A 71,846-nucleotide genomic window follows, 5' to 3' on the forward strand; every position below is an offset into this window, starting at 1 on the left:
AGCGCATATGGCAGGTTGTTTAAAATCATGAATGGCAGTTTACCAATTTCTCTCAAGAGAAAAGTGTAGAACAGCTATATATTACCGGTACTCACCTGTGGGGCAGAAACGTGGAGGCTAACGAAAAGAGTTCAGCTTAAGTTAAGGACAACGCAGCGAGCCATGGAAAGAAAAATGATAGGTGCAACGTTAAGAGACCGGAAGCGGGCAGAGCGGGTGAGGGAACAAACGCGGGTTAATGACATCCTAGTCGAAATGGGCTTGGGCAGGGCATGTAATGCGAAGGCAAGATAACCACTTGTCCTTAAGGGTAACGAAGTGTATTCCAAAAGAAAGTAAGCGTAGCAGGGGACGGCAGAAGGTTAGGTGGGCGGATGTGATTAAGAAGTTTGCAGGCAAAGGGTGGTAACGCTGGCAAAAGACATGGTTAATTGGAGATACATGGGAGAGGCCTTTTCCCTGCAGTGGGTGTAATAAGGCTGATGACTATGATGATGATGATGAACATCTCAGCCAGACATGGCAGTAATTGAGTTACTGTAATGAAATTGCTCGCTTTTGATTATTTTTCTGGTAATCTCTAATGCGGTGAATTCCTTTTGTGGTCTGGTAATTTAGTAATGTAATGAATTTCTTTTATGGTCTCGTAACTTAGTAATGTAATGAATTACTTCAAACAGACAACCGGATTCCTGATTTGGTAGTGAGGAATGACGACCAGTCATGGATCCTCGATGTCCAGAAAGTAGGGACGTGAGTGACCCTGAACCTGGCTCATACGCGAAGGTTCAAGAGTTCAGGGAAGCCTTGCCCTTCGCCCTGATTCAGGGGGGCAGTTCTAAGAGACCGATGTTGTGGAGTATCACTATGTTCTATCAGGGCGTCTCGTGCAAATAGGCCTCAAAGGAGGATAACGCCCCCCCATAATCTAAGTCAGGCCTGTTGACACGAAATCACACTGTCAGACTGCAAGTAGGGCACGCAGGTGTAGCTGCTCTGTGCGAGCATTCCAGCTAGGAAGAGAAGCTTATGCTAAAAGCAAAATTTGGGAGGCGCTCGTATATGCACCGACAGGCAGGATGGAAACGGACTACATATATCTCCTTTTGGTATGTCAGCAACTCGTTGCGAACAGGATGTCCGTCATAATATCAGCTGCGGGTCGACGAACGGGCTTACACACGTACAGGGCTCCGGCCAGGTCATTTGTGGCATGGCTTGCATCCGTTGCAACGCATACGCTCGCGTAAAAACACTTTTATTTGAGGCTGCGAAAAAATTAATGCAAACAATATACTTTCCTTATGCGCATTCCACGCATACGCTCGCGTAAAAACACTTTTATTTGAGGCTGCGAAAAATTAATGCAAACGATATACTTCCCTTATGGGCATGCCACCGTTGTACACAAAACGAAGTGGTTCGTAAACTAGGTACTAGTTCAAATTATTCGCACATTCCAATTTAAATACACTGCAGATCGAGGTCCGTTTGTTTTCTGTACCTCCGAAACAGTCCCAAAAAGTGCGTGTAAGCAACAGAGAATGAGCTAATCTATTAGAATCATCTTAGTGGGAATTGGATGCTTTTTGGTTGTTTAAGCATAGTTTGCGAGTACGACTGCTTACGCAAGCTTTAATACGCCATGTTATAGGAAAGAAATTAAGCGCCGAGGAACTTCAAGCGAGCATTTTTATGATTAAAACCAGGCCTCGTCGTTTTATGTGCGCTAGGTGGTTGCACAACACTGCGCACATCTCATGCTCGAGTATGCAGTTCAGTTAGCGATGTGCAATTGTGGGTGGCACACTAATCTTTTCGCCATGTTTTTGTCGTGCTTATTCAATCTACCCGCCTCTCTCAAGATAAGTGAGTGAGCTAGATATTTTACATGACGGTTACCACAAGCGCCTGAATGTATATTGTATTACGAATTTTGTGTACTGCCATCCTATATAGAAAGATCGAGGGGCCGTGGTATAACGCACTACTCCGTTCGCTATAAATTTGTTTTAGAAATCAGATAGTTTGGAGCTAATTAAGCTGTGCGCTTCCATATTTTTTGCCCGAAAGAAATATATGCTACGACATGATTGCTCGGGAGGCTGATTCATGGGGTAACCCTTAGAGGGGAAGGTGGAAACGGGAGCGGAATTTTTTGCAAAGTGCATTCCTAGAACTTTGGGAGCGCTGGCCGCTGACCTGCGAGCTCACTATCAGCCCTTAGAGCCGTTGTCCCGAATTAGTTCTTGAGGTGTCCTCTGGAATTGAAGATTATCTTTCTCACTCTCCCAGTGGAAGTGCCAGCTTAAATTAGCTGTTGAAGTTGCTGCGGAGCCCATCTTCTGTGGATGTCCACTATCCGATGAACTGCGCTCTATGAATGTCCTTAGGAAATCATGGCAAAAAATAACCGCATTTTAACCCCCTCAGCACGTAAAAATGTCCGGTATCGACCTACGGAAGGCATTCGCTGAGAAGCCTCCTTTTTTTGCACGGAGCGGTCCTGAAGACATCTTTAGTCCGCATTTGGTATTCATATGCGTCCGATTTACAGCTGAAGATTTTGTGGCGGACATCATTCGTATATCCTTCTCCTCGGCTCGCTTTCTAGCTTTCGTGAGTTTTGAATGGGCAGCTTTCTTTGCATCCCGCACACACAAGCACACAATTCTCTTGGAAGTCCTCAGCCAACCATCCGTTTCTTTATTTTAGTCCTCACGCAAACATGTGATAACCACAGTGACTTAAAAATCCCCGCAGTCACATCCGCACTAACGCCAAATTAGATTACTCTACAGACTACGTCGACAGTCTGTCCTTCTGAATTACAGCCCGAAAAACGCCATCGAGACAAAGACAAGAGAAACAGTTACAGACCGGTGACTATCTACTCCTATTTTATCAATGATGCTTCGCTTATATAGGCGCCATGTTGAAGAAGCGACGGGATGCTGTTTCACGATAGCTGGGTGGTGCGAAATGCTCATGCCAGTCGGAGTTTTCAGCACGACCTGGTTAGGCGTGTGGTATGTCTGTTGCTTTTTGCCGATTCACTCGCATTAGCTCTGACAACCTTTTGCTGAGAGTGCAGGAGCAGCCCAGTGCAGCAACCTGTCACGAGGAAAAGGGGTAGAGGTGGGGATGTCAGGGCAGAGGTGCACGTACCCACCTCTACCTCCCTTCTACATGACTGGTTGCTGCACCGGCTTCTGTAAGATGGCACGCGTGCCTCAGGCACTCACGCATGACTGCACAGGAGGGGTGGGGGGGGGGGGGGAGGCGCTGTCATTTAGGATGAGGAGCATGGGGCGCGGCGTTGATAGTGCTGAAGTAGCCGAGCGCAGTAAGCATTCGTGGGAATGGGAGGGGGGGGGGGGGGTGCTTGCGTGGATGCCGCCGCCGACAACGACATATGTCGCCAAACAACTGCTTTCCGTAAAACATAAGCAAAATATGCGTTAAGAGCCTCAAAATTGGTGACAGGCTCAGGTCATGGTACATGGTTTAACCGGTGTCGATGTACGCCTCTTTGTTCGATAGTGGTATCGAAGTTCGACTGACTCATTTGTGGCGGCTACTTGTGATTAGCTTACACAGCTTGTTCACGTGTTGTTCGAAACCGCGCTGCAGCGTCTTCCGCTCTGTTATAGCTTTAAACTATGCCAATGCCTACTTTCCCTACTAGCCTTAGTGTTCCTAAAAGATCGCGCAATGGCGGATTTATAGGTCACTCATGGTGGGGTTAGAGGGCGGCGGTCCCAAGGAGCTACAGTCACTAAAACCCTCCAAAAATGTGATTCAGCATGGCTTTCCTATCTACACTTCATCGTTTGCCCCCTCTCACTCTTAAATCTGCATTTGAGCTCATGTTGTTGTCATTGCCTCTGGAGCAATGACACATATATCTTAAATCTGCTTCTTCGTCTGCTACTTCTTCATCTTGTTCGAATGTCACCTGGACAACTAGCTCCTATATCTACGCGGCCAAGCATGCAGCGTACGCTCTGCGTACATTGCACGCATGCAATAAAAAACGGCTATATGGGTATTCGTTACGACGAGATACGTCCGACGTACCCAACCGATTCTCAAAGACGCACGTCGATGTAGGCCCATGGCTTAAGTCACGTTCAACGTATGCCCGTCGTTGCTTTGCTACGCGTAAATGAAGCTTTCGAGGACCTGCAAAGAGAAGTTAGCTCACTCTTACACCTCCGCACTTCCACAAATTACACGGATAGACGTTTCCACACCCGCAAGCGCGCAGCGCGCGCACTGCGGTCCCTCGATCGCATCGGGTTGCATGCAAGCGACGGCGGCAGGCGACGTAACCTACGTCAGAAGAGGTAGGCATTCGTTCCGTACTTTCACTTCGCACTATAACGAAAAGTATGTATCGTTATCTGTCACCTCGGTCTGCTCGTAATTTAGGCAGGCTATTACTATATAGAATTAGCGCTGTCTGCGCTTCTGCGCCGCCGACCTCTGAAGCGTAGGTATAGATTGATTGAATTCTTTTATATCAATGAGGATGGCTCTGTGACCTAGTGATTGGGTTGGCCCGGGAGTAGAGCAGGAAAGTTCGCATGCGTCGGTCGGCGCGGGTGGTGCGCACAAATGCCCACAAGGACAGAAGCGTGTCAGCGCGAGCCGAGTTCCGGAGCACGATCCAGTTGTGTATGCTGGCGAACATCCCGGGCGATGTGCTGAGCGGGAATTTGCTGCATCCCGGCACACTCCCACAGAAGGTTAAAAATAGTCGGACTGACGCCTGTGTCGCAAGAAGAAGAAGACACCGGTGTCGGAGGCCTCAGCGCCGTCGTTCGTCCATGTGGCGTTATGTCCTCTCTTGGGAGAGTAGTTTCGCCACTGCGCAAGAATTTCGGCAGTGTAGGCCGTTCCGGCGCGGGCGTTGTGCATGAGAACCTGCGGGGAAGCCCTGCAGGAAGGGGCGCAGGATTGACAAAAGTGCAGTCGGCGTCGGTCCGCCTGGCGGGCTGCAGCCTTCTGCTCCATGAGGAAGCGGTCCGACGCTATAAAGAGGACTGACATGTTCGGGTCGGAACGGATGCTTTCTTGCTCGCTTGCACACGCGTAGACATTTTCAGAAAAAAGGTGGAAGGGCGCCGCCATATTGGACACTGGGCTGTGCTCGTAGCATAGAAGTTGAGGATTAAGCTTCCCCACGCTCACCCTACCAGTCGAACATCCGGTTTCTCCGAGGGTCTTGATTACGGTTGAAGGGCGTGACACTGTCAGATTTGGCAGGACGATCCTGCGTGACTCTACACCCCCCCCCCCCTCCCTTCAAGCCGTCATATTGTTGCGAGGTTCGAAACTAAACGCTCCAACTGAGGGGCGTTCGCGGGCCGAAAAACGTAAAGGCCCTTGATAATATGAAAGTTCCGCCAACCATTGAACTTTGCCGCCGCCGCGCGACCTCCTCGCCTTCTCCTAGAAGGAAGGGGTGAGGAGATTTCTTGCGCGATGATTGGTCTCCCTGCCGTTGCCCTTGGAAACGCGGGGGTCCGGCGTTTTGCTTGTGTTTTTCTTTTTCTGTCGCGCCATTTTTCTCATAGGCTCGGCGAGCGAATATTACGCGCTGTGCTTTTATTGCACATGCAAGCGCTATACCGTGCGGTCGCGCGTACAACTGCAGCAAGATGATTATGCGGTAGTCATGATACCATATATATTTACGTTAGGGGATTAACCACGACGTCATAACGAATGGTTGACGCCGTTGGTTGGAAGGCATCCTTCGAGGGTTGTTTGCTGCTTTGTTTTTAGGTTATTTTGCATGCGAGGCCTGAACGGAACGAATCTCCTAAGCATCCGCGCATTGCATCTTCTCTGCAAATAGCGACTGGCGTCAAAATGTGCTAGTTCTTGCACCTGCAGCGTCGTCTTTTTAACAACAAATCTGCAATTTTTAACAGAGAAGATTTTAGCGTAAGATCTCATTGTTCGTCAACTTTCGGTTGCATGAAACTGCTGTATACATGTACAAAGTGACGTTGATTTGACCTATGACATAAAGCACTGTTGTATTTCCTTGAGCATGTTTTTTCTCAACTGTCATCGCTACTGCATATCACATTTCTGCACTAGGGTAGATGCTGAATATTATGTGATTATGTGATTCTCCCGTCTGCTACGGGTATCTTGTCAATCAACGTTCTTGTGCATGCGCGAAAATAAATCATCCTGCTGACCATGCTCTCATTTTCTTTAATGATACATTTTTTATGCCTAATCAAAATACCAGCTTTATATCGTTTGCTAATTAGTGAAACGAAATTTCGGTGTCAAGTATAATACTATATTGTTGAGAGGTGTTTATCTTTCCTAGAGATATAGAATGCATACTCTCATAGGTATACCGAGTATATTCTTAAGCTTCCTTGGCACCAGTGCCTAATATTGTTCTATGAATTGCGGCCGATGAATGGTTGTCCGCGCTCCTTGATCGCATTGAAAGTGCGCAACTCTTTTATTCAGTGAACAGGTAGAATGCAAAAGCCTCTTCCACACTGATGAGACATACCTATGGACGGAAGATGCACTCATGTCTAATTTATTGTAATCAGGTGCACGCTAAATAAGACCTACTGCACGCAAGTATGCACAAGCAAAGAAAAACATTTCGAAGCAGTTCGTGCTAAGCCTAGTTAGAGTGTTATCTCTGTTGCTGTGTTGTTGTTCTTTTAGTTTGGCTAGCTAGCATATTGCGTTTGCACTTGCCCTTAGTTTTCCATCTATAGTGCAATGTTTGTATTTAACTGCAGTTAAATAATTAGCACTAATTAATTCGGGTCTGTAACTAGCACAGCTCATTTGCACTGAAATTAGGCTTTCGAAAGTATATGACTCGATGCTATAATGCAAAGGGTGATTTTGATTACATATAGCTCATTAATATTAACTTATAGGGATCGCTAATTCAGAGCATTTGCATTCATCTTAAGCTTTTCAACAGTATATAACTTGATTGTCTAGCTCAAAGTTTGGTTTTATACAAAATTAACTAATTAGCGCAAATTAATGCGGATCGCTAACAATCACAGTGCCATTACACTTGGCCTATGCTTTCCAACGGTATATGGCTCGGTGCTGCAGCACAAATTTAGATTTTAATTGCAATTTACTAAATATAAATTAATTTGGCCCAGTAACTGGTGAAAATAAGTGTATAAGTAACCAATGATCCAAACTCACGGTTGATCACGTGATATATACTATACTTAGACAGCTTGACAGTACCGTAATTAAGTCCCGATTCGACCTTCTCTGATCTTGAAGTTCAAAGAAACTCCCTGGGTCGTTTTCCGAAGTTTTACTGCGGTGACAGAGTTAACGCCCTTAAGAAACAAACACAGAAAAAGTCAGAGGCAGTACTAGGTCAGGTGCACAAAGTAAGACACCTTATCATGTGACTTAAAAAGCGTCTGCAGTACCGAACTCGCCTGAAAGCTTTGTTTACCTCAGTATTCCCCATTCAAACAGTTCTAAGAAGAAACCAACCTCTTCATGAACGTTACTTTGGGCATTGTCAATGCTTTTCTCGCAATTTTTCAAATACTTTGCGTGCGCACTCCTGGAGCGCAGACCTGGCCCAAAAACACGCTCTTCACTCACTGCTGCGGCCGGCCGGCGGGCGCTGTTAGATGCGGGCCCCTGGTTCGCCTGTGCCGTCTCTCGCCAAGGTCGGTGTCCCCGGGTTCCGGATCGGGAGACTGCTGTTGTGGGGTGACGAAGAGATGGGAGGGTCTTCGAGGTGGAGGAGAGACTGAACGGGTTTATTTACTTTTTTACATAGTTCGAAAGAGTGAATCAGGAGCTGGCTGATCACACGCCAGATCGCTGCTTAAATAGGGTCCCCTGTCCCCAGGTCCTTAGTTGGGGAATCTAGTTCATTAAAAATGCGTCGAATCACTGTGATGTAGATCACGTGTCCAGTCTTTAGGTTCCGCCTTCCAGGACGCCCCCAACAACACAATCTTGCCACTTCTGGCAAGTTATGGTCCGCGCTGTCCAGGCAGCAGTGATGAATAGCCCCAAGCGGGTCCCAAGCAGCGTCGAAGGTCAGCCACCTGCACTTCACAGCGGTAGCGTGGGAACGAAAGGATGCCACTGCAGTTTGCAGAAGGTTCCACGTATAAGGAAAAGCACGGGTGGGTCCGGCGTTGAGAACAAACGACAGGTTCACCAAAGCCGTTCTCAGGCAGCGAAGGGCCGTTTCACCCCGTAAACAGCAGGGGGGGGGGAGGTTCCTTGTAGACGCCACCACCTGCCACTCGTGGCGCTGCAACCACGTCGACGGCCCTTTGAAGCCTCTGTCGATTTATGCTTCTAGTGGCTTGATTATTCTTGGCATGTTGGCGTCTCCAAACGTAAAAGCGCCCACGAGAAAAAGCGTGTCGTGCGCAGAGCTCGCAGCCGCCACGCGAGGAGAATCGAGGAGGAAAGCGCGGCGCGGAGGAGTGTCCCTACTTTCAAATTATCAAGGGGCTTTAGAAAAACGATGAACAAAGGGAGGTGGGGAGGGGCCAGCGCGCCCAGCTTCTCCAATAGGTGCGTCCAAGGGCGCTGACACCCCTCCGCCACGCCCTGGGATGGGCTAATTCAAAGTCACTAGATGAGCTTTGCTAAGCTCATTATTGGATGCCGGACAACAGGATTTGTCTCGCTCGTAAGCAGCGAGGCAGTGCGACCGCCATCTTGATACGCGCTGGCCGCGTAGGTGTGCCGCGCAGCTGACGTCTCGTGAAAACGTTCTGGGGATCGCGCGCCCTTACCCGGAACAACATGTGCATCTTACCCGGCAGAGCACCCGAAAGTAATGCGTTAGTAATATCATGATAGCTTTTTTTTTACCGGCAAATAAAATGTTCATTTTTAAAGTTTAAAAAACTCTACATGAAGCCACGTCGAGAGCAATAGTACATCGAATTTATTTGAGGCATATGGTTACTATGCTGGCACAATGGCGATGACCAGGCCGATGTGCATGCCAAGGCGAAGGCGTGATCCACCACAACACACTGGGGAGGAGCAACCGCAAAGCTGCCGGCATGTACGAGCCACTTTCGGGAAAACACCGTCGAAATTGAGCTTGTTCGCCTACATGAAGTTTATCGCCTAGGGCACAACAACAACCTGGAGCTTAGAGCCCCGGAGCTTAGCCCGAGCCGAAAGGCTCCGCTCAGCCATCGCCACGCATGTATTTTAAGCACCTGTGCGGTGTGTGCTCAACTTCGACAAGGGCAGTGGTTCGTCGCAAGAAAACAAGCTTCCATGTTCACGAAGCGGATTTCGGCACACAGCAGAAATATACTGTGGTCCATGTTGGCATGTAAGAGACAGGAGTAATTTTGTAGTTCACATGCTGCAACTAAACGACGTGCGGCTAAGAGCACAACCGGAGGACAAGGTAATTCTGTTATGAGCGTAGCAGAACAAGCATTTCATTGCTGGTGCTGTCGAAGTACGCGCATCATCATCATCATCAGCCTTACTACACCCACTGCAGGGCAAAGGCCTCTCCCATGTCTCTCCAATTAACCCTATCCTTTGCCAGCTGTATCCACCCTTTGCCTGCAAACTTCTTCATCTCATCCGCCCACCTAACCTTCTGCCGCCCCCTGCTACGCTTACTTTCTCTTGGAACCCACTCCGTTACCCTTAAGGACCAGCGGTTATCTTGTCTTCGCATTACATGCCCTGCCCAAGCCCATTTCTTTCTCTTGATTTCGACTAGGATGTCATTAACCCGTGTTTGTTCCCTCACCCACTCTGCCCGCTTCCGATCTCTTAACGTTACACCTATCATTTTTCTTTCCATGGCTCGCTGCGTTGTCCTTAACTTAAGCTGAACCCTTTTCGTTAGCCTCCACGTTTCTGCTCCGTAGGTGAGTACCGGTAAGATTATGCTGTTGTACACTTTCCTCTTGAGGGAAATTGGTAAACTGCCACTCATGATCTGCGAGAATTTGCCATATGCGCTCCACCCCATTCTTATCCTTTAAGTTATCTCCCTCTCATGATCCGGATCAGCTGTCACTACCTGCCCTAAGTAGACGTATTCCGTCACAATTTCTAGGCTCTCGCTGCCAATTGTGAACTGTTGTTCCCTTGCTAGGCTGTTGAACATTACCTTGGTTTTCTGCATGTTAATTTTTAGACCCATCGACCTGCTCTGCCTGTCTAACTCATTGATCATGATTTGCAGTTCACCTCCTGAGTGACTCAGCAAGGCAATGTCATCAGCAAATCGCAGATTATTTAGGTATTCTCCATTTATTCTTATTCCCAACTGTTCCCAGTTCAGGCCTCGAAATACCTCCTGTAAACATGCGGTGAACAGCATTGGCGAGATCGTGTCTCCTTGCCTGACGCCCTTCCTTATTGGAATTTTATTGCTGCCTTTATGGAGGACTATAGTAGCTGTGCAGTTGCTATATATATATATATCTTCCAGTATTTTCACATAAGGCTCTTCTACCCCCTGATTACGCAATGCCTGTATGAATGCTGAGGTTTCCACTGAGTCGAATGCTTTCTCGTAATCAATGAAAGCTATATATAGAGTTTGGCTATAATCTGCGCATTTCTCTATCACCTGATTGATAGTGTGAATATGATCTATTGTGGAATATCCTTTACGAAAGCCTGCCTGATCATTTGGTTGATTAAAGTCTAACGTTGCCCTGACTCTATTAGCGATTACCTTAGTAAATACCTTGTAGGCAACGGACATTAAGCTGATCGGTCTGTAATTTTTCAAGTCCTTGGCGTCTCCTTCTTATGAAATAAGATAATGTTTACGTCCTTCCAAGCTCCTGGTACGGGCGAGGTAATAAGGCACTGCGTATACAGGGTGGCTAGTTTTTCTAGCATAATCTCCCCTCCATCCTTCAACTGATCAGCTTTTACCTGATCCTCCATCCCCAGCTGCTTTCCCCCTTTGCATTGCTCCTAAGGTTTGGTTTGGGTTTATGGTTTATACGAGTTTACGTCCCGAAGAAACTCAGGCTACGAGGAACGCCGTAGTGAAGCGCCCCGGAAATTTCGACCACCTGGGGTTCTTTAACGTGCACTGACATCGCACAGCTCACGGACCTCTAGAATTTCACCTCCATTGAAATTCGACCCCCGCGGGCGAAATCGAACCCGCGTCTTTCGGGTCAGCAGCCGAGTGCCATAACCACTGAGCCACCGCGGCGGCCATTGCCCCAAGGGGTTTCTTACTTCCGCTTTCGTTACTGGCAGGATGGCGCATTGCTGTGCGCTACTGCCTCTCTCATTAACGTTCTGATTGCATTGGCTAGCGTATAGATTTGTGCAGAACCCTTCGGCTACTTTAACTGCCTTCTCCATATTGCCTTCCTTGTATCGTAACACGTACATCTGGTTTTTACCAATGCCTATAGTCTCCTCTTCACCGCTTTTAGGCGACCTCAGTTCTTTAGAGCATGCTCGAGTCTCTCCATATTAAGCTTTCTTATGTCGGCTACCTTGCGCTTATTTATTAACTTCAATAGATCTGCTAGTTCTGTTCTGTCTGTAGGGTTAGACGCTCTCATGCTTTGGCGTTTCTTAATCAGAACGTTCGTCTCCTGCGATAGCTTGCCGATATCCTGTCGAACCGTCCTACCGCCTACTTCTACTGCGCACTCTGTAATGATGGCTGTCAGATTATCGTTCATTTATGAACATTAATGAACCATCTTAATTAATATGGTCTTCATCACTTAAAGCTGAATATCTGTTCTGCAGCGATATATTGAATTTCTCTACCTTCCCTCTTACCGCTAACTTGTTAATAGACTTCCTCTTCACTACTTTCATCCATTCCCTCTTCAAGTCTAAGCTTATTCGAGACCTTACCAATCTGTGGTCGCTATAGCGCACCTTTCCTAGGACGTCCATATCCTGAACGATGCCAGGTTTAGCGCATAGTATGAAGTCGATTTCATTTTTAGTCTCACCTTTGGGGTTATTCAAGGTCCACTTCCTGTTCTCTCGTTTGAGGAAGAAGGTATTCATGATACGTAAATTATTTCTATCTGCGAACTCTACTAATAACTCTCCCCTGCTGTTCCTAGAACCTATCCCATAGTCGCCAACCGCCTGGTCGCCAGCCTCAGCACCGAACTCCAATCACGCCACTCCAAGCAATAAACATTCTAGAACCAAAGGTATAACTATCTTCGTAGATGGTAATCCTGAGGAGCGCAATGAGAATAAAATCGAGCATGCGGCGGGGAAGTTCCACATCGGGGCGGGTACGGCGCCGATCGAGCGCCCAGACGATCCTTTGACGTGCTTCTCCCGGTGCGCGGGGAGCCCCTGGTCGTCGTACAGCGAATAGACACGCAGAAAAGATCTCAGAATTCTCAGACTTTGAAGGAACACTGAAAATTAGGGACTGGGCACAGATAGCAGGTCCGCTAATCGTCGTATTCCTCGTCTTCTCTACCAGCGCCATCACACGAGCATGCAGCAAGCCGCACGAAATGACAGGAGATTAGAAGCAGTGAAATTCAGTTATAAGATCCAATGCTATCGCAATATCACCACGCGTGGTAATTAAGCGGCCTACAAACTTTCCTTGTTCTGAGTCTATTCTCTCCTTAGCACTCTTTGTAACTATCGCGGTAAATGCCACTGCATTGTTTTATAAGTATTCTTGGCGTATCCTAGTTTTTGCACACAGACACAACTACGCGCTGACAAATTGTAGGAGTTCATACATATAACATCAAAATAAGTGCAGGGCGCATTTATGCATGTAGTTCATGCCAGAAGTAAAGGCAGAGTGATATCTTGGGGCTCAACTCGTAACTGTCACGGTTTATCTCATGTAGTAGCTCAAGGTCAAACAACATACGCCGGTATAAGCATCTAGCCTCTCGTCCAATAGTGCCTTGAGGGCTTTCCTTACATGTTTATAATCAGTAATATCGCCAGAAGTTGCCGACTTTAAAAATAACTCGAGTTTTAAAACAACTATTAGTGAGGATGAGGGAGGGCCGGATAATATTTCAAAATGAGGGCGAGGGTGAGGGAGAGCCATGGATTCAAAAGTTAGAATGAGAGAGTAAAAATAAAAATGAGGACATTTGCCCACCTCTGGCCACGAGGCTAATCACAACATCAGCGCGATCGTGGCCAGAAAACAAGCCCTGCAGTAAGCTGCAAGCTACACAACAAACGAGTCATATGCATTGAAAATAAGGTACCAAATGTGTGCGTGTGCCCATAAGATACAGCAAGAGTGCAGGAACGGTGTTTGTGGTTTCGGAAGCAGCAGCAGCGCGCCTATCAACGTGCCGATATATATGCACTGCGCGCATGAGAAATCAAACGACCCGCCAAGAACGTACCGTAGTCCCAAGTGCCGTACTATTGCCATATAAAAAAAAAACTGCACCTCGAAACAAAACAAAACAGCTTGTAAAGGCATTCAAACTCAGGTTTAAAGTATGAAACCATTGAAAGCGCTGAAAGCTCTAAATACGGTGAAGCGGATAAGTACTATAGCGGCCGAAGCCGCCACCTCGTGAGCCAGTCATAACCGCCGTAGCGCGTGCGTGCTAGAACACCGAACAGACGAAAGCAGAGACGCGCCATCTCGCAACTCAACTGCTGCTCCTTACGCCTTGAATTCGCGTGTTCCTCTACCCAAGGATCTTATCGTTGCTGTAAGTGTACCGGTTCTAATTAGTCTGCCTCATGCACGTTGGCAGCTCTGTCGGTACTGCCTGCCTTCGGTCCTCCTCTTACGTTCACTGCGGTGATTTTTACTGCTTGGTGGTGTTGATGAAAGCTTTATTTGAAACAGGGGAATTTCAGACACTGAGGACCTTGGGCCCCCACTCGGCACCACTGCGCAGAACTCGTTGTGGTAAGTGTACCGGTTCTCATTCGTCTGTCTCTTGCACGTTGGCAGCTCTGTCGGGACTGCCTGCCTTCGGTTCTTCTCTTACGTTCACTGAGGTGACTTTTACTGCTCTTTGGTGGTGATGAAAGCTTTATTTGAAACAGGGGAGTTCCAGACACGAAGGTTCTTGGGCGCCCACTCAGCCCCACTGCGCGGCCCCACCTAAAACGCGGAGGCTCCAGACCGGGTCCTAGGAGGACACTAGGGTGGTTCAAGCCTCCCAAGGGGTAAGGTGCTCCAGGCACCGCAGGGGAGGGTTCTGTTTCGTACATAACGAAATCACTCCACTGTGAGAGATGCATTACTAGGAGCGGCATGATTCTGCTCAGGCTGTATTATCTATAAACAAAGATAAATTATAAACTTGGCCTGCTTCCAAATTCTCACTCCCGGTTTCGCGTCTGCGAAGTTGAAATGGTTCTCTGAGCCATTGAACTTTCCCTGTCGCGTTCATTTGCGATGAACCGTTGGATTACATTGTTAAATTGCAAGCAGTATACTCAATTCTTTTCGCGCTTGATTAAGTGCGACGGGTCACCTTTTAATCGCAACGGCCCGCCACATATCCACGAACCCAACACTCTGCTTCCCAGCGTGTCATTGCAAACTATTTAACTTCTCTGTCCGAATAAATTGTCTCTCTTTTTCACGTCCGTTTTAAAGGGACACTGAATGATATATATGGGCATATTCTAGTGCAACAGATCCGTATAAGTGGTCTTTGAGGGTATTCGAGTCAAATTTCTGTGTGGACCCTATAGTTTAGAAATCATTTTTAAAAAATTGCTGTTGGCCTAGCTCTGTTAGGCCAGGATATACGTATCGAAAGCGTGGCGACTTCTGCATCGGAAGAGTTAATATATGAAACCCGTGCATTCACTAGATGCGCATTTATTTAACATCAAGCCCTTAGCCGTTATGGTGGAGTGCTAGCGTCTCTGCCTCAAACGCCAAAGGCCCTGGTTCGATTCCCAGCCTATACACATGTTTTTTTTTATTCAGTGAGTGTGCGGGGGTTTCAGTGGCTCCCATAAATAGTGCGCCACCAAATACGTTGGTTAGCGGTTAAGCGCGTAAGGGCGGGTACGGGCGGCTCCGCAGCGAGGAGCGTGGTGTGACGTCATGCCAGATGCCGCGGCGAGCGCGAGGCGTTCCCCAGCTGCAGCCGCTGCTAGGCGACGGCTCTGTTCCTCCTCCTCGGGAGTGCCACAGCGAAATCTCAAGTTCGTGGCCAATGTAACTCGCTACAAAATTTCTGCTCGTAATAGCTCGCAACCGATTAGGGCGGCACCTCACCTCCGAATCCCGATGACGTCAGTGGGCAGTCTGGGTATGTCTGGGCGAACTTCAAGGCTCGCCCAGACTGCCCACTGACATCATCGGGATGCGGCGGTGATGTGTCGCCCTAATCGGTTGCGAGCTATTACGAGCAGTTTTTAAAAATGATTTATAAACTATAGGCTCGACACAGAGCTTTCATATTTGACTCGAATATCCGCAAAGACCACTTCTACAGATCTGTTGCACTAGAGTATGCCCATCGAAATTGTTTCAGGGTTCCTTTAGAACGACTGTTTTCTGACATATTTTACTGTTCGTTTGTTTATTTTCCTGCAGACTTATCGTTAAATGGCGTCAAATGATGACATTCCTGTAAAAGTGGCCGTCCGTTGCCGCCCGCTCATATCCAAGGAGATTATAGGAGGATGCCAGGAATGCACCGTGCTAGAGCCGAGCGAGAAGACCGTGGCTGTTCGTGGTGAAAAAAAGTTCACCTACGACTACGTCTTTGACCAAGACTCTAGCCAAGCGGCTGTATACGAGACCTGTGTCTCCAAAATTCTGCCAAAGATATTCTATGGTGAGCATACTTCTCTAAAATATACGCCCCTCCCCCCTTCCAGTTCTTTCCTTTCTGATCCCGCCACTGGGGTAGGTCCGAGAATCGCGAAAAGGTCAGTCAGCTGGCACCTTGCTTACATGCGACTTGGGGTGAACAACGGTGCTGGTGCCACAATCAGTGCAAGAATTTTGACGATGAAATTCGTCGTCAGATTTTGATAAGTGTGTCATTTGGCTCCGACAAATGTGATGTTTACTTCTTAGGTGTGTTTCCTCAGCACCCGTTTTTAAGCTTTCAAAATTCTTGTTGGCTTCAGTCATCCTGCTTTCTTTGCTGCTACTGCTCGCATATGCAAGCTGCCTTCCTGGCTGACATGATCATCACTTATAATCATTTATTATACCCTTAAATGCCCTGGGTGGGGTAATACATAAGGGAGAGAGCAGGTAGCGCATAAAAATAACACAAAAATTGTTGGCCAAAACGACCATGAAACAGTCAAAAGGCTCAAGTACAAAATCACGCTTCAAGTGATAGAGGCACTGTAATGATAAGAGGAAGCAACAATTTATGGCATTATGGCAAGTAATGGCAAGATGACATGTCAGGCATTGTTTGCATCTAACAGGATCACGTTCGATTACAACATGGTCAGGAGGCTGGTTCCACTCCTTAATTACGGCTGGCAAAAAAGATTTGTTAAGGGTGTTAGTAGGTCCATGTAAGCGACAGATGCTCATAGAGTTGAACAGACGATATGATGTGTGCACTGTTGGAACTTGTAGAGAATCACGGAAATTGGGGAAGTCTTGTGGTACAGTTTATGGAACAGACAGAGACGAGAAAATTTACCTCTAAAGGGTAGTGGGCGGGTACCGAGAGGCGTCTTAAGACTGCTGATGCTGTAGCGAAAGTCATAGTTTGAAGATATGAAATGGGCGGCGCAGTTCTGGATGGATTAAATTTCGTTAATTAGGTACGTCTGATGGGGGGATGCGTATTCGAGCTTCGGGCAGATAAAAGTTTCGTATCCAAGTTTACGAATGAATAGCGGTGATAGCGAAAGTGACCTTCTAATGTGTACCCTGTGTACTGTACGTTGTCAGTGCACGTTAAAGAACCCCAGGTGGTCGAAATTTCCGGAGCCCTTCACTACGGCAGTGTACTAAATGTCAGCAGCTAGTTTTGTGATATGCTGATTCTATGTTAGTTTATTGCTGATAAGGACGCCTAGGTACCTGTAAGACTCAACCTGTGATATGATAGTTGAGTTTAGTGAATACTCATACGAAATGTTAGAACGTTTAAGTGAGACGTGCATGAATTTGAATTCTGCTGCGTTCAGCTCCATCATCCAATTTGAGCACCAAATTTCAGTTTTACGTCAGTCGTTCTGAAAGGTTATCTGTTCATGGTGAGAAGAAATGCGACGGTGTAACGCGCAGACTTCGGCGAACAGACCGATGGACGATGCTATGCGAGAGAGGAGGTCATTTACGAAGGCTAGGAAAAGCAACGGTCGAAGGACAGAGCCTTGGCGCACCCCGAGATTACTTTGTTAATGGCGGAATGACATCCTCGTATGACTGTGTATTAAAAGCTGTTCGTGAGGAAACAGTTAATCCAGGATAAGGTCAGGCATTCGGGAGGCGCTGCGTTTGATCCCCAGTGCCGCCGGGTACAAATCGGTTTTCTAATGGGTACAAGATTTCCCGCCGCCTGGTGCTCCTCTCTTCTGCGAGGAGATGCTTGGGAAAAGGGTCTTCGACCAAACCGTTGCGTTGACGGGCCAGTGATTCGTTCCGCCGTCAAGCAACCCTAAGTCCGCCTCATGCGGTAAAAGCCCCCTTGTGTCCCTTCGAGCCTACTTATAACGGTCGCTATTGTAACGAACGCTCGGTTATTACGAACGAGGGCGGCGTTCCCGTCAAAACATGCGTTATGGTGTGGCAATGCGTCTCACATAAAACGAACAACCGTGACCATACCACCCGGTTATGTAGCGAATGAGGAAGCACCGTTAAAACGCGCGCTTTCCGCCTCTGCGCGCACACCGAAGAGTACCCCAGCCTCCATGGTCTCCCCCAAGAAAGTGTTAACTACCCCCCCCCCCCCCCAGAAAAAAGTAATAAACAGCGGCATTGTAACTTTGGAAGCAGTATGACGGAAGCAGTATGACGGGGCAGTATGAATGGAAGCAGAATGACGGGGCAGTGCTGTTGGAAGCGAAACTACGGTCCACGGCCGGTTATCAACCAATGGCAGCAATGCGAGAAGCTATGTCTGCTGGCCCATCCCATCACGTGGCCTGCCTTGTGTACACGCAATCGGATCTCCACCTTCTGCCCTGCTGCCGCACACAGACAGCGCGTAGACGCCTACCAGTGGGCATCACTCTTGCTTAGCATGTCGGCACCAATAAATGAAACTGAAATCACACAGTACCCGATGTTTTTCGTGTGAACCGCTGGCCCCTACCTATAGTTTGTCGGTCTATGCAGCTTTACCTCTGTGCAAATTATTCTTGAAGAACCTAGTAAATGCGGCGAGCTGTCTCTTTGGTTGGAGTCCAATGCGCTGCTCGAACGTTTTACACAAGGTTGGTGCTTACTGCACGAGAAAAGCACTGCGCGCTGCGCACACGTCCTTATAACTTTGTCAGGACAGAAGACAAGTACGCCAGCCTACCACCAGTTTCCGCCAACGCCTCAGTCGCTTTCGGTGGTACAGTTAAGATTTATCGAACTCTGTTAGATCAAATTATGCTTTATATCCAATAATTGCTGAGCACCGTAAAGCTACAATGTGAATGTATAGGGAAATGTACGGCTATAGCGTACAAAACTTAGCCGTCACATCCGATAGATCGAACTTCGGGCAACACCGGTCCAATTGAGAACCAGAGATATTTTAAATCTATCCACAAATAGTCCCAATCATTTTGAGATACACGTGAAACATCCGTAAGATCATTCACAAGAGAACATCTGTTAGTAGACATCCGCTGGAATTGCATTTTGTGATATCATCAAAATGTCGCTTTGTGCACATCGCTGAGACTCAAACAGGTGACTTTCTGTGGACGTTCACAAATAGACACGATTAATTTAGGCAGGATCGCGGTAGCATCACAAGAAACTCATTTCATTTGCCTTGTCTGCTAATAGGTTAACGAAGGTCTCGGTTCTGGCAGTCTTGATGCCGTAGGTAGCATAAGAGAGTTCTCTCACAGTTCCCGCCCTCACCGTTAAATGACGTTTACGTCACACTCGCGGTAATACAGGACGTTCTACGTCCACCGCTATGGTCGAGGGTGGCGCTGGTGAACTCTCTCAAGGTTCGCTTACACTCAATAAACATAATACCCACGAGAGCAGCAGATTGGACAGCCGTCGCCGTAGCTCAGTTGATAAGAGCATCAGACGTGATATTTGGAGGTCGTGGGTTCGGCTCCCACCGTCGGCATGGTTGTTTTTCTGCTGCTTTATAAGTAATCTTCTTTAGGCGATAGATTAATCTAAGTATTATTATCCCACTGATTAGCACTACACATTAAAAAATGAAAGACAAAAACATTTCCCTATGCACCTTGGTTTCGGTTACTGTTGGCTCCCTTCATAAGTTTATCAAAACGAGCCCCTCATTTCCGTTACCTTGTCTGCTAATTGCTTAACGAGGGTCTCAGTTCTGGCAGTCTTGATGACATAGGTAGCATAAGAGGGCTCTCGCACATTTTCCGCCCTCGCCGTTAGATGACGTTCCACGTCACACTCCCGCTAATACAGGACGTACTACGTCCGCCGCTATGGACGAGGGTGGCGCTGGCGAACACACTCATGGTTCGCTTACACCCAATAAACATAAATTTCCCCGAGAGCAGCCGATCGGACAGCCGTCGCCGTAGCTCAGTTGGTAAGAGCATCAGACGCGATATTCGGAGATCGTAGGTTCGGTTCCCACCGGCGGCATCGTTGTTTTTTCTGCTGCTTTATAAGTAACCTTCTTTAGGCGACAGATTTATATATATATATATATATATATATATATATATATATATATATATATATATATATATATATATATATATATATATATATATTATATATATATATATTATCCCACAGATTATCACTACACATTAAAAATTTCTTTTTAAAAACACTCCCCTATGCACCATGGTTTCGGTGACTGTTGGCTCTCTTCATATATATATATATATATATATATATATATATATATATATATATATATATATATATATATATATATATATATATAGCAGACTTTTTAAAGAAATAAACGGTACTCTTGTATGACTTGTGTTTTGGCTGCAGTAGCTTAAGTCCACCAACTACGATACAACGAACGCTATCCCTGTGACCGTCGGATTCGTTATAAGTAGGTGCAACTGTGTTAGTGACTGGTCCCGGTCGTTTTCCTTGAAGAGATCCAATGAAGGCAATATTTTTGTTATTCGTCTACTGGTTTATTTTATGTTCACTGGAAAGATTTATAAAAAATTGACTTTTTCACCTCTAATGTTTTTTAGTCTGCATACTCGACAAAATGATGAGTTGTTTTTATTGGCAGTTCTTCTTCAAAAAGTGCAGTTCTACCTGAGCCTTCCTGTGGTTCTTATGAGGTGCTGTTTTTGATGTATTGCAGTTAAAATATTTCCCACTAATCTTAATTTTGGCAACCAACACAGTGCCCTGTGCAACAAAAGAGCATTGACACGTTATTTTCTTTCATCACAAATAGCAACAGCAAGCATCGCACTGGTTTTGTATCAACCAAAAATTTACAGCTGATGTACAGTCTCCTTCTGTTGAGTGTGTGTAGGCTGAAGTGGCTTGATCCAGCTTTGTGTATGAGAAAAGCTAAGCGTTGTGGAAACCTAAAAAAGCATAGGCATTCTTTTTGAAAGCGTCTGTTAGAGAAAAATAATTGTGTAATGATTTAAATAAGATGTAATCACAGGCAGTAGTACAAATTAGGCATGACATCCGTGGCCGCAAACACATGACCTTCCAATGTTACATGCAATCCTTTACCACTGAGCTAAAGTGGTGGCGGTCTCAGCTCTTGCTGTCGAATGCATTCATGTTGTGTGCAGCGTAATCTTGAGTATTCACCAGCGTTGCTCCCAACTTTGCAGTGGACGACGTATATCCTGTGTTGTCATTGGCTTCAGTGACTGTTAGCATTTTTTGCTTTTCGCCCATTCTGACAAACCCTTTTTCCCTTTGTCCTTCCTTCATCTAGCTGCATAATATGTAACGAGTTCATGACCATGTAAATGTTTGAAACCGTGACTGCCTGCTCTGTGTTCTAGGATTTAATGTCACCGTGATCTGCTACGGGCAGACGGGTTCCGGTAAAACCCACACGATGGGAATTCGCTGCTCAAAAAATGCTGACGATGAAGGCATAATCCCCAGGGCAATTGGGGACATCTTCAAGAACATGACAACAACCACAGGGAAGTCTTTTCTTGTGCGTGTGTCGTTCTTGGAGGTGAGTGTGTTTTCTGCAATACATGAACGTTGGAATTTTGTCACATAAGCCATTGCATAGTGAACACAACCAAACTATTTTATGGCAAGAAATTGTTAAAGCTGTTCTGCCTAATGGGCGATTATGGTCTGTTTCTCCTCAAGAGCCAGGCAGAAAAAAAGAACTTGTCTGGAAAAAACTTGGTCCCTGAGCGGTATGTAAACCACTGCCGGCGCAAACATAACAGCTTTGTCTTCCGATGCCTTGGACAATTCGGCTACCGCCACAGTTTGTACCTGCTCTCGCTTTCCAAAATACAAACAATTGTGCGTCGTAAGTGCATTTCAAGAAATTATCTCACATTTTAAAAATGAGACATGAGTGCTGCATGTGCAGGATTTGCTTTAAATGCGAGTCCTCCGGTCACCAGATGCACTAAAGTAGTTGAAAACGATACTAACTGGAGCTTCCTACCCCTGCCTGGGAGCGAAAGCATGAGGAGCAACAAGACTGTGCCATGCACGAAGCCAAGTGCGATTGTGATGGATCGTCATGTCCAAACTTAGCATGGGCATCAATCAAGCCGCAAGCTTAGCCGTTGCAAATTTTTGTTTGGCATCACTTGTTCTTCACTCTAATTTGCATGCATGCTTATCGCTTACTAAGTGCCACCGCATGCTGTATGCACCTTGAGGATCTTTTGCATTCAATGGTTCGCTATAAAATCCCCGTAACCTAGAATTTGAACATTCAAGTGCAGCCTTGCTTCGTGCTGTCACACTGTCCAGAATTAAATGTAAATGTAGGGTGTTGCATCATGTCTGTAGCATGCAAACTGGCTTCTTATGGATTTTTTGCTGTTGCAAATTTCTTGCAGATATACCAAGAACAAATATTCGACTTGCTCTCAAACAGCAGAGGGAGGGTGCCACTTGCAATTCGGGAAGACAAGACTGGTACAGTAAAGGTGAGATTCCACTCCTATATTCTACATCCCTGCACAAACTGCATAAAAAATAGTATGCAACTTGAATTTTATCTGCAAGGAAAATGTAGTACCTGGCTGAGCAAGCAGTTCATGTTTTAGGGCCCTACATCAGTAAAAAGATGGGGTTTGCTCATTCTGCTACACTCTCTAAGTAATGTGACTGAATTTATGTGCAGTATGCAAAACATACCTTGCTGTGCTTGTTTTGTGGCCTAACCTGTACAATTTTGAACTCTTTATCGCACTTCCGATTTGCTTGGGGCTCCTTATATTTTTTTATTTTTTTTGGGGGGGGGGCGAGGAGTGTAGTTCTTTCTCGTTCTGCGTTCGTTCCCATTTGCAGTTTTCACCCTGCTCACGAAGACCTGCTTATGCAACAAGCTCTCTTATTTTTAACTCTACTTTTGTGTGCGCAGGTTCCCAACCTGACACAACACAAAGTGGCGACCGCAGATGAGACACTCAGGCTGGTTGGCATCGGCTCTGCGTCCCGGATCACTGCGGCAACAAATATGAACATCTGCTCCTCGCGGTCGCATGCCATCCTGACACTGACAGTGGAGCAACAAAACGAGAGCGGAGGTGCCACGACGGTGGCAAAAATGAATTTTGTAGATCTCGCTGGTTCCGAACGGGCTGAGAAGACCAAGGCAATTGGCGAGAGGTTCAAGGAAGGTTGGTCACTGATATTTCAATGTTTCAGCGAGTATTTTTCGATGGGCGACTCCGTCGGCAGTACTGAACTGCACGAGCCGCCACAATAGCAATAGGCACAGTTGTCAAACTGCAGTGACAGATGAAAGGAATTGGCAGAAGCATAGAAAAGACGCATTGCTGTCGCACTGCCTGCAAAGCCAGTGGTTTAAATAAATTTTTTTTAATGTACTAGCACCTCTGCCCGCAGTGAGAGATTTAAGAAATGTCCACGTGGTCCTTTGGCGTCACAGAAACCCAAAAATATCGCAGAAAAAAGTTCCAGGAGTTGGATTCGAACTCGGGAATCCCTCGTGGGAAGCAAGTACTTAGCCTCATAGGAATGACGAGTGCCGTCTTTCTTGTTGGATAGAGTTGAACATAGTCTGTGCAGTAAGGCAGCAGCAAAACAAAACAAATAAACGTCAAAATATTTAGAATAAAAATAAAAACAACAAAATAAAAGTGAAGAAAAAACGCAACAAAAGAAGGATGATGCGGTGTGAACAAGGAGGTGGTGGCAATGGCTAAGCAGTAGTTAAAAGCAAATAAATGAAAGTGTTTGCAATGGCCAACGAAAGGTGTTTGCAAATGGCTAAGCAGTCGTTAGTGTGGTCAACTGCTTGCTAACACATTCAAACCTTGCACTCAGCAGCGCATGATCTTTTTCATTGATGTTTTTTACGCACCTTTTACTCTGCCATGTCATCTCTGAGAGCTTTAGTTTTCGTACTTTCTGCAGTTTTCTCGGTGTGTGTTCAAGGCCAGCAGTCATATGTTACATGATGCATGGAGAGAAATGTATCGTTTTGCTACGTGCCTTACTGCATATCTCGCTCAAGTGGTCTGGAGGACGCCTGGCCCACGTTGCTTTTGTTGTAGAAGGCCGGCATCTCCTCATAACTCGTATCTTGTACACACTGCGAATAGCATTTTTATTGCTTGATTTTGCCAGACCTAGCGCTTGTGATAATCATTTCCGTCCTGTTCTTGGTCATATGTTGCTTTTTTAATCATTTAGTTACCACTGAGCTTGAATTTTTTTAATATTTCTCACCTCCGAAACATGGCTGAGGTTGTACTCCCAATTTGTTTACAGGCATGAAAATAAACCATGGCCTCTTGTCTCTTGGCAATGTCGTGAGCTCTTTGAGCGAACGAAAATTCCACGTTCCGTACCGGAACTCCAAGCTGACCAGATTGCTGCAGGGTGCGTACAGAAATTTTCTGTCTGTGCGGCTCTCTTGGCATTCCTGTTTTGCAGTTTTGCATTTGGAATGTGGCACTTATTGTACGCTCTGCACAGCACAGTGCACAATTTTTATTGTCTTCATAGACATCTAGTTTTGTAGTGTATACAGCCTTCAAGGCATTGGTATCCCTACTACCTCGGTGAGCTGTCCCACGCAGCTTCTGTTTCCGACCCCTGTGTAGCATTTTATGTGGTGCATCAATTACAGCTGGTTATGCACGCACCCAATCAAAAGACAAATTCAGTACTACTTGAACGCATTTCTACACCGGCAGTCAAGTTTATGAAACATAGTAATTGGCAAAAAATTTTGGCTTCATCGTCATCTTTGCACAAAGCGTGGAAAAAAACTTGTGCAGCCTTAATTCTGCAGGTTTGCAAATTGCAGGGAATCATTCAATCTTGAGTAATGTTCCCTTGATGCTAAAGAATTGTATTTTGTGCCAAAATTTCATTCTATAATCTTTTGGTGGTGAGTGTACTTGTACATCATATCTCTATTGCCTTTCTGCAGTTCAAGATAAAATAGTTGCTTTAGGGCATTTCTAGGCATGCAAACTCCTCGGTCGGCAGTGTTATTGAAAAAAAATTGCCTGAGCAAATATCGCAGTAAACATCCCGACCGATATGCTTATGTCTTCGTGCTACAGTTACTATTATGCATTGCTGTCTGTATCAGTTTCGTACCTCTCAAATAATCTGCATGTTTTATGAATCTCTAGCCAAGGCAGTGCAATGACGTATTTTGGAGTAAGTGTCATTAATATTAGTTCATGTATAATCTCATGCAATTCAATGAATTTCTGCGGCCCTGTAATTTATAATGCAAATTTTAGCGGATATTTTGTGCTGGCAGGTTGTCCCGGCTTGCTTAATTCGAAGGCCAGGAGTGATATGTCAGAATGCCCGAGTTCGCAAACTCTAACACCAAAGTGCACTTGGTAAAGCAGCGTTACTCCGCTTATAACTGGGGTGCAGCCCACTCATAGCAGCACGATGCTTAATTTTGCTCTTCAGTGCTTCACATAACATTATGCAGACAGCAGTGGCACTCAGACAATTAGTGCGTGGTATGATGGCTTCACACTGGCCAAAGTGACTTCCTGCAGTTCGCTGGTGCCTGACTCCCGTTTGGTAGTGTTCACTGCTCGAAACTCGCTGATACGAAATACATTGAACACTGGCCGAGCTGGCTGGATGGACCCCACGCAGTCTTCTTGTTTCTACTCTTCAGCTGAAAGCTTCTACGCATGCGCCTAAAAGGTGCGTCGCGCATCGCGCCACTAACCTCGGATATCTGACCTTGACCTGCACTCTTGCATGCACTGAGAAGATTGTACAAAAGTATCGGCGAATGGAGAAAAGCTGTGCCGTTAACCAAGTACAGCCAGATAGACGAGCGACTGTGTTCTGGAAACGTTGAAACTGGCATGGCGGAATCTCAGGCAGCCAGCAGTGATGTGGCAACCATGACGACTCCAAGCAAGCTCTCACTGTGGAGCAGTTAACTGTCAAACGCTGACCTCAGTTCTGTTGAGTGCATTAGTAACGACTGCGAAGTTCAGTAAGCAGTAGTACGTTATGTGCTTGCTTTTTTTGCTTTTTTTGTTATTTTATTAATTCGAATCTCTGGATAATTAACAATTCAACGGGGCACTTTGTTGACCTAAAGGGCGGTGAGGCGAAAGCCCTTAGCGCGGTGTTGCTGCTTGCATCATTGATCTGTGGTTAAGACGTTAATTAAGCACATACTTGTTTTTAAATGCTGGAGGCACTGCAGGATGTTTGCGAGGCATCCGTCGTCCGATTCGACGCCTTTCCGCACTCTCCGGCGTCCTAGACAAGGAGAACTGCATATGCATTGGCATGAAGTAGCGTAGTCATTAGCACGCTCGTCTGCGGACCGGAAGGATGGTGGTTCGAGTCCAATCGTGCGCAAAGGTTTTCTTTTTCTTATCGAGTTGAAGAGCGTAACGAACAGACGAACGGTATGACGACACATCCGTTGTCATGACTTTCAGTTGGCGATTCAAAGGATGGGCAGGATCTCAACCGGGAGTATGAGCCATTGAAGGCTTTCGCCTTAAAACTGTTCGACTTCATCCATTCATGCTCCTTTAGAGTCTATGAGAAAATATAGCCTGTTAATTCGAACTGTAACGGTTTGCGCCACCGGTAACTTGAACTACGCGCCTGGGCGGCCTGGGCGGCCTGGGAACGCATCGAAAAAAGCAGCGCTCCAGTGAGGCTGCATGCCCTCTTTGGAGATGTGAAGAGGGTAAAATTGGTGTGCGAGCTGGGAGGCTGGATAACCGTGGAGGCAGGGCTCTTTCCGTGTTATCGGTAGCATGGTGACGGCAGCTACGCGAGACCTCAGAGATTTGTACCCGGCTGTTGCATGCGTTGCTTGTTAACGCCAATCTCGAAGGCTTCAGTAGCTTGCTGGGTTAACTTTTGTTGTTGAGCGATGAATGGCGTGACCAGCGGCGGGATGCTATGGTGACTCGATGTAGTGCAATGCCATACAGGGTGGAGACACCGCCTCCGTGACCGCCATTTTGGGGCAAGCGCAGAAAACGCCGGGCAATGATACGGTGGTTGGTATTCGTGTTCAGCATACACTTGCGTAAGCAGGCACAGATGTATAAAATTTTTGCACATATACTCGCAATTCGGATCTTTCTGCTCACAGACATAAAGAGAAATGTATTAGCAAGTACTTGCATGCATAGCTATAGCTCCCGTAGAAAATTACTATTGTGCAGCTAGGTCAGCATATACACTTACGCCGTCTCGGATGCTAAATTCGTGATGGAACCGCGCAAAACGCCGGGACAGGAGACAAACGCTTTGTCTCCTGTCCCTATGTTTTGCGCTGTTCCGTTACAAATAATTAGCCAACATGCCCAAGCTGCTGCCCTGTCGGATGCTCAAAGTGGTTATTTTTAATATACAGTGACTGCTTTATAATGCAATGCATTGCGGAAGTGCCTGGCATGAATGAATTTATGCGGTGCATAACATGAATTAGGCTTCGATTGCTTCTCTTGCTACACGTCAGCTAATTTACGTTTTAGTCAGGCGCGTATATCGAAACTGCTTTGCATCGCAGTAGTCTATGGTAAGTCATTGATAATACAGTTGAGCCGTGATAAGTAGGCTAATATCCGACATGTGTCGCAGGCTAATGAACACATTTTATTGCAGAACAGTTCTCAGGAAACTTTTTGAAGCTGTCTCTGGCTGCACGCCTAGGAGGAGGGATTTCCTGCACTGATTATTTAATGTTGGTCCCGACTACGGCTTTCCTGCCATACAACTTTAATTCGGGTGTCATATGGCCAAATATAACATCACTACAGTTTAGCTTATTCTCGGACGGGTACTTGCGTACTTGACAGGGGCCTCATGAGGTGTCACTACATGGCAAAGAAAAAGCTGCATTCGGAATGAAATTTCGTGCTGCGCAGGTAGCTTGCTTCCTCGCTATCGCTTTCGCAAGGAGACGCCGCTGCACCAGTTAACGACAGAAGTTTCGTCGTCACTATTCGAACTGCAAGCAATATACTATAAACAAATTTATCCGCGAGGACCTAACTTTTGTGCTTTTTTCGAATCACAATAACCTCCCAAAAATTGTTTCCGCAAATAATTTGAGAAAAAGTAGCTCTAAGGGGCCTCTCACCTGTGATTTGCGCAATTTAGTACTCGCTAAAATACCAGGTGCTAAATTCCAGGACGGCTGACTTACAGGACGGTTTTTTGCAAACAAAAATCGTTATTCTGATCATAGAGAATTTTTGTGGCGCAAAAGCATCTGCGTCCAAAGAGCGCCATGGCACAAAGTATTTGTTGTTTCCTCAAGGCGGGGACAAAGAACCATTTCCCAAGCATTTCACCCGGAGTAACCCGAGCACCAGGCTTTAGCAGGGTGAAATGCTTGAGAAATGGGCCTTGTTCGCAGACTGAGCTCTCATTTCATACTTTGCCCACAAACGGAGTTAGTGCTAGGGGAGATGCATCTGTCGCCCTCCAATGCATTTTTTTCTGAAAAGGAAAGAGGGGAATGTCCCTTAATATGCGTGAACCTGAAGCCCGTCGGTTGCCACCAGCTTTCAAGATCGAGTGTAAAGGGCAGTTGTCTAAAGGGTACAATGGTGCATTACTTTGACAATTACCAGGCTCTATACTTGCTTCATTTGTCCGCGCACCGCGGCTCTGAACACAAAAGGGGAGAGCGCTAGTCACTACAGATCGCTGTGATGCACTCTTCGAATGATACTAAAGTCATGGGTCACTCATTGTGAGTGACGCTAAAGATTGTCATGTGTCAGGGATATAACAGACACAATTGTTCATATATATTACCTCGTCAGCCATCACACACCCATGAGTTCAATTGTCCCCTCGAAAACACGCGCGCTTCTCCAGATGCCAAAGAATTCGGTGCAATGCGTTTGATATTCACGTTTCTAACCATGTTTCGAGTCACTTCAACGATGAAGAAGGTATACCAAAATGTCCGGTAACCACAGTGCGAGATTGGTGAACAAGATAAAAAAATTATTCAAAACTCGAGAAGTTTCACCTTACAAGAGAATTGATGAAGCGTTATAAAATAATGTTATTGCTACCGGGAGCGCATAATTCCGTACGACATGTAGAAAAGCAGCACCGGTACTGTGGCCTTAGCGGCCATCCTAAGCAGTGTGTCACGGCGTAATGCTTTAAAATTGTCGTCTGTTTGCGATAATTAATGCGCCAAAATGCTTCAAGAGAAATTGAAACCAAGTGTGATGTCGACGCAATAGTGTGTTATCAAATTAGGATGTGGCCAAAAACCAGGCTTATAGGTTTGGCAGTTTGCGACTTCGGGACAGAAGGCTGGAAAATCAGGCAGCGTACGTGCAGCCACACTGAGGATTTTTGCGTTTCGTCCTAAACAGTCGTTCAACGGCCGCGACTCTCAAGTGTGAATCAGCAAGTCGCTGAGGTTGTGCTATTGTTTTGGTAGAAAAGCGGCAGTCTCGTGACGGTCACACGTTGATCGATTTTCCAGCCTTGTGATGGTCACACACTCCCTTTGCGCCTCCGGTGCGCCCTCCGCTGCACAAGCTGGAGCACACCGAATGCTGCCTTCCTATGCTTAAGTTTTGAAGGGGAAAAAAAGAGGCCTTCAGATAGTTCGAGCTTGAGAAGAGAATGTGATGGTCATTGCCTTCCAGGAAAAAAAAAGCAAAAGGTGATGACTGAATATTTCAGAACAATGAAATAGGGTACTGTCGCTAACCGACTGCTTCCCGATCACAGTGTTCCGCATATTCTGTTCACTTTCGTTAGTTCGAGCTTTAGTTAATTCGTACTGGGTTGGCGTCCCTGCAGAATTCCAATTAATGAGCTTTTATGTAGTTTGGAAACCTGCTTAAGCGGTTAACGGCCTTTAGATGAGCTCACTTGGTTCCTCGCAAAAAGCTGGTATAGTTTGGCTTCTGACGAACCTGTTTTGTCGAGTATATTTTGCAGCTTTTAGCAGGTTTTTTGACTGAGCACATAAAACAGTTTCGTAGTCATCACAGGATGTAACAGATGGTTGTACGTGTTCTGAGAATTGCCTATACATGTCAAAATTGTGACTCACCGCATAAGAACTAGTGTGATGCGAGCTGTGGAATGGTGGGAAGATTTTGCGATCCTGGCACACCATGTGTGCAGTCCTATGCTTTGAGCACTAGCGCAAAACTGGGATTGATGTGCGGAAAGTTATATTTTTATCATTCTGGCATGAATGATTACCTTGTGTGTTTTCGTTGAAGTTTTAGGGACCGTTCTAAAATATTCAAATTATTTTGACTTACTCACAAGGTGGTTTGGCGTTGGTGATATGACCAATAAGCTTGTTTTACTATGGTTACGCAGTACCTGTCTTGCTTTCCAAGCTTATAGAGGCATGGTTTTCAGCTTATAGAGCCCTGAAATTTGAGAACCGTTATTCCGACTTTTCTTGTGTGAAGTATTAGCCATTTAATGTTTAATTTGAATATTCTTCAAGGTCCGACGGGTTTTTTAATTGGTCAAAGATCTATTGTGTTTAGTATGCTCGTGGTCTGTGCAGTTTATCTTCGGCATACGACACTACATTTTGTTTGCATGAACTTTCTTAAAAATCTGTCACTCCCTAGCATTTGATTTCCTCCCCATTCTTATTTATTTACTTTTTTTCCTCAGATTCGCTGGGAGGTAGCAGCCACACTGTAATGATTGCCTGCATTAGTCCGGCAAGCGGCAACCGTGAGGACACGCTGGACACATTGCGCTACGCAGACCGCGCTAGGAAGATCAAGAACAAGCCAACGGCGAACATCGATCCAACGCAGGCAGAGATCGCGAACCTTCGCCAGAAGGTGGGCTTCTCTTTGCAATGCAACCTTAAGGTCACCGTACAGCAAACAGCATTCGTGGTACTTGGATGGTATTGCATCGATGGCCACTCAGTACCTTAAGCAATTATCATATTTGTCGGGACGTAACGAGAGTTTTTTTCCTTTGTGCGTCGGTTTGGGAACGCATCTTGCGTTATATCCCAAACCAAGGTGCGAACATAGTGTTTTTTTTTTGTTTTCGGCTACTTCGACGATAGCTACAGCGAGCTTCACCACTTGACTCGCGAGCTGCTAGAAGACTACTTTTCGGCAACCTTGGGCTGTCTCTCGGTGTGCATGGGCAAAGGCGAGGGTGGCGCGGGCCGATGAGAAAGAGAAGACACTGGAAGAGATGAGTGAGGTAGAGAAAAGAAAGAACGGGCACTGGGAGCAGGCCGCACGAAGCGTGAAGCAGCGGTGGCACTGCAGCAATGGCGGCTGCTACTCTACGGGAGTCTGCATGCATCAACGTGTCGAAGGCTGTGCTGCACTCTTTGGCTTCGCATGCATTACACCATGATATGTCGTTTTGCCAATAATATTAACGCACCTGTTGCTTTCATATTTTTGTGTGCCGTCTCCATTTTTGCAGAGCCCTCGGCTGTAGCTGGCTTGAACAGGCTGTGGTCGTGTTATACAGTTAAGCCTGGATTTAACGAAGTTGATGCAATCAGCAGTTTACTTTGTGACACTGTAATTTCGCTGGATAGAAATTCGTATTTAGCGTGCCAACAATCCTTCAGAGCATGTTGCAGATTCCTCTCGGAGGAAAACGTCACTTGCAGTGAATACGGTCCTTTCCTTTTGTCTTCCTTCGCCGTCAAGAACAGGTTTACCCGTCACTCGTATGCCCGCTAGGATTGCATGTGCTCATGTTGTGAGCTCGCGAGCCACCTCAGCATGTCTACCACGCTGAGCATTTGGCCGATGACGAGGATCGCTATACTGTCTTGTGTTTCACTTTGCTGTCGTCATCCTCATGTGATTGCCCGAGCACTGCCGACTCGACACATTCCGGCGCCACCATGCCAGCTCACCCCAATCCCACCTTTTCTTTGGCGTACTTTATTTTGGGACCTATGCTATAATTAATTCTAGCAGACTTCCACTATAAAGGCAGTCATTATTAATTTAATTTGTTTGGTTTTTAGCGGTCACGCATGTGCATGCTATTTTATGCATGCATGTTATGTAAGAAAGGACAGATTTGAAAATTTGGGAGGTTTCTCGTAGAAAGCCAAATATTCAAGATTGAGAGTGCCTGCCTTAAAGAATTCAAAATATTACCTTGCAATTACTCAAAGTGTGCTCTCAATTACTCAAAGTGTGCAATTACTCAAAGTGTCCCCTTGTGGCGCGGTTCGGGTGTCCACTGAGATATGTGAGACCGTTGCTGTGCCATTTCCTATCCTGAAAGACAAATAAATTTTAAATTACTACTACTCACTTCATATTGTCTTCAAAGAATATTCGTACAAGCGTAATTGTAACGACCTCGCAAAGGGCTCAGCCACCTAGCAGTGTACCTAGGGCTTGGACATTTCGGTTTAAGCCGAACTAAAACGATAAGTGTGCGCCGATGTGAGTTTTTCAAATTCAGTTTCAACCGAATTCTGAATTCTTGGCATGCAAGGCAGAGATAGCTGGCTGTTGAATGAAAGTACGCTGAGTTAAAGCTGAAATTTAGCAAGCCGGAAGCCAGGGGCATGAAGCGACGATAGTGTTGTTGAATAAGCAGCGCAGCTGTGTGACTTGAGGTATTGCTCTGCTAGTTGACGCGCCTGTGGTAACGGGGAAGCAGCAACTCCTCACCATCTGCAAGCTAAGCTCTGTTCCTTCACTATCATCACCTGCTTAGAGCAGCTAGTAAGTTAGGCAGGTTAATCAACTGCATGCAGGACACTGACACGGAACCGTGCATGGGCGTCACGAAAAGGTAGGTTCTGGCTACCACGAAAAATTAGGTGGCAGTTCCATCCCTGCCATCAACACAGAGACCACGTGATGCCCTTCCCTTGCGCTCAGCCCAGCGCGACAACCCAGTATTAATAAGTCAACCTAGACCTTAGCGGTAAATTTCAACTTTCGTTTTCGTCTTGCCGTTATCTTGTATAACTTGACTTACTCTTTTAATGAAGGCAGCAATTTCTTGTACAAGCACAGCTTGAATTAATAATGTTTGCACTCTGATTGCTGGTAAATAATATGTTCGTGATTACAAAAACACAGGCAGACTTCAATTGGCCATTGACTACATAGTATTGCCGCATAATATTACCGGGAAAAGTCAATATTTCATTCCTCAAAATATTATTCGGCGAAAAAACTGAGACCTCGGTTCTGATATAACTACCGATAAAAGTTCGCCAAATTTTCAAAAATAAATACCTAAAAGTCCAACCCCTTAGTATACACGTATAAAATATGACCAGTAATATAACGAAAGGGGGAAGTTTTACGCTGTAAAAATGATCGACAGATGTACATTTGTTTTTCACTTGAGCCAGGGGATCTTCAGTACATTGTAATATCCCATTAAAAATCCGCTAGACGGCACACGCATGCTTCAAGAAATGATGGCGCCACGTCAATCATTTGATGTACTAAGGCATATACTATGCACTTGTTAGCGTAGCGGAGAAAAAGCATCACTTGGATTGGCCACGTGGAAAGCACGCAAACAGAACTTTATTTATTCTCATAATAATGGAGGAAGAAAGGGAGTCGAATCTTCCGTACTAGAATATCGGGCATTGCAGGATTCCCAAACCAGGTGATATGAGATTGGAAGGTATTGTGGACTGACCTGTGAGTATAGATTACTTCTTGAGTTTCGCAGAACACTGAGGGTGTCCCCCTCAGTGTTCTCACGTGTATTCGCAGTAGTTGGCTATTGTGGCTGAAAATTTTTGAGTGTCCCTGAGTCACTTACCCTGTGCGAATTGGTTCAACATGCGTTTGCTCGCTCACAATGTTTTGCAGCTCCAGGAGGCTGAGGCTGCACTGATGAGGTGCACAACTCATGAGGTGCAGAACCCAATAGCATCGGGTGGAGCGGAGGACGCAGAGCTGCTCAAGGATAAGTTGGAGCTGGCGCTTGCGCACAATGCGCAGCTGGAGACAGAGAACAGGCGCTTGGCCGCCAAACTACAGCAGGCACAGGACCAGGCGAGAAAGCAATCCGAGCAGGTGATCTCTGTAAGTGCCTTGTTACACAGCGGTTACTTAAGTGGGTTCCACGCAGCCCTTGGTTTCCTTCGACTTGCTTTCTGGGTTCCCCGAGCACCTAGATTGGTACGTGCCTCAACCCCCCCCCCCCTCTTTCGTTTTATCCACTGCACTTTGGGAGTAATCGTGCTGGTGTTGCTTATAGCAGATTGCTTCGCTCATTTTTAATTGAATTCGTGCATTTTTCTCAGGAACTATGGACCTGCATACTCTTTTCTGCATGCATGTTAAGCATGAAGGGATGTAAGCAAAGGCACATGGGGTTCTTTGGTGCTTTTTGAAGGTTTTGAGCTCCGGTGAGGCTAAAAACATTGAAAAAGTTGTTGTAGTGTCCTGGCTTTAATTAAACTCGACTATAAAGAAAAATTTGAACGCTAAGGGGATAGAAGGTTTATTTGAATTAATGGGAACATTTTTTAATAGACTTGATATAGGTAGGGGACCAAAGCATCAGTTTGAGTACACTGGCTGGCAGATCAAGCTGATGACTGCCCATTACGCCCAGATTCCATTTATCTGCTGCATTAATGGGTAGGATAGTAAAAACGTTTATCTAGGACTATAATGTTGGTGCACACCTAAAGCAAGGTGGAGGCTGCTTTTTCAGGCTGCAGGGAAATTGGCCATGTTTTTTTTCCTTGAGGGCTGCAAAGGAATTGCATGAGCTTTAGTACTTCCTTCAAAGGCAGTTTATATATGTGTCCATCACATCACGTCGACATTTAATTGTTGAAGAGCCTTTATTTTTATTTTTTTCCTTTAAAGTTTTCCTTTTTTGTTTGACTACTCACAGCTACAAGGCTTCTTTCTTTCAGCAGCTGCTGAAGCAGCAGCAGCTGCTCTTCAGCAGCTGCTGCCGCTGCTGCTGCTGCTCGGTGGCCTGCACTCTGCACAGCGCAAGCATTTCAAAGCCAAGCTCAATACACTTCCTTAAGAGTGAAAATATCAGCCGCACTCCCCGCACCCCTCTCCCCATTTTTTTGCTAATCATGGGGGCAATTATTACTGTGCGCCTGTTGGCGGGAGGCAATAATTTCATGGCAAGATTGGCCTTCTCATGTTATGTGATTGTAACTTGAACAACTACTGCCGCCGTGAAACTGAAACTTGAACATTGTTTCTGTGACACATTCAGCTCAAAGTGCTCAGAAGTAAAACATTACTTTCTAAATGCTTCAACGCCGATTGAACTGGAAAATATTTAGTTTCGCATTGTTTTGAGTAAACATTGCTTTAAACGACGCTCGCTGTATCAGCCATACCTCTGCGAGGAATTCTGACAGTACCATGACGGCACTGCGGGGGTTGGCACAGGCTCTCTTCTGTGCTTTAACCTCTTTCCTCTGGTCTGTACGTACCATGCAGATACTGGTGTTGAATATGTGACTTGGCAGGCTCAAGATTGTTACTTTGCGAGAAAATTTTGCACAGAAACTACTCATCAGTAAGCGCACAAATAAAGACGTAATAACAAGTGGCTGTCTGGGAAATGCAGGTCCCTCATATTACCACTATTTTCCATGTGCATGTTGGTAATGTCTCCTGGTTTTCCCTACAGCCTATGGAAAAGACTGTCAGCAAGCTGGGCGAGGAGCACGCGCCGGCTGAATGCATGTCTCGCATCAAGGAGCTCGAGGCCAAGGTTCAGAGACTCGAGAGGGGCTTTGAGCGGAAGATCCTTGAGGTCAAGAAGGAACTCCAGGTGGAGCTTGGGCGTGCAGTACTTTGTTATATAGCTAGGATAATTCTTACCTGCAAAGCTGCTTATTTCAGCTGCATGTTACGCATTTGCTTCGTAACTTGTAAAAAAGTAGTAACTGGAAAAAGGCGTTGTGTCAGATTAATATGCCATTGCTCAGGAGCACTGCAGACAAGAGTGACATGAATATTTCGCATGCGAATGAGTTGTGGCCAACTTGGTACTTTGTGAATGGGCACAAAGATGACTGCGAATAAATATGTTTTTGGCGCACTGCTAATGCCATTAAATGGGCCCGTCGATGCCCCCCGCGCCAAAGGACACCATTATTGAACACGGTTGTGTGGTGCGGGTGCTACTCGAACGTGTAATATGCACAAGCAGACTTCACGAATTGTGAATTTGGTCCATTGTGCAATTATATTCTGCAAAAGCAGGTTACACCAGCAGCACTATTGCATTGTGCTGTATACCACCGATGCTGCTTCGTCAACATTTGCCAGAGGGAAAAGCTATTTCTGGATTCTTATCTAGCGTCATGCCAAGAATTAGAAGTTCGTTCTTTTGCTTCGCAGGGTACTTTGCTTTGTGATGTCTACATTTACTATAACAGTGCCCCACATTGCACATACACAAACCTGTTCTAATACCTTCTGTGTATGTGCGCTGCAGGAGCTGTCCTTGTTCAAGCACTCGGCCAACTCAACGACTGAGTCTCACCAAGACATTTGTGCCTCACTGGTGGAGGGGCTGGAGGGCCAGGTATTTTTTTCTTGTCAGTCACTTGTACCCGCCGCGGTGGCTCAGTGGTTAGGCTGCTCGTCTACTGAGCCGGAGTACCCGGCTTCGAACCCGACCGCGGCGGCCGCATTTCGATGGAGGCGAAACGCAAAAGGCGCCCGTGTGCTGTGCGATGTCAGCGCACGTTAAAGATCCACAGGTGCTCCACATTATTCCGGATACCTACTACGGCACCTCTTTCTTCCTTTCTTCTTTCACTCCCTTCTTTATCCCTTCCCTACGGCGCGGTTCGGGTACCCATCGAGATAAGAGAGACAGTTACTGCGCCGTTTCCTCAAAACCGCTTCTCAATTTTTTTCGCTCATTTGCCGTGCCGAAAAAATAAAACTGGCAACGTTTTTAATTTTAGTGCGATAGCACTACTAGGCAAACTTTCTGATTCCAGGCAGCCGTTCGTACGTCTCTGAAGCCTGCTTTTTGGCAGGCGGTCCACCTACGCACCGGGTTGTGGACATCTTGCCAGGTGTGCACAACTAGGAGGCCTGGGTGAAGGGTACACCTGAGTGAAGGCCTTCATGATAAATGCTTTCCGGGTAAAGGCCTTTAGGTCAAATGCTTTTGGGATGTAAGGACCTTACGTGCCCATCATAACTAGTGCTACTAAATGATATTCCGCGCTTAGCCATGCTTTATTAAACCGTCTGCTATCTTTTATTCCTGCACACAAGGCCTCAACCAAGACTAATTTGTGTGCATTTTATTTTTCTCCGTGCAACTTCTATAGGCCCAGGAGATATACAAGCTCCAAAACGCCCAAGATGAGCCCAAGAAGAAGACTGAATAAGTGAAGACTCTGGAGGAGGACATACCGCCACACTCGTGACTGTGCAGTCAGTTTGTCTTCTCAGCTGACTTTGTGAAGGCTGAAGTGGTGTGGCAAAGAAATGCCGACCTTAGCACTCACTAGTGTAGAAAAAGCCAGCCAGCAGTCTTATCACCCTGTGATTTCTTTAACGTTCTGAAAATACACATCATCTTTATTACATTTTCTTTGCTAAGTGCTCTTCATTATTTGACAGCTCTGCGATACTGTAGTGATTAGAAGCATGCCCATAGTGCCATTGGGAGAACTAGGAGTTGCAGCCCTTTTAACCAAGGACAGTGTAAACTTGTTATTTCCAGCTTGCTAAATTCTGACTTCTGCATTAATTATACCTCTGTCACACGGGCAGTTTCGATCCTCATTGAGTCAATGCCCATCAAATCCAATGGAGATCAGAGGTTGTCACGTGGCCACTTTCAAGCGCAGTCGAGTCGGATCCTGCTTGGATCCCAAGCGCTCTTGAGGTTTCAAGCATAGTCGAATGCTGGCATTGACATTTTCGCCTGCAATGGTCTAGTAAAACAAAAGAAATTTAATAAAGTAAAAGCATGAACATTAAAGTATAAATTGGTTAAAACTCATGATCGACCATTTTTAGGACACGATTCCTGCTACACAGAAAGGGGATTGTTCGGGCTAGTTGGTGATCTATGAAGAATTTCAGCGCATCACAGCAGTGAACGAGAACAGAGACGAGTTTACACACAAGCACTGACTTCAAGCTGAAGAATAGGAAAGTCGCGCCATATCAGTAAACTTCAACCCGTGTTCTCTCTTTCGTCCTCTTCTTTTGCACTGCTATCCTCAAGATTCTTTATATACTCACTGCACTTGGAAGGCTGTGCTTGCACTGTGACATCACGAGATGGAGGCGGGGGCATACACCAGAAAATAAAAAGAAATGGCCGAACGAGTAAACAGCACCAGGCAGTCCGTAACGCCTACTAAGCTTCCCTCTCGCCTTGGTGAAGCGATGCCGTATTCCCGTTTTCCGAATGCCTGATGAGTCTTTTTTGCAGATGGCATTTTCCCGATGAAAATTACATATTCGAACCTGCATCGATACCAAGACAGTTCTAAGGATGACAAACGAGCATGGTTGAGGAGAAAAATGCTTATTCGATTCCTCGCGTGCTGAATATGGTACTAACCCTACCTCGGATTTCGTTTTTCTAGCCACTGAGGCCTCGCTGCTCCTGAATTTTCATGTCAGTGCTTTTAACAAATGGTACCATGTGCATTATAAAGAGCGAAGGCCACGTTCGCTAGGGACGGCAGGCGGCCTGCCAGCCGGACTGCTCTTGAGCCGCTCTGAACCACGGCGATACCACTACGGACGACCTTCTTGCTTTCTGTGCCCTCCCCTCTTCCACCACCACCGCCGAGAAACCGGCGGCAAAGGCTGGAGTCGCGATGCCAGCATGCTGCTGTGTCTGCAGCCAGCGAGGTGTGAGACGCGTACGGAAACGAGGCATCGCCGGCACATGGATAACGTGAAATGACAGCATGCTTCTTACTAATAAAGAGTCTGGCCTAAGCCTACCTGAGTTGTTTCTGACGGAAAGGGACGGTGTTGTTTCACTGCGTCAAATAGCAGCCAACTTTGTGAAGAGCGCGCGAGAGGCCGCTCGTATCTCGTTCGCGTCCGTAGTCTCGGTCGCTTTCAATAACACAAACGGTACGTGTGTCATTCTAAAGCATCGCTAAGCTGTGTCGTCAGCGATCGTGTCGCCTTTCTTGTGTTTGATACTAGCACAAATATATTCAGGGCCATCTTAGGAACACTCGTGTTCATTTGTTTCCGATGCCAGCGACTATTCCCGCACGGCTAAAAATCAAGGCAATGAACACGGTCGACGGGTCCCCAGCCAAACGAACAGCCTAACTGCGTTTACCGAACTTGACTGCAGTTATCACTATTCGCCGTTATCACACATCTCGGAGCCACCGTACTCGGTTACGGCAACCAACTGCCCTTTGGATGCAACAAATGAAGTGCCGTCCGACGATGCCTTCCAGTGGCAGCGCTATACTTCCGTGCACCGCCGCAAACCGCCGCGCTAAGCAAACACCTTATCTACGGCGGATCCCTTTCGCGCTACAGGAGAGCGCGCTAAAATTTGCTGTTCCAGTGAATATTAATCCAAGGGATAAAGCAATGTCAAATATAAATCCTTCTTGTAGATCGTCCACCCATATATGCTGATCGAGTTGCTGGTACAAGTGATAGCTGCGATACAAGCAAGTTTCTCTACACAGCCGCATAGCAGCTGCTGCCGGTGATGTGGTGCGGCTGACCTGGTCTGCTTGCACGGTAGCTACGCTTCCAATCAGACATCGCTAAAATCGATCAGATCTCTCTTTTAATAAGATACAATGGCGTTATCAGAAAGGCGGTGCCGTGAGTAGACCATGTACTGTAGCGTCGGCCAATTCCGAAGCGCCGTCCACTGCGGCTTCGATTGGAATGGCGCACTTCGAGCGCCGTTGTGCACCGGCACCGTTGCGTTAGGCTCGCGACGTCCGCTGTTGCGAGCGTTGCAAACTTGTCGCCTACTTTCGTGATGCGGCAGGGACCGGACCTATTTTTGCCGTTACGGCGCTAGAATATTTCGCAGCTTGAGCAGACGGTGCTGCAGAAAGCTGTTGATGCGCCGTCGGACGGTACTCGAAGGGCCAGAGTGATTCGAAAGCTGTTTAAAAGAGCCGTCGGGCGGCACTTTAGGCACTTCTTATTTTAATGTGTTGCTCTTGAAAAATGATTTGTGTGAAAATGCACGTTGTTGAAGCTGGACAGCTCGCGCGCTTTGGCACTTGGGCGCCGACGTGCACCCTCCGTCCAGAGGCGCCTCCATTTTCTCGGTTAACGACGGAAGCCGGGGCCGCTAAGCTCAGTTCGCGATAACTACGCTTTGGTCCGCAGTTAGTAACCACAGTTAGCGAAAACCGCGGTTACCGTAGCAGCAATTAAGCGTCGCAAAGAAGATTGTATCTGCGTTGAGAAGTGCGGCCAAACAGGCCGGGCATACCATGGGTGTCGTAGTAAACATCTATTCGCCTCGCGAAAACCCGTCCGGGACGATAATCATATCTCTGGACCACTGCAAATTCTCATTTGCCATTGCTTTCAACACGCACAAAACGTATACTGCAGCTACCACGTTGGATAGGACGTTTGGGCGTCGTCTCTGTGGCACCCGCTATACCAACGCTGCTTCGGCGAGAGCCATGCCTGTAGCAATCACGCAGGAACTATAGCCATGCCCAACAAATGGCTCACGGCCGTGTTTCTTGCTCCATGCGCACGGCACTGAATGGAATCGCTGATGATGATTTCTGCTCGGCTGCCAGATTGAGAGAGAGAGAATGAAAAGGAAACGCAGGGAGGTTAACCAGATGTGAGTCTCCGGTTTGCTACCCTACACTGGGGATGGGGGATAGGGGTTAGAAAGATGACAGAGTAAATTTTCGGAAGGGCTATGGGGGTAGCTCAGGCGATGGCTAATGTAACGCTCGACGAGCCATTGCAAATAGCGGGAAGCGCAAAGGATTTTGTGTAGTTGACTGAAACAGAGAGGATAGAAGTAGCTTCCGCAGAGGCAGGTACAGCTGTCGTCAGAGACGCGCAAGTCTCGCTGCCCTTTCCCGCAAGGAAGGCTGAGGATGCGATAGAAGTGCTCGATGATTTATCAGGCAGTGGTATTGGACACAAAGAAAGTATCCCTGCCCATCCTAGAATAAACGGAGCAGACGGTCCGAGAAGAAGGCCCTGAGAGCATTCGTGAGCGTGAGCGGCGAAAGAGGGAGCGGCAGGACCTGCATTCTGGGAGCAGCTGACGCGACGCGACGGACAGACAGGGACGCTCGAGAGTGCCGACTCGAGGGGCCGTTGCGAACGCCGTGCACAGATCGCAGGGAGTTTAGGCAGAGGCGAATAGGGCCGATCTCCCAGCTGTGCCAGCCACCCTCGACGGGCAGCGTCAACGTCTTCGTGCCGGGTCCGGTGGGCGCCGCAAATCTACCACCACGAAAGACGCATGCTGACGTCTCGTGCCACAGCAGGGCAGCGGGTCTACGTTGTGAGTGGCTAGGAAAGCCAGTAGGGGATGCCAGGGCGACCATTAAGCCTACCATGCCAGATTCAGGGGCGTATCACTATGATAAAACTTTCTCACGAATTAATAGGGGCACCCACTGATCCCGACGCCTCGTCAGCGCCGGCCATGTCTTGATGGGACAGTGGTGTTCGATGTGGGAGGTCAACTGACTCCACACTGTTCCCTCCCCGCCCTTGTCTTATTGCGAAAATCATAACATTGTTCGCTGGCTCGAGGAAGTGTGGCGAGAATTGGAGGGGACACTGCGAGGGAGAAATAGAGGGAGAGGGAGAAATACTTTCAAACACGTACGATGCGTTAATGTCGCGGAGTGTGCTCAAAGTTGATTTTGTAGGGGCGCTAGCATATAGTTCGCCTTCTCTGTAGAGAATTTTCTTTTTTCAGCTCAATATTTTTTATGGGGTTTGTTTCCACTGTGTTATCGGCTGCAAATTTCTCATAAAGGGCGTGTAAGGATGGCAGTTGTGGGCGCGTTCACATATTAGAATGATGAGTCGTTCGTAGGGGTTGCACCACAATGGGATAGATACGTCACGGTCTCCATCCCACCTTTTCTTTCCGCCCCTTTTGTTTTAAAAAACAGGGAGCGATGAGGGGAGGCGAAGAGAATGCTGGTTTTGGAATTTTCTTTTTGTCCGCTTCTTTGCTCTGCCGAGAGGAGGAGTCAATTTACGCTTCGCGCCTTCAAGAGGTCTCTCTCGCTAGCTCCCCTTTTCGACTGCCACGCGCTTCTGCAGGCCGAACGCGGGGTGTTATTCTGTTGATGTAAGACCCGCCATGCTTCGTGGTTGGGAGGCGGAGTCCTTGGCATCAACTTTAAGCGGTCGGCTAGGGTGACCGCGGATCGTCTCAGCCGTATCGACACCTGTACTACGTAAGTCTTGTAAATAGTTGTTTAAAAGTCTTCAGCCTCAATAGTACAGAGTCTCATGGCCTCTTCTACATCAAAGCCAACGCACCAAGGTACGAATTGTCACCACCGGACCGACTTTACTACAACAAACACAAACTCTCCTCAAAATGTCCGAACATAACCCATCGGTACATCTGGAATCTCCCTAGGAGGTGCTAATTTTTCCCGAGCACTCCCAATAGACGATCCCACAACCACCTGCTTGCAAGAAGTTGTCTTTCCAATGAAGGGCTCCAAAATCTTATACTTAGTAATTTCTCAGCTTTGGTTTGACGCACTGCGTTCTTTTTTGTTACGCAGCATGAAGTCATATATGCTTTGGTCACAAATTAAGAGAGAAGCTTTTTGGCGCTTGCCATGGTACGAACACTGCTTCATGCATTTGTACATGAAGAGCTTTTCTCATCCACTTACATCACGCGCCACACCACGCACCGACGAACGATAAAGAAGTGCTTCCTTGGACATGCTCCGCACCAGACCCTGGTCAATCCCCCGCCGTCGGTATGTGCCATCGCTTCAGAGGCACCAAAAACAACATGCTCCGCGCGCCTCAAACTTGGCACTCCACTGATATTCGACCCTGCAACCCCGCGCAGTCCATAGACCCAGCCGGGCTATGTGCGCTGCGGCCCAACACGGCAAGCTCAAATACAGAGGAAATATATGTGCAGCGCCGACGTCTGCCCGCAACTGATACTAGCGCAGTGAAAGCGTTCGCGCCGCAGCTAATGATGCGGCGCGCTCTCGATCAGCACCTCTCCACGTTCAGTGAACATCAAATCCAGATCTTCTTGCTCCAATGTAGCTCATTGCATCAACTGAGGTGAGTGGAATAGTGAAGTACGTTGCCTTCCAACCTCGGCTCACGTACAGCGCCACTATTGTGCTACGGCGCAGAGGCCCTCCTCCACGCAGCAGTCTTGAATTTCGTCACGCTGTGAACAGAATGGTATGGCTCATACAGGCAAGTAGACAATATTTTTCTTAACGGGAGAGGCCCGAGGTAACTTCTTGTATTGGGAGGTGGATGGCGCGCGCCCCCTCGATACGTGCCGGATGGTGGCGGCGCAGCCTTTGGCCTCACATGCCGTCGCCGAGATTTTGCGGAATGGCTCGACTGCTGTTCTCGCAGTAAAAGAAACGCAACGAAGCAAAATATTAATTCGAATAGATTTTGTGAGGTATTCGGCAAAAATATTCTAAAATTCTCTAAGATTCCAAAATACGTTTATTTACTGTTCAGCGAAAGTTATATAGTTTCATTTAACATACGGTCTGTCACCGACTTGCAGAGTTTGGTTGAAACGCTATCAGGAGCCGCGTATATAGCGCGAACGAAACTCATTACTGCATTTGATCTATGGTTAATTTCCTTTGTGTTTCACAATAGTTTCAGCAGCAGCTGATGACTGTTCTGACACATCGACTATACTACCAACGTAGTAAATATGGGCGCACCTCTGGGCACCCACCCACAAGAAATTCATTTTCCACCTGCCAGCTTCCACCTAATCCCCACCCGGCAGCCTCCACCTTCAGCTTATACCGCGGCTGCCAACGCGCACGTGCAGATGCCTCCATCTGCGCATGTGCATTTGCGGCCGCGGTAAGCGATCAGAGTATACACTATGCTAAAGGTATTATTTGCTGTAAATATTTGATTTTACAGTTGCAGTAGCAGTTTTTATTTTACATTAGTTGGATTACCTTGCAGTTATATTAGTGTACAGTTGCTTTACGAAATGTTCCACTTTCGTAGTGGAGTCCTACGAACAATTTCCCTTTACGTGTACCCATGATACACGTATAAATGGACTCAAAGACACCCCCAGCAATTTTCTTGACACTTCTTCGCCTAGCAAGCCTTCCCCCTCGAGTCATTTCGCAAGATTACCTTGTCCTAACCGCAAATACACAATTGACAGGGGATCACATGAACTGACGCGGTGAAGCTCCGACAGCAGGGAGCTTTTGCCTTTCGCTCTACATTGGTCGCCTCCCCATTGGTTCTTTGAATTCGATTTCGCCGTCAATTATTCGTTCCACTGCTACATGGGCTCCTGGCGTCTGGAAGGTGAAGGTGGCTGGCGATACTGGAGGGTGGCCTGGCACGTTGACAGGATTTTTTATCGCGAAGGGGGCAATGAAAATTCTTCAATTGGGGGAAGTTGGACAACCTCAACAAGAGAACGATAAGGGAATTTGAGTATGAGGGCGGTTTCCTCGGGCCTACTTGGATACGTGCCTGGTATGGTATATGGTGTTTAAACAGTTTAACACCTCACAACGTCTCAGAACCAGTTTAACATCTCAGAACTAGGTGTGGGATTCCTCATTAATCAGGATATAGCTGGCAACGTAGAGGAGTTCTATAGTATTAACGAGAGGGTAGCAGCTATTGTAATTAGGCTCAATAGGAGGTACAAGCTGAAAGTGGTGCAGGCCTACCCGCCTACATCCAGTCATGATGACGAGACCGTTGAAAGTCTCTATGAAGACGTGGAATCGGCAATGAATAATGTAAAATCACACTACACTGTACTGATGGGTGACTTCACTGCGAATGTGGGCAAGAAGGAGGCTGGCGACCACGCGGTAGGCGACTATGGGATAAGTTCTAGAAATAGCAGGGGAGACTTATTAGTAGAATTCGCAGATAGAAATAATTTGCGTATCATGAATACTTTCTTCCGCAAAAGAGAGAACAGGAAGTGGACCTGGAAAAGCCCCAATGGTGAGACTAAAAATGAAATCGACTTCATATTTTGCGCTCAACCAGGCATCGCTCAGGATGTGGCCGTCCTCGGAAAGGTGTGCTGTAGCGACCACAGAATGGTAAGGTCTCGAATTAGCTTCGACTTCAAGAGGGAACGGAAGAAGCTAGTGAAGAGTAAGTCCAGTAACAAGTTATAGCGGTAAGAGGGACAACACAGGAATTCAAGATATCACAGCAAAACAGATATTCGACTTCAACTGATGAAGACGATCGTGATGGTAAGAATATTGACGATAATCTGACAGCCATCATTACGGAGTGCGCAGTAGAAGTATGAGGTAGGACAGTTCGACAGGATACCGGAAAGCTATCTCAGGTGACGAAAGATCTGATTAAGAAACACCAAATCATGAGGGCGTCTAACCCTACCGACAGAATAGAACTGACAGAGCTATCGAGGTTAATAAATAAGCGCAAGGTAGCCGACATAAGGAAGTTGAATATGGAGAGAATCGATCATGAACTAAAGAACGGAGGTAGCCTAAAAGCTGTGACGAGGCAAGTAGGCATAGGTAAAAACCTGATGTATGCGCTGAGAGAAAAGGAAGGCACTGTCATTAGCAATATGGATAAGATAGTTAATATAGCCGAATAGTTCTACACAAATCTGTGCACTAGCTTATGTAATCATAGCGTTAAAGAGAGAAACAGTAGCGCAGAGCAATGTATCATCCCGCCAGTAACGAAAGAGGAAGTAAAGAAAGCCTTAGGAACAATATAAAGGGGGAAAAGCAGCTGGGGAGGATGAGGTAATAGCACATCTGTTGAAGGATGCAGGGGAGATCGTTCTAGAAAAAGCAGCCACCCTGCATACGCAATGCTTTATGACCTCAACCGTACCGAAGCTAGGAAGAATGCCAATATTATCTTAATTCATAAGAAGGGCGACGCCAAGGACTTGACAAATTATAGACCGATCAGCTTACTATCTATTGCTTGCAAGGTATTTACTAAAGTAATCGCTAGTAGAGTCAGGGCAACCTTAGACTTTAATCAACCAAATGATCAGGCAGGCTTTTGTAAAGGATATTCAACAATAGATCATATTCATACTATCAATCAGGTGATAGAAAAATGCCCAGAATATAACCAGCCTCTGTATATAGCCTGCATTGATTACGAGAAAGCATTCGACTTAGTGGAATCGTCAGCAGTCATACAGGCATTGCGTAATCAGGGTGTAGAAGAGCCTTATGCCAAAATACTGGAAAATATATACAGCAACTGCACAGCTACCATAGTCCTCCATAAATTCAGCAATAAAATTCCAACTAGAAAGGCCGTCTGGCAAGGACACACGATCTCGCCAATGCTATTCACCGCCTGTTTACAGGAGGTATTCCAAGGCCTGAATTGGGAACAGTTGGGAATAAGAGTAAATTGAGAATACCTAAATAATCTGCGATTCGCTGATGACATTGCCTTGCTGAGTCACTCAGGAGGTGAACTGGAAATCATGATCAATGAGTTATACAGGCAGAGCAGAATGCTGGGTCTAAAATTAACATGCAGAAAACCAAAGTAATGTTCTGCAGTCTAGCAAGGAAACAGCTGTTCACAATTGGCAGTGAGCGCCTGGAAGTGGTAAAGGAATACGTCTACTTAGGGCAGGTAGTGACAGTTGATCCGGATCATGAGAGGGAAATAACTAGAAGGATAAGAATGGGGTCGAGCGCATATGGCAGGTTCTCTCATATCATGAATGGCAGTTAACCAATTTCCCTCAAAAGAAAAGTGTAGAACAGCTATATATTACCGGTACTCACCTGTGGGGCAGAAACGTGGGGGCTAACGAAAAGAGTTGAGCTTAAGTTAAGGACAACGCAGCGAGCCATGGAAAGAAAAATGATAGGTGCAACGTTAAGAGACCGGAAGCGGGCAGAGCGGGTGAGGGAACAAACGCGGGTTAATGACATCCTAGTCGAAATGGGCTTGGGCAGGGCATGTAATGCGAAGGCAAGATAACCACTGGTCCTTAAGGGTAACGAAGTGTATTCCAAAAGAAAGTAAGCGTAGCAGGGGACGGCAGAAGGTTAGGTGGGCGGATGTGATTAAGAAGTTTGCAGGCAAAGGGTGGTAACGCTGGCAAAAGACATGGTTAATTGGAGATACATGGAAGAGGCCTTTGCCCTGCAGTGGGTGCAATAAGGCTGATGACTATGATGATGATGATGAACATCTCAGCCAGACATGGCATTAATTGAGTTACTGTAATGAAATTGCTCGCTTTTGATTATTTTTCTGGTAATCTCTAATGCGGTGAATTCCTTTTGTGGTCTGGTAATTTAGTAATGTATTGAATTTCTTTTATGGTCTCGTAACTTAGTAATGTAATGAATTACTTCAAACAGACAACCGGATTCCTGATTTGGTAGTGAGGAATGACGACCAGTCATGGATCCTCGATGTCCAGAAAGTAGGGACGTGAGTGACCCTGAACCTGGCTCATACGCGAAGGTTCAAGAGTTCAGGGAAGCCTTGCCCTTCGCCCTGATTCAGGGGGGCAGTTCTAAGAGACCGATGTTGTGGAGTATCACTATGTTCTATCAGGGCGTCTCGTGCAAATAGGCCTCAAAGGAGGATAACGCCCCCCCCCCATAATCTAAGTCAGGCCTGTTGACACGAAATCACACTGTCAGACTGCAAGTAGGGCACGCAGGTGTAGCTGCTCTGTGCGAGCATTCCAGCTAGGAAGAGAAGCTTATGCTAAAAGCAAAATTTGGGAGGCGCTCGTATATGCACCGACAGGCAGGATGGAAACGGACTACATATATCTCCTTTTGGTATGTCAGCAACTCGTTGCGAACAGGATGTCCGTCATAATATCAGCTGCGGGTCGACGAACGGGCTTACACACGTACAGGGCTCCGGCCAGGTCATTTGTGGCATGGCTTGCATCCGTTGCAACGCATACGCTCGCGTAAAAACACTTTTATTTGAGGCTGCGAAAAATTAATGCAAACGATATACTTCCCTTATGTGCACGCCACCGTTGTACACAAAACGAAGTGGTTCGTAAACTAGGTACTAGTTCAAATTATTCGCACATTCCAATTTAAATACACTGCAGATCGAGGTCCGTTTGCTTTCTGTACCTCCGAAACAGTCCCAAAAAGTGCGTGTAAGCAACAGAGAATGAGCTAATCTATTAGAATCATCTTAGTGGGAATTGGATGCTTTTTGGTTGTTTAAGCATAGTTTGCGAGTACGACTGCTTACGCAAGCTTTAATACGCCATGTTATAGAAAAGGAATTAAGCGCCGAGGAACTTCAAGCGAGCATTTTTATGATTAAAACCAGGCCTCGTCGTATTATGTGCGTTAGGTGGTTGCACAACACTGCGCACATCTTATGCTCGAGTATGCAGTTCAGTTAGCGATGTGCAATTGTGGGTGGCACACTAATCTTTTCGCCATGTTTTTGTCGTGCTTATTCAATCTACCCGCCTCTCTCAAGATAAGTGAGTGAGCCAGATATTTTACATGACGGTTACCACAAGCGCCTGAATGTATATTGTATTACGAATTTTGTGTACTGCCATCCTATATAGAAAGATCCAGGGGCCGTGGTATAATGCACTACTCCGTTCGCTATAAATTTGTTTTAGAAATCAGATAGTTTGGAGCTAATTAAGCTGTGCGCTTCCATATTTTTTGCCCGAAAGAAATATATGCTACGACATGATTGCTCGGGAGGCTGATTCATGGGGTAAGCCTTAGAGGGGCAGGTGGAAATGGGAGCGGAATTTTTTGCACAGTGCATTCCTAGAACTTTGGGAACGCTGGGCGCTGACCTGCGAGCTCACTATCAGCCCTTAGAGCCGTTGTCCCGAATTAGTCCTTCAGGTGTCTTTTAGAACTGAGGGCCAGCTTAAACTAGCTGTTGAAGTTGCTGCGGAGCCCATCTTCTGTGGATGTCCACTATCCGATGAACTGCGCTCTATGAATGTCCTTAGGAAATCATGGCAAAAAATAACCGCATTTTAACCCCCTCAGCACGTGAAAATGTCCGGTATCGACCTACGGAAGGCATTCGCTGAGAAGCCTCCTATTTTTTTTGCACGGAGCGGTCCTGAAGACATCTTTAGTCTGCATTTGGTATTCATATGCGTCCGATTTACAGCTGAAGATTTTGTGGCGGACATCATTCGTATATCCTTCTCCTCGGCTCGCTTTCTAGCTTTCGTGAGTTTTGAATGGGCAGCTTTCTTTGCATCCCGCACACACAAGCACACAATTCTCTTGGAAGTCCTCAGCCAACCATCCGTTTCTTTATTTTAGTCCTCACGCAAACATGTGATAACCACAGTGACTTAAAAATCCCCGCAGTCACATCCGCACTAACGCCAAATTAGATTACTCTACAGACTACGTCGACAGTCTGTCCTTCTGAATTACAGCCCGAAAAACGCCATCGAGACAAAGACAAGAGAAACAGTTACAGAGCGGTGACTATCTACTCCTATTTTATCAGTGATGCTTCGCTTATATAGGTGCCATGTTGAAGAAGCGACGGGATGCAGTTTCAGCGATAGCTGGGTGGTGCGAAATTCTGATGCCAGTCGGAGTGCTCAGCAAGACCCGGTTAGGCGTGTGGTATGTCTGTTGCTTTTTGCCAATTCACTCGCATTAGCTCTGACAACCTTTTGCTGAGAGTGCAGGAGCAGCCCAGTGCAGCAACCTGTCACGAGGAAAAGGGGTAGAGGTGGGGATGTCAGGGCAGAGGTGCACGTACCCACCTCTACCTCCCTTCTCTATGACTGGTTGCTGCACCGGCTTCTGTAAGATGGCACGCGTGCCTCAGGCACTCACGCATGACGGTACAGGAGGGGTGGGGTGGGGGGAGGCGCTGTCATTTAGGATGAGGAGCATGGGGCGTGGCGTTGATAGTGCTGGAGTATCCGAGCGTAGTAAGCATTCGTGGGAATGGGAGGGGGGGGGGGGGGGGTGCTTGCGTGGATGCCGCCGCCGACAACGACATATTATGTCGCCAAACAACTGCTTTCCGCAAAACATAAGCAAAATATGCGTTAAGAGCCTCAAAATTGGCGACAGGCTCAGGTCATGGTACATGGTTTAACCGGTGTCGATGTACGCCTCTTTGTTCGATAGTGGTATCGAAGTTCGACTGACTCATTTGTGGTGGCTTCTTGCGATCAGCTTACACAGCTTGTTCACGTCTTGTTCGACACCACGGTGCAGCGTCTTCCGCTCTATTATAGCTTTAAACTATGCCAATGCCTATTTTCCCTACTAGCCTTAGTGTTCCTAAAAGATCGCGCAATGGCGGATTTATAGGTCACTCATGGTGGGGTTAGAGGGCGGCGGTCCCAAGGAGCTGCAGTCCCTAAAACCCTCCAAAAATGTGATTCAGCATGGCTTTCCTATCTACACTTCATCGTTTGCCCCCTCTCACTCTTAAATCTGCATTTGAGCTCATGTTGTTGTCATTGCCTCTGGAGCAACGGCACATATATCTTAAATCTGCTTCTTCGTCTGCTGCTTCTTCATCTTGTTGTTCGAATGTCACCTGGACAACTAGCTCCTATATCTACGCGGCCAAGCATGCAGCGTACGCTCTGCGTACAGTGCACGCATGCAATAAAGAACGGCCATATGGGTATTCGTTACGACGAGATACGTCCGACGTACCCAATCGATTCTCAACGACGCACGTCGATGTAGGCCCATGGCTTAAGTCACGTTCAACGTATGCCCGTCGTTGCTTTGCTGCGCGTACATGAAGCTTTCGAGGACCTGCAAAGAGAAGTTAGCTCACACTTACACCTCCGCACTTCCACAAATTACACGGATCGACGTTTTCACACCCGCAAGCGCGCAGCGCGCGCACTGCGGTCCCTCGATCGCATCGGGTTGCATGCAAGCGACGGCGGCAGGCGACGTAACCTACGTCAGAAGAGGTAGGCATTCGTTCCGTACTTTCACTTCGCACTATAACGAAAAGTATGTATCGTTATCTGTCACCTCGGTCTGCTCGTAATTTAGGCAGGCTATTACTATATAGAATTAGCGCTGTCTGCGCTTCTGCGCCGCCGACCTCTGAAGCGTAGGTATAGATTGATTGAATTCTTTTATATCAATGAGGATGGCTCTGTGACCTAGTGATTGGGTTGGCCCGGGAGTAGAGCAGGAAAGTTCGCATGCGTCGGTCGGCGCGGGTGGTGCGCACAAATGCCCACAAGGACAGAAGCGTGTCAGCGCGAGCCGAGTTCCGGAGCACGATCCAGTTGTGTATGCTGGCGAACATCCCGGGCGATGTGCTGAGCGGGAATTTGCTGCATCCCGGCACACTCCCACAGAAGGTTAAAAATAGTCGGACTGACGCCTGTGTCGCAAGGAGAAGAAGACACCGGTGTCGGAGGCCTCAGCGCCGTCGTTCGTCCATGTGGCGTTGTGTCCTCTCTTCGGAGAGTAGTTTCGCCACTGCGCAAGAATTTCGGCAGTGTAGGCCGTTCCGGCGCGGGCGTTGTGCATGAGAACCTGCGGGGAAGCCCTGCAGGAAGGCGCGCAGGATTGACAAAAGTGCAGTCGGCGTCGGTCCGCCTGGCGGGCTGCAGCCTTCTGCTCCATGAGGAAGCGGTCCGACGCTATAAAGAGGACTGACATGTTCGGGTCGGAACGGATGCTTTCTTGCTCGCTTGCACACGCGTAGACGTTTTCAGAAAAAAGGTAGAAAGGCGCCGCCATATTGGACACTGGGCTGTGCTCGTAGCATAGAAGTTGAGGATTAAGCTTCCCCACGCTCACCCTACCACTCGAACATCCGGTTTCTCCGAGGGTCGTGATTACGGTTGAAGGGCGTGACACTGTCAGATTTGGCAGGACGATCCTGCGTGACTCTACACCCCCCCCCCCTCCCTTCAAGCCGCCATATTGTTGCGAGGTTCGAAACTAAATGCTCCAACTGAGGGGCGCTCGCGGGCCGAAAAACGTAAAGCCCCTTGATAATATGAAAGTTCCGCCAACCATTGAACTTTGCCGCCGCCGCGCGACCTCCTCGCCTTCTCCTGGCAGGAAGGGGTGAGGAGTTTTCTTGCGCGATGATTGGTCTCCCTGCCGTTGCCCTTGGAAACGCGGGGGTCCAGCGTTTTGCTTGTGTTTTTCTTTTTCTGTCGCGCCATTTTTCTCAGGCTCGGCGAGCGAATATTACGCGCTGTGCTTTTATTGCACATGCAAGCGCTATACCGTGCGGTCGCGCGTACAACTGCAGCAAGATGATTATGCGGTAGTCATGATACCATATATATTCACGTTAGGGGATTAACCACGACGTCATAACGAATGGTTGACGCCGTTGGTTGGAAGGCATCCTTCGAGGGTTGTTTGCTGCTTTGTTTTTAGGTTATTTTGCATGCGAGGCCTGAACGGAACGAATCTCCTAAGCATCCGCGCATTGCATCTTCTCTGCAAATAGCGACTGGGGTCAAAATGTGCTAGTTCTTGCACCTGCAGCGTCGTCTGTTTAACAACAAATCTGCAATTTTTAACAGAGAAGATTTTAGCGTAAGATCTCATTGTTCGTCAGCTTTCGGTTGCATGAAACTGCTGTATACATGTACAAAGTTACGTTGATTTGACCTATGACATAAAGCACTGTTGTATTTCCTTGAGCATGTTTTTTCTCAACTGTCATCGCTACTGCATATCACATTTCTGCACTAGGGTAGATGCTGAATATTATGTGATTATGTGATTCTCCCGTCTGCTACGTGTATCTTGTCAATCAACGTTCTTGTGCATGCGCGAAAATAAATCATCCTGCTGACCATGCTCTCATTTTCTTTAATGATACATTTTTTATGCCTAATCAAAATACCAGCTTTATATCGTTTGCTAATTAGTGAAACGAAATTTCGGTGTCAAGTATAATACTATATTGTTGAGAGGTGTTTATCTTTCCTAGAGATATAGAATGCATTCTCTCATAGGTATACCGAGTATATTCTTAAGCTTCCTTGGCACCAGTGCCTAATATTGTTCTATGAATTGCGGCCGATGAATGGTTGTCCGCGCTCCTTGATCGCATTGAAAGTGCGCAACTCTTTTATTCAGTGAACAGGTAGAATGCAAAAGCCTCTTCCACACTGATGAGACATACCTATGGACGGAAGATGCACTCATGTCTAATTTATTGTAATCAGGTGCACGCTAAATAAGACCTACTGCACGCAAGTATGCACAAGCAAAGAAAAACATTTCGAAGCAGTTCGTGCTAAGCCTAGTTAGAGTGTTATCTCTGTTGCTGTGTTGTTGTTCTTTTAGTTTGGCTAGCTAGCATATTGCGTTTGCACTTGCCCTTAGTTTTCCATCTATAGTGCAATGTTTGTATTTAACTGCAGTTAAATAATTAACACTAATTAATTCGGGTCTGTAACTAGCACAGCTCATTTGCACTGAAATTAGGCTTTCGAAAGTATATGACTCGATGCTATAATGCAAAGGGTGATTTTGATTACATATAGCTCATTAATAATAATTTATAGGGATCGCTAACTAATTCAGAGCATTTGCATTCATCTTAAGCTTTTCAACAGTATATAACTTGATTGTCTAGCTCAAAGTTTGGTTTTATACAAAATTAACTAATTAGCGCAAATTAATGCGGATCGCTAACAATCGCAGTGCCATTACACTTGGCCTATGCTTTCCAACGGTATATGGCTCGGTGCTGCAGCACAAATTTAGATTTTAATTGCAATTTACTAAATATAAATTAATTTGGCCCAGTAACTGGTGAAAATAAGTGTATAAGTAACCAATGATCCAAACTCACGGTTGATCACGTGATATATACTATACTTAGACAGCTTGACAGTACCGTAATTAAGTCCCGATTCGACCTTCTCTGATCTTGAAGTTCAAAGAAACTCCCTGGGTCGTTTTCCGAAGTTTTACTGCGGTGACAGAGTTAACGCCCTTAAGAAACAAACACAGAAAAAGTCAGAGGCAGTACTAGGTCAGGTGCACAAAGTAAGACACCTTATCATGTGACTTAAAAAGCGTCTGCAGTACCGAACTCGCCTGAAAGCTTTGTTTACCTCAGTATTCCCCATTCAAACAGTTCTAAGAAGAAACCAACCTCTTCATGAACGTTACTTTGGGCATTGTCAATGCTTTTCTCGCAATTTTTCAAATACTTTGCGTGCGCACTCCTGGAGCGCAGACCTGGCCCAAAAACACGCTCTTCACTCACTGCTGCGGCCGGCCGGCGGGCGCTGTTAGATGCGGGCCCCTGGTTCGGCTGTGCCGTCTCTCGCCAAGGTCGGTGTCCCCGGGTTCCGGATCGGGAGACTGCTGTTGTGGGGTGACGAAGAGAGGAGAGGGTCTTCGAGGTGGAGAAAAGACTGAAAGGGTTTATTTACATTTTTGCAAAGTTCGAAAGGGTGAATCGGGAGCTGGCGAACACACGCCAGATCGCTGCTTAAATAGGGTCCCCTGTCCCCAGGTCCTTAGTTGGGGAATCTAGTTCATTAAAAATGCGTCGAATCACTGTGATGTAGATCACGTGTCCAGTCTTTAGGTTCCGCCTTCCAGGACGCCCCCAACAACACAATCTTGCCACTTCTGGCAAGTTATGGTCCGCGCTGTCCAGGCAGCAGTGATGAATAGCCCCAAGCGGGTCCCAAGCAGCGTCGAAGGTCAGCCACCTGCACTTCACAGCGGTAGCGTGGGAACGAAAGGATGCCACTGCAGTTTGCAGAAGGTTCCACGTATAAGGAAAAGCACGGGTGGGTCCGGCGTTGAGAACAAACGACAGGTTCACCAAAGCCGTTCTCAGGCAGCGAAGGGCCGTTTCACCCCGTAAACAGCAGGGGGGGGGAGGTTCCTTGTAGACGCCACCACCTGCCACTCGTGGCGCTGCAACCACGTCGACGGCCCTTTGAAGCCTCTGTCGATTTATGCTTCTAGTGGCTTGATTATTCTTGGCATGTTGGCGTCTCCAAACGTAAAAGCGCCCACGAGAAAAAGCGTGTCGTGCGCAGAGCTCGCAGCCGCCACGCGAGGAGAATCGAGGAGGAAAGCGCGGCGCGGAGGAGTGTCCCTACTTTCAAATTATCAAGGGGCTTTAGAAAAACGATGAACAAAGGGAGGTGGGGAGGGGCCAGCGCGCCCAGCTTCTCCAATAGGTGCGTCCAAGGGCGCTGACACCCCTCCGCCACGCCCTGGGATGGGCTAATTCAAAGTCACTAGATGAGCTTTGCTAAGCTCATTATTGGATGCCGGACAACAGGATTTGTCTCGCTCGTAAGCAGCGAGGCAGTGCGACCGCCATCTTGATACGCGCTGGCCGCGTAGGTGTGCCGCGCAGCTGACGTCTCGTGAAAACGTTCTGGGGATCGCGCGCCCTTACCCGGAACAACATATGCATCTTACCCGGCAGAGCACCCGAAAGTAATGCGTTAGTAATATCATGATAGCTTTTTTTTTACCGGCAAATAAAATGTTCATTTTTAAAGTTTAAAAAACTCTACATGAAGCCACGTCGAGAGCAATAGTACATCGAATTTATTTGAGGCATATGGTTACTATGCTGGCACAATGGCGATGACCAGGCCGATGTGCATGCCAAGGCGAAGGCGTGATCCACCACAACACACTGGGGAGGAGCAACCGCAAAGCTGCCGGCATGTACGAGCCACTTTCGGGAAAACACCGTCGAAATTGAGCTTGTTCGCCTACATGAAGTTTATCGCCTAGGGCACAACAACAACCTGGAGCTTAGAGCCCCGGAGCTTAGCCCGAGCCGAAAGGCTCCGCTCAGCCATCGCCACGCATGTATTTTAAGCACCTGTGCGGTGTGTGCTCAACTTCGACAAGGGCAGTGGGTCGTCGCAAGAAAACAAGCTTCCATGTTCACGAAGCGGATTTCGGCACACAGCAGAAATATACTGTGGTCCATGTTGGCATGTAAGAGACAGGAGTAATTTTGTAGTTCACATGCTGCAACTAAACGACGTGCGGCTAAGAGCACAACCGGAGGACAAGGTAATTCTGTTATGAGCGTAGCAGAACAAGCATTTCATTGCTGGTGCTGTCGAAGTACGCGCATCATCATCATCATCAGCCTTACTACACCCACTGCAGGGCAAAGGCCTCTCCCATGTCTCTCCAATTAACCCTATCCTTTGCCAGCTGTATCCACCCTTTGCCTGCAAACTTCTTAATCTCATCCGACCACCTAACCTTCTGCCGCCCCCTGCTACGCTTACTTTCTCTTGGAACCCACTCCGTTACCCTTAAGGACCAGCGGTTATCTTGTCTTCGCATTACATGCCCTGCCCAAGCCCATTTCTTTCTCTTGATTTCGACTAGGATGTCATTAACCCGTGTTTGTTCCCTCACCCACTCTGCCCGCTTCCGATCTCTTAACGTTACACCTATCATTTTTCTTTCCATGGCTCGCTGCGTTGTCCTTAACTTAAGCTGAACTCTTTTCGTTAGCCTCCACGTTTCTGCTCCGTAGGTGAGTACCGGTAAGATTATGCTGTTGTACACTTTCCTCTTGAGGGAAATTGGTAAACTGCCACTCATGATCTGCGAGAATTTGCCATATGCGCTCCACCCCATTCTTATCCTTTTAGTTATCTCCCTCTCATGATCCGGATCAGCTGTCACTACCTGCCCTAAGTAGACGTATTCCGTCACAATTTCTAGGCTCTCGCTGCCAATTGTGAACTGTTGTTCCCTTGCTAGGCTGTTGAACATTACCTTGGTTTTCTGCATGTTAATTTTTAGACCCATCGACCTGCTCTGCCTGTCTAACTCATTGATCATGATTTGCAGTTCACCTCCTGAGTGACTCAGCAAGGCAATGTCATCAGCAAATCGCAGATTATTTAGGTATTCTCCATTTATTCTTATTCCCAACTGTTCCCAGTTCAGGCCTCGAAATACCTCCTGTAAACATGCGGTGAACAGCATTGGCGAGATCGTGTCTCCTTGCCTGACGCCCTTCCTTATTGGAATTTTATTGCTGCCTTTATGGAGGACTATAGTAGCTGTGCAGTTGCTATATATATATATCTTCCAGTATTTTCACATAAGGCTCTTCTACCCCCTGATTACGCAATGCCTGTATGAATGCTGAGGTTTCCACTGAGTCGAATGCTTTCTCGTAATCAATGAAAGCTATATATAGAGTTTGGCTATAATCTGCGCATTTCTCTATCACCTGATTGATAGTGTGAATATGATCTATTGTGGAATATCCTTTACGAAAGCCTGCCTGATCATTTGGTTGATTAAAGTCTAACGTTGCCCTGACTCTATTAGCGATTACCTTAGTAAATACCTTGTAGGCAACGGACATTAAGCTGATCGGTCTGTAATTTTTCAAGTCCTTGGCGTCTCCTTCTTATGAAATAAGATAATGTTTACGTCCTTCCAAGCTCCTGGTACGGGCGAGGTAATAAGGCACTGCGTATACAGGGTGGCTAGTTTTTCTAGCATAATCTCCCCTCCATCCTTCAACTGATCAGGTTTTACCTGATCCTCCATCCCCAGCTGCTTTCCCCCTTTGCATTGCTCCTAAGGTTTGGTTTGGGTTTATGGTTTATACGAGTTTACGTCCCGAAGAAACTCAGGCTACGAGGAACGCCGTAGTGAAGCGCCCCGGAAATTTCGACCACCTGGGGTTCTTTAACGTGCACTGACATCGCACAGCTCACGGACCTCTAGAATTTCACCTCCATTGAAATTCGACCCCCGCGGGCGAAATCGAACCCGCGTCTTTCGGGTCAGCAGCCGAGTGCCATAACCACTGAGCCACCGCGGCGGCCATTGCCCCAAGGGGTTTCTTACTTCCGCTTTCGTTACTGGCAGGATGGCGCATTGCTGTGCGCTACTGCCTCTCTCATTAACGTTCTGATTGCATTGGCTAGCGTATAGATTTGTGCAGAACCCTTCGGCTACTTTAACTGCCTTCTCCATATTGCCTTCCTTGTATCGTAACACGTACATCTGGTTTTTACCAATGCCTATAGTCTCCTCTTCACCGCTTTTAGGCGACCTCAGTTCTTTAGAGCATGCTCGAGTCTCTCCATATTAAGCTTTCTTATGTCGGCTACCTTGCGCTTATTTATTAACTTCAATAGATCTGCTAGTTCTGTTCTGTCTGTAGGGTTAGACGCTCTCATGCTTTGGCGTTTCTTAATCAGAACGTTCGTCTCCTGCGATAGCTTGCCGATATCCTGTCGAACCGTCCTACCGCCTACTTCTACTGCGCACTCTGTAATGATGGCTGTCAGATTATCGTTCATTTATGAACATTAATGAACCATCTTAATTAATATGGTCTTCATCACTTAAAGCTGAATATCTGTTCTGCAGCGATATATTGAATTTCTCTACCTTCCCTCTTACCGCTAACTTGTTAATAGACTTCCTCTTCACTACTTTCATCCATTCCCTCTTCAAGTCTAAGCTTATTCGAGACCTTACCAATCTGTGGTCGCTATAGCGCACCTTTCCTAGGACGTCCATATCCTGAACGATGCCAGGTTTAGCGCATAGTATGAAGTCGATTTCATTTTTAGTCTCACCTTTGGGGTTATTCAAGGTCCACTTCCTGTTCTCTCGTTTGAGGAAGAAGGTATTCATGATACGTAAATTATTTCTATCTGCGAACTCTACTAATAACTCTCCCCTGCTGTTCCTAGAACCTATCCCATAGTCGCCAACCGCCTGGTCGCCAGCCTCAGCACCGAACTCCAATCACGCCACTCCAAGCAATAAACATTCTAGAACCAAAGGTATAACTATCTTCGTAGATGGTAATCCTGAGGAGCGCAATGAGAATAAAATCGAGCATGCGGCGGGGAAGTTCCACATCGGGGCGGGTACGGCGCCGATCGAGCGCCCAGACGATCCTTTGACGTGCTTCTCCCGGTGCGCGGGGAGCCCCTGGTCGTCGTACAGCGAATAGACACGCAGAAAAGATCTCAGAATTCTCAGACTTTGAAGGAACACTGAAAATTAGGGACTGGGCACAGATAGCAGGTCCGCTAATCGTCGTATTCCTCGTCTTCTCTACCAGCGCCATCACACGAGCATGCAGCAAGCCGCACGAAATGACAGGAGATTAGAAGCAGTGAAATTCAGTTATAAGATCCAATGCTATCGCAATATCACCACGCGTGGTAATTAAGCGGCCTACAAACTTTCCTTGTTCTGAGTCTATTCTCTCCTTAGCACTCTTTGTAACTATCGCGGTAAATGCCACTGCATTGTTTTATAAGTATTCTTGGCGTATCCTAGTTTTTGCACACAGACACAACTACGCGCTGACAAATTGTAGGAGTTCATACATATAACATCAAAATAAGTGCAGGGCGCATTTATGCATGTAGTTCATGCCAGAAGTAAAGGCAGAGTGATATCTTGGGGCTCAACTCGTAACTGTCACGGTTTATCTCATGTAGTAGCTCAAGGTCAAACAACATACGCCGGTATAAGCATCTAGCCTCTCGTCCAATAGTGCCTTGAGGGCTTTCCTTACATGTTTATAATCAGTAATATCGCCAGAAGTTGCCGACTTTAAAAATAACTCGAGTTTTAAAACAACTATTAGTGAGGATGAGGGAGGGCCGGATAATATTTCAAAATGAGGGCGAGGGTGAGGGAGAGCCATGGATTCAAAAGTTAGAATGAGAGAGTAAAAATAAAAATGAGGACATTTGCCCACCTCTGGCCACGAGGCTAATCACAACATCAGCGCGATCGTGGCCAGAAAACAAGCCCTGCAGTAAGCTGCAAGCTACACAACAAACGAGTCATATGCATTGAAAATAAGGTACCAAATGTGTGCGTGTGCCCATAAGATACAGCAAGAGTGCAGGAACGGTGTTTGTGGTTTAGGAAGCAGCAGCAGCGCGCCTATCAACGTGCCGATATATATGCACTGCGCGCATGAGAAATCAAACGACCCGCCAAGAACGTACCGTAGTCCCAAGTGCCGTACTATTGCCATATAAAAAAAAAACTGCACCTCGAAACAAAACAAAACAGCTTGTAAAGGCATTCAAACTCAGGTTTAAAGTATGAAACCATTGAAAGCGCTGAAAGCTCTAAATACGGTGAAGCGGATAAGTACTATAGCGGCCGAAGCCGCCACCTCGTGAGCCAGTCATAACCGCCGTAGCGCGTGCGTGCTAGAACACCGAACAGACGAAAGCAGAGACGCGCCATCTCGCAACTCAACTGCTGCTCCTTACGCCTTGAATTCGCGTGTTCCTCTACCCAAGGATCTTATCGTTGCTGTAAGTGTACCGGTTCTAATTAGTCTGCCTCATGCACGTTGGCAGCTCTGTCGGTACTGCCTGCCTTCGGTCCTCCTCTTACGTTCACTGCGGTGATTTTTACTGCTTGGTGGTGTTGATGAAAGCTTTATTTGAAACAGGGGAATTTCAGACACTGAGGACCTTGGGCCCCCACTCGGCACCACTGCGCAGAACTCGTTGTGGTAAGTGTACCGGTTCTCATTCGTCTGTCTCTTGCACGTTGGCAGCTCTGTCGGGACTGCCTGCCTTCGGTTCTTCTCTTACGTTCACTGAGGTGACTTTTACTGCTCTTTGGTGGTGATGAAAGCTTTATTTGAAACAGGGGAGTTCCAGACACGAAGGTTCTTGGGCGCCCACTCAGCCCCACTGCGCGGCCCCACCTAAAACGCGGAGGCTCCAGACCGGGTCCTAGGAGGACACTAGGGTGGTTCAAGCCTCCCAAGGGGTAAGGTGCTCCAGGCACCGCAGGGGAGGGTTCTGTTTCGTACATAACGAAATCACTCCACTGTGAGAGATGCATTACTAGGAGCGGCATGATTCTGCTCAGGCTGTATTATCTATAAACAAAGATAAATTATAAACTTGGCCTGCTTCCAAATTCTCACTCCCGGTTTCGCGTCTGCGAAGTTGAAATGGTTCTCTGAGCCATTGAACTTTCCCTGTCGCGTTCATTTGCGATGAACCGTTGGATTACATTGTTAAATTGCAAGCAGTATACTCAATTCTTTTCGCGCTTGATTAAGTGCGACGGGTCACCTTTTAATCGCAACGGCCCGCCACATATCCACGAACCCAACACTCTGCTTCCCAGCGTGTCATTGCAAACTATTTAACTTCTCTGTCCGAATAAATTGTCTCTCTTTTTCACGTCCGTTTTAAAGGGACACTGAATGATATATATGGGCATATTCTAGTGCAACAGATCCGTATAAGTGGTCTTTGAGGGTATTCGAGTCAAATTTCTGTGTGGACCCTATAGTTTAGAAATCATTTTAAAAAAATTGCTGTTGGCCTAGCTCTGTTAGGCCAGGATATACGTATCGAAAGCGTGGCGACTTCTGCATCGGAAGAGTTAATATATGAAACCCGTGCATTCACTAGATGCGCATTTATTTAACATCAAGCCCTTAGCCGTTATGGTGGAGTGCTAGCGTCTCTGCCTCAAACGCCAAAGGCCCTGGTTCGATTCCCAGCCTATACACATGTTTTTTTTTATTCAGTGAGTGTGCGGGGGTTTCAGTGGCTCCCATAAATAGTGCGCCACCAAATACGTTGGTTAGCGGTTAAGCGCGTAAGGGCGGGTACGGGCGGCTCCGCAGCGAGGAGCGTGGTGTGACGTCATGCCAGATGCCGCGGCGAGCGCGAGGCGTTCCCCAGCTGCAGCCGCTGCTAGGCGACGGCTCTGTTCCTCCTCCTCGGGAGTGCCACAGCGAAATCTCAAGTTCGTGGCCAATGTAACTCGCTACAAAATTTCTGCTCGTAATAGCTCGCAACCGATTAGGGCGGCACCTCACCTCCGAATCCCGATGACGTCAGTGGGCAGTCTGGGTATGTCTGGGCGAACTTCAAGGCTCGCCCAGACTGCCCACTGACATCATCGGGATGCGGCGGTGATGTGTCGCCCTAATCGGTTGCGAGCTATTACGAGCAGTTTTTAAAAATGATTTATAAACTATAGGCTCGACACAGAGCTTTCATATTTGACTCGAATATCCGCAAAGACCACTTCTACAGATCTGTTGCACTAGAGTATGCCCATCGAAATTGTTTCAGGGTTCCTTTAGAACGACTGTTTTCGGACATATTTTACTGTTCGTTTGTTTATTTTCCTGCAGACTTATCGTTAAATGGCGTCAAATGATGACATTCCTGTAAAAGTGGCCGTCCGTTGCCGCCCGCTCATATCCAAGGAGATTATAGGAGGATGCCAGGAATGCACCGTGCTAGAGCCGAGCGAGAAGACTGTGGCTGTTCGTGGTGAAAAAAAGTTCACCTACGACTACGTCTTTGACCAAGACTCTAGCCAAGCGGCTGTATACGAGACCTGTGTCTCCAAAATTCTGCCAAAGATATTCTATGGTGAGCATACTTCTCTAAAATATACGCCCCTCCCCCCTTCCAGTTCTTTCCTTTCTGATCCCGCCACTGGGGTAGGTCCGAGAATCGCGAAAAGGTCAGTCAGCTGGCACCTTGCTTACATGCGACTTGGGGTGAACAACGGTGCTGGTGCCACAATCAGTGCAAGAATTTTGACGATGAAATTCGTCGTCAGATTTTGATAAGTGTGTCATTTGGCTCCGACAAATGTGATGTTTACTTCTTAGGTGTGTTTCCTCAGCACCCGTTTTTAAGCTTTCAAAATTCTTGTTGGCTTCAGTCATCCTGCTTTCTTTGCTGCTACTGCTCGCATATGCAAGCTGCCTTCCTGGCTGACATGATCATCACTTATAATCATTTATTATACCCTTAAATGCCCTGGGTGGGGTAATACATAAGGGAGAGAGCAGGTAGCGCATAAAAATAACACAAAAATTGTTGGCCAAAACGACCATGAAACAGTCAAAAGGCTCAAGTACAAAATCACGCTTCAAGTGATAGAGGCACTGTAATGATAAGAGGAAGCAACAATTTATGGCATTATGGCAAGTAATGGCAAGATGACATGTCAGGCATTGTTTGCATCTAACAGGATCACGTTCGATTACAACATGGTCAGGAGGCTGGTTCCACTCCTTAATTACGGCTGGCAAAAAAGATTTGTTAAGGGTGTTAGTAGGTCCATGTAAGCGACAGATGCTCATAGAGTTGAACAGACGATATGATGTGTGCACTGTTGGAACTTGTAGAGAATCACGGAAATTGGGGAAGTCTTGTGGTACAGTTTATGGAACAGACAGAGACGAGAAAATTTACCTCTAAAGGGTAGTGGGCGGGTACCGAGAGGCGTCTTAAGACTGCTGATGCTGTAGCGAAAGTCATAGTTTGAAGATATGAAATGGGCGGCGCAGTTCTGGATGGATTAAATTTCGTTAATTAGGTACGTCTGATGGGGGGATGCGTATTCGAGCTTCGGGCAGATAAAAGTTTCGTATCCAAGTTTACGAATGAATAGCGGTGATAGCGAAAGTGACCTTCTAATGTGTACCCTGTGTACTGTACGTTGTCAGTGCACGTTAAAGAACCCCAGGTGGTCGAAATTTCCGGAGCCCTTCACTACGGCAGTGTACTAAATGTCAGCAGCTAGTTTTGTGATATGCTGATTCTATGTTAGTTTATTGCTGATAAGGACGCCTAGGTACCTGTAAGACTCAACCTGTGATATGATAGTTGAGTTTAGTGAATACTCATCAGAAATGTTAGAACGTTTAAGTGAGACGTGCATGAATTTGAATTCTGCTGCGTTCAGCTCCATCATCCAATTTGAGCACCAAATTTCAGTTTTACGTCAGTCGTTCTGAAAGGTTATCTGTTCATGGTGAGAAGAAATGCGACGGTGTAACGCGCAGACTTCGGCGAACAGACCGATGGACGATGCTATGCGAGAGAGGAGGTCATTTACGAAGGCTAGGAAAAGCAACGGTCGAAGGACAGGGCCTTGGCGCACCCCGAGATTACTTTGTTAATGGCGGAATGACATCCTCGTATGACTGTGTATTAAAAGCTGTTCGTGAGGAAACAGTTAATCCAGGATAAGGTCAGGCATTCGGGAGGCGCTGCGTTTGATCCCCAGTGCCGCCGGGTACAAATCGGTTTTCTAATGGGTACAAGATTTCCCGCCGCCTGGTGCTCCTCTCTTCTGCGAGGAGATGCTTGGGAAAAGGGTCTTCGACCAAACCGTTGCGTTGACGGGCCAGTGATTCGTTCCGCCGTCAAGCAACCCTAAGTCCGCCTCATGCGGTAAAAGCCCCCTTGTGTCCCTTCGAGCCTACTTATAACGGTCGCTATTGTAACGAACGCTCGGTTATTACGAACGAGGGCGGCGTTCCCGTCAAAACATGCGTTATGGTGTGGCAATGCGTCTCACATAAAACGAACAACCGTGACCATACCACCCGGTTATGTAGCGAATGAGGAAGCACCGTTAAAACGCGCGCTTTCCGCCTCTGCGCGCACACCGAAGAGTACCCCAGCCTCCATGGTCTCCCCCAAGAAAGTGTTAACTACCCCCCCCCCCCCAGAAAAAAGTAATAAACAGCGGCATTGTAACTTTGGAAGCAGTATGACGGAAGCAGTATGACGGGGCAGTATGAATGGAAGCAGAATGACGGGGCAGTGCTGTTGGAAGCGAAACTACGGTCCACGGCCGGTTATCAACCAATGGCAGCAATGCGAGAAGTTATGTCTGCTGGCCCATCCCATCACGTGGCCTGCCTTGTGTACACGCAATCGGATCTCCACCTTCTGCCCTGCTGCCGCACACAGACAGCGCGTAGACGCCTACCAGTGGGCATCACTCTTGCTTAGCATGTCGGCACCAATAAATGAAACTGAAATCACACAGTACCCGATGTTTTTCGTGTGAACCGCTGGCCCCTACCTATAGTTTGTCGGTCTATGCAGCTTTACCTCTGTGCAAATTATTCTTGAAGAACCTAGTAAATGCGGCGAGCTGTCTCTTTGGTTGGAGTCCAATGCGCTGCTCGAACGTTTTACACAAGGGTGGTGCATACTGCACGAGAAAAGCACTGCGCGCTGCGCACACGTCCTTATAACTTTGTCAGGACAGAAGACAAGTACGCCAGCCTACCACCAGTTTCCGCCAACGCCTCAGTCGCTTTCGGTGGTACAGTTAAGATTTATCGAACTCTGTTAGATCAAATTATGCTTTATATCCAATAATTGCTGAGCACCGTAAAGCTACAATGTGAATGTATAGGGAAATGTACGGCTATAGCGTACAAAACTTAGCCGTCACATCCGATAGATCGAACTTCGGGCAACACCGGTCCAATTGAGAACCAGAGATATTTTAAATCTATCCACAAATAGTCCCAATCATTTTGAGATACACGTGAAACATCCGTAAGATCATTCACAAGAGAACATCTGTTAGTAGACATCCGCTGGAATTGCATTTTGTGATATCATCAAAATGTCGCTTTGTGCACATCGCTGAGACTCAAACAGGTGACTTTCTGTGGACGTTCACAAATAGCCACGATTAATTTAGGCAGGATCGCGGTAGCATCACAAGAAACTCATTTCATTTGTCTTGTCTGCTAATAGGTTAACGAAGGTCTCGGTTCTGGCAGTCTTGATGCCGTAGGTAGCATAAGAGAGTTCTCTCACAGTTCCCGCCCTCACCGTTAAATGACGTTTACGTAATTCACAAGGGTAGAAACTTGGGCGAGTCGGTAACGGTGATCCATGGAAAGTGAGAGTAGCGCAAAACGGGACAAAGGGACAGAGAAAGACAGACACAACACAGGCGCTGTGTCTGTCTGTCTGGCGCTGTGTTGTGTCTGTCTTTCTCTGTCCCTTTGTCCCGTTTTGCGCTACTCTCACTTTCCATGGACGTTTACGTCACACTCGCGGTAATACAGGACGTTCTACGTCCACCGCTATGGTCGAGGGTGGCGCTGGTGAACTCTCTCAAGGTTCGCTTACACTCAATAAACATAATACCCACGAGAGCAGCAGATTGGACAGCCGTCGCCGTAGCTCAGTTGATAAGAGCATCAGACGTGATATTTGGAGGTCGTGGGTTCGGCTCCCACCGTCGGCATGGTTGTTTTTCTGCTGCTTTATAAGTAATCTTCTTTAGGCGATAGATTAATCTAAGTATTATTATCCCACTGATTAGCACTACACATTAAAAAATGAAAGACAAAAACATTTCCCTATGCACCTTGGTTTCGGTTACTGTTGGCTCCCTTCATAAGTTTATCAAAACGAGCCCCTCATTTCCGTTACCTTGTCTGCTAATTGCTTAACGAGGGTCTCAGTTCTGGCAGTCTTGATGACATAGGTAGCATAAGAGGGCTCTCGCACATTTTCCGCCCTCGCCGTTAGATGACGTTCCACGTCACACTCCCGCTAATACAGGACGTACTACGTCCGCCGCTATGGACGAGGGTGGCGCTGGCGAACACACTCATGGTTCGCTTACACCCAATAAACATAAATTTCCCCGAGAGCAGCCGATCGGACAGCCGTCGCCGTAGCTCAGTTGGTAAGAGCATCAGACGCGATATTCGGAGATCGTAGGTTCGGTTCCCACCGGCGGCATCGTTGTTTTTTCTGCTGCTTTATAAGTAACCTTCTTTAAGCGACAGATTTATATATATATATATATATATATATATATATATATATATATATATATATATATATATATATATATATATATATATATATATATATATATATATTATCCCACAGATTATCACTACACATTAAAAATTTCTTTTTAAAAACACTCCCCTATGCACCATGGTTTCGGTGACTGTTGGCTCTTTTCAACCCTACACGTATATATATATATATATATATATATATATATATATATATATATATATATATATATATATATATATATATATATATATATATATATATATATAGCAGACTTTTTAAAGAAATAAACGGTACTCTTGTATGACTTGTGTTTTGGCTGCAGTAGCTTAAGTCCACCAACTACGATACAACGAACGCTATCCCTGTGACCGTCGGATTCGTTATAAGTAGGTGCAACTGTGTTAGTGACTGGTCCCGGTCGTTTTCCTTGAAGAGATCCAATGAAGGCAATATTTTTGTTATTCGTCTACTGGTTTATTTTATGTTCACTGGAAAGATTTATAAAAAATTGACTTTTTCACCTCTAATGTTTTTTAGTCTGCATACTCGACAAAATGATGAGTTGTTTTTATTGGCAGTTCTTCTTCAAAAAGTGCAGTTCTACCTGAGCCTTCCTGTGGTTCTTATGAGGTGCTGTTTTTGATGTATTGCAGTTAAAATATTTCCCACTAATCTTAGTTTTGGCAACCAACACAGTGCCCTGTGCAACAAAAGAGCATTGACACGTTATTTTCTTTCATCACAAATAGCAACAGCAAGCATCGCACTGGTTTTGTATCAACCAAAAATTTACAGCTGATGTACAGTCTCCTTCTGTTGAGTGTGTGTAGGCTGAAGTGGCTTGATCCAGCTTTGTGTATGAGAAAAGCTAAGCGTTGTGGAAACCTAAAAAAGCATAGGCATTCTTTTTGAAAGCGTCTGTTAGAGAAAAATAATTGTGTAATGATTTAAATAAGATGTAATCACAGGCAGTAGTACAAATTAGGCATGACATCCGTGGCCGCAAACACATGACCTTCCAATGTTACATGCAATGCTTTACCACTGAGCTAAAGTGGTGGCGGTCTCAGCTCTTGCTGTCGAATGCATTCATGTTGTGTGCAGCGTAATCTTGAGTATTCACCAGCGTTGCTCCCAACTTTGCAGTGGACGACGTATATCCTGTGTTGTCATTGGCTTCAGTGACTGTTAGCATTTTTTGCTTTTCGCCCATTCTGACAAACCCTTTTTCCCTTTGTCCTTCCTTCATCTAGCTGCATAATATGTAACGAGTTCATGACCATGTAAATGTTTGAAACCGAGACTGCCTGCTCTGTGTTCTAGGATTTAATGTCACCGTGATCTGCTACGGGCAGACGGGTTCCGGTAAAACCCACACGATGGGAATTCGCTGCTCAAAAAATGCTGACGATGAAGGCATAATCCCCAGGGCAATTGGGGACATCTTCAAGAACATGACAACAACCACAGGAAAGTCTTTTCTTGTGCGTGTGTCGTTCTTGGAGGTGAGTGTGTTTTCTGCAATACATGAACGTTGGAATTTTGTCACATAAGCCATTGCATAGTGAACACAACCAAACTATTTTATGGCAAGAAATTGTTAAAGCTGTTCTGCCTAATGGGCGATTATGGTCTGTTTCTCCTCAAGAGCCAGGCAGAAAAAAAGAACTTGTCTGGAAAAAACTTGGTCCCTGAGCGGTATGTAAACCACTGCCGGCGCAAACATAACAGCTTTGTCTTCCGATGCCTTGGACAATTCGGCTACCGCCACAGTTTGTACCTGCTCTCGCTTTCCAAAATACAAACAATTGTGCGTCGTAAGTGCATTTCAAGAAATTATCTCACATTTTAAAAATGAGACATGAGTGCTGCATGTGCAGGATTTGCTTTAAATGCGAGTCCTCCGGTCACCAGATGCACTAAAGTAGTTGAAAACGATACTAACTGGAGCTTCCTACCCCTGCCTGGGAGCGAAAGCATGAGGAGCAACAAGACTGTGCCATGCACGAAGCCAAGTGCGATTGTGATGGATCGTCATGTCCAAACTTAGCATGGGCATCAATCAAGCCGCAAGCTTAGCCGTTGCAAATTTTTGTTTGGCATCACTTGTTCTTCACTCTAATTTGCATGCATGCTTATCGCTTACTAAGTGCCACCGCATGCTGTATGCACCTTGAGGATCTTTTGCATTCAATGGTTCGCTATAAAATCCCCGTAACCTAGAATTTGAACATTCAAGTGCAGCCTTGCTTCGTGCTGTCACACTGTCCAGAAGTAAATGTAAATGTAGGGTGTTGCATCATGTCTGTAGCATGCAAACTGGCTTCTTATGGATTTTTTGCTGTTGCAAATTTCTTGCAGATATACCAAGAAAAAATATTCGACTTGCTCTCAAACAGCAGAGGGAGGGTGCCACTTGCAATTCGGGAAGACAAGACTGGTACAGTAAAGGTGAGATTCCACTCCTATATTCTACATCCCTGCACAAACTGCATAAAAAATAGTATGCAACTTGAATTTTATCTGCAAGGAAAATGTAGTACCTGGCTGAGCAAGCAGTTCATGTTTTAGGGCCCTACATCAGTAAAAAGATGGGGTTTGCTCATTCTGCTACACTCTCTAAGTAATGTGACTGAATTTATGTGCAGTATGCAAAACATACCTTGCTGTGCTTGTTTTGTGGCCTAACCTGTACAATTTTGAACTCTTTATCGCACTTCCGATTTGCTTGGGGCTCCTTATATTTTTTTTATTTTTTTTGGGGGGGGGGGCGAGGAGTGTAGTTCTTTCTCGTTCTGCGTTCGTTCCCATTTGCAGTTTTCACCCTGCTCACGAAGACCTGCTTATGCAACAAGCTCTCTTATTTTTAACTCTACTTTTGTGTGCGCAGGTTCCCAACCTGACACAACACAAAGTGGCGACCGCAGATGAGACACTCAGGCTGGTTGGCATCGGCTCTGCGTCCCGGATCACTGCGGCAACAAATATGAACATCTGCTCCTCGCGGTCGCATGCCATCCTGACACTGACAGTGGAGCAACAAAACGAGAGCGGAGGTGCCACGACGGTGGCAAAAATGAATTTTGTAGATCTCGCTGGTTCCGAACGGGCTGAGAAGACCAAGGCAATTGGCGAGAGGTTCAAGGAAGGTTGGTCACTGATATTTAAATGTTTCAGCGAGTATTTTTCGATGGGCGACTCCGTCGGCAGTACTGAACTGCACGAGCCGCCACAATAGCAATAGGCACAGTTGTCAAACTGCAGTGACAGATGAAAGGAATTGGCAGAAGCATAGAAAAGACGCATTGCTGTCGCACTGCCTGCAAAGCCAGTGGTTTAAATAAATTTTTTTTTAATGTACTAGCACCTCTGCCCGCAGTGAGAGATTTAAGAAATGTCCACGTGGTCCTTTGGCGTCACAGAAACCCAAAAATATCGCAGAAAAAAGTTCCAGGAGTTGGATTCGAACTCGGGAATCCCTCGTGGGAAGCAAGTACTTAGCCTCATAGGAATGACGAGTGCCGTCTTTCTTGTTGGATAGAGTTGAACATAGTCTGTGCAGTAAGGCAGCAGCAAAACAAAACAAATAAACGTCAAAATATTTAAAATAAAAATAAAAACAACAAAATAAAAGTGAAGAAAAAAACGCAACAAAAGAAGGATGATGCGGTGTGAACAAGGAGGTGGTGGCAATGGCTAAGCAGTAGTTAAAAGCAAATAAATGAAAGTGTTTGCAATGGCCAACGAAAGGTGTTTGCAAATGGCTAAGCAGTCGTTAGTGTGGTCAACTGCTTGCTAACACATTCAAACCTTGCACTCAGCAGCGCATGATCTTTTTCATTGATGTTTTTTACGCACCTTTTACTCTGCCATGTCATCTCTGAGAGCTTTAGTTTTCGTACTTTCTGCAGTTTTCTCGGTGTGTGTTCAAGGCCAGCAGTCATATGTTACATGATGCATGGAGAGAAATGTATCGTTTTGCTACGTGCCTTACTGCATATCTCGCTCAAGTGGTCTGGAGGACGCCTGGCCCACGTTGCTTTTGTTGTAGAAGGCCGGCATCTCCTCATAACTCGTATCTTGTACACACTGCGAATAGCATTTTTATTGCTTGATTTTGCCAGACCTAGCGCTTGTGATAATCATTTCCGTCCTGTTCTTGGTCATATGTTGCTTTTTTAATCATTTAGTTACCACTGAGCTTGAATTTTTTTAATATTTCTCACCTCCGAAACATGGCTGAGGTTGTACTCCCAATTTGTTTACAGGCATGAAAATAAACCATGGCCTCTTGTCTCTTGGCAATGTCGTGAGCTCTTTGAGCGAACGAAAATTCCACGTTCCGTACCGGAACTCCAAGCTGACCAGATTGCTGCAGGGTGCGTACAGAAATTTTCTGTCTGTGCGGCTCTCTTGGCATTCCTGTTTTGCAGTTTTGCATTTGGAATGTGGCACTTATTGTACGCTCTGCACAGCACAGTGCACAATTTTTATTGTCTTCATAGACATCTAGTTTTGTAGTGTATACAGCCTTCAAGGCATTGGTATCCCTACTACCTCGGTGAGCTGTCCCACGCAGCTTCTGTTTCCGACCCCTGTGTAGCATTTTATGTGGTGCATCAATTACAGCTGGTTATGCACGCACCCAATCAAAAGACAAATTCAGTACTACTTGAACGCATTTCTACACCGGCAGTCAAGTTTATGAAACATAGTAATTGGCAAAAAATTTTGGCTTCATCGTCATCTTTGCACAAAGCGTGGAAAAAAACTTGTGCAGCCTTAATTCTGCAGGTTTGCAAATTGCAGGGAATCATTCAATCTTGAGTAATGTTCCCTTGATGCTAAAGAATTGTATTTTGTGCCAAAATTTCATTCTATAATCTTTTGGTGGTGAGTGTACTTGTACATCATATCTCTATTGCCTTTCTGCAGTTCAAGATAAAATAGTTGCTTTAGGGCATTTCTAGGCATGCAAACTCCTCGGTCGGCAGTGTTATTGAAAAAAAATTGCCTGAGCAAATATCGCAGTAAACATCCCGACCGATATGCTTATGTCTTCGTGCTACAGTTACTATTATGCATTGCTGTCTGTATCAGTTTCGTACCTCTCAAATAATCTGCATGTTTTATGAATCTCTAGCCAAGGCAGTGCAATGACGTATTTTGGAGTAAGTGTCATTAATATTAGTTCATGTATAATCTCATGCAATTCAATGAATTTCTGCGGCCCTGTAATTTATAATGCAAA

At 46.5% G+C, this 71,846-nt stretch overlaps 2 protein-coding genes and 2 long non-coding RNA genes across 4 annotated transcripts in view; all 4 read left to right on the plus strand.

The window, feature by feature from the left end:
* The first annotated feature begins 13,624 nt into the window (after positions 1-13,624).
* On the plus strand, positions 13,625-15,786 carry LOC144095328 (uncharacterized). The gene is made up of 4 exons (XR_013306718.1): positions 13,625-13,709; positions 13,850-13,912; positions 14,053-14,175; positions 15,566-15,786. It is a non-coding gene; the product is annotated as an uncharacterized LOC144095328 (long non-coding RNA).
* Positions 15,787-21,139: 5,353 nt separating this feature from the next.
* On the plus strand, positions 21,140-37,301 carry LOC144095335 (chromosome-associated kinesin KIF4A-like). The gene is made up of 9 exons (XM_077629103.1): positions 21,140-21,308; positions 22,165-22,254; positions 22,692-22,950; positions 24,068-24,178; positions 30,446-30,621; positions 33,622-33,837; positions 35,426-35,569; positions 36,239-36,328; positions 37,092-37,301. Exons 1-9 carry the CDS (start codon positions 21,183-21,185, stop codon positions 37,149-37,151), a joined length of 1,272 nt encoding a protein of 423 aa, XP_077485229.1. The 5' UTR covers positions 21,140-21,182; the 3' UTR covers positions 37,152-37,301.
* Positions 37,302-60,192: 22,891 nt separating this feature from the next.
* LOC144095346 (uncharacterized) lies at positions 60,193-62,202 on the plus strand. The gene is made up of 4 exons (XR_013306720.1): positions 60,193-60,277; positions 60,418-60,480; positions 60,621-60,743; positions 62,134-62,202. It is a non-coding gene; the product is annotated as an uncharacterized LOC144095346 (long non-coding RNA).
* Positions 62,203-67,974: 5,772 nt separating this feature from the next.
* Positions 67,975-71,846, plus strand: part of LOC144115880 (chromosome-associated kinesin KIF4A-like) — a 16,138-nt gene continuing 12,266 nt past the window's right edge. The window contains exons 1-4 of the mRNA XM_077650484.1: positions 67,975-68,100; positions 68,957-69,046; positions 69,486-69,744; positions 70,864-70,974. Of these exons, the coding sequence (XP_077506610.1) occupies positions 67,975-68,100; positions 68,957-69,046; positions 69,486-69,744; positions 70,864-70,974 (586 nt within the window). The remainder of the gene's footprint in view (positions 68,101-68,956; positions 69,047-69,485; positions 69,745-70,863; positions 70,975-71,846) is intronic.

The sequence above is a fragment of the Amblyomma americanum genome, chromosome 1, assembly GCF_052857255.1.
Source record: "Amblyomma americanum isolate KBUSLIRL-KWMA chromosome 1, ASM5285725v1, whole genome shotgun sequence".
Classification (NCBI taxonomy): Eukaryota; Metazoa; Arthropoda; class Arachnida; order Ixodida; family Ixodidae; genus Amblyomma; species Amblyomma americanum.

Bases quoted from the DNA above. Each gene is read 5' to 3' on its own strand.
- LOC144095335 (XM_077629103.1), top strand. From the start codon at position 21,183: ATGGGAATTCGCTGCTCAAAAAATGCTGACGATGAAGGCATAATCCCC. The intron at 30,622-33,621 runs GTGGGCTTCTCT...AATGTTTTGCAG, and splicing joins TCGCGAACCTTCGCCAGAAG to CTCCAGGAGGCTGAGGCTGC. The intron at 36,329-37,091 runs GTATTTTTTTCT...CAACTTCTATAG, and splicing joins TGGAGGGGCTGGAGGGCCAG to GCCCAGGAGATATACAAGCT.